Source organism: Dreissena polymorpha, chromosome 9 (assembly GCF_020536995.1).
Source record: "Dreissena polymorpha isolate Duluth1 chromosome 9, UMN_Dpol_1.0, whole genome shotgun sequence".
In the NCBI taxonomy this organism is placed as follows: domain Eukaryota; kingdom Metazoa; phylum Mollusca; class Bivalvia; order Myida; family Dreissenidae; genus Dreissena; species Dreissena polymorpha.
The window spans coordinates 10,427,236-10,499,324 of NC_068363.1; the positions used below are offsets into that span (position 1 = coordinate 10,427,236).

The window sequence follows — 72,089 nt, forward strand, 5'->3', positions numbered from 1 at the left end:
TGGAATGTATCAAAGTCGTACAAATGTGTTTAATATATCAAAATGTTTGGATTGTTATAGGTTGGGATTGTTATGTTTTTAACGAAAACATAAATGGTCAAAATAACGAGTCTTAAACTGAATTGATATCAAAACGTAACGATGTAATCATGAACATTGTTTTAAAACGGGTACTATCTAAGCAAAACTAAATGAACGTAAATAAGTAAACGAAAACAAGTAAATGCTTACCCTCAGTTATGTCTTCTATGGTCAGTGCATGTTAGGAAAGGACGGATGACCCGTATAATATTTGTGTCGTTTTTTCTGTCTGTGTGGGTGTTCGTCTTGTCAGAAAAAAAGACAACACGCAAGACAAGCGTTTAATTCGAGATCAGTGCAATGTACACAATCTAGAAAGTAATGTGACAATAAATTAGTGGTCAGCTTGTTCAGGTAATGCTAATACAGAAACATCCAAACATTGACTAAATACAGTGGACAGACTACATAACAAACACATTGGGAGTGATGTACATGCATAACACGGTAACAGATTGTCTTATATCTAGTGCATAGTTGATATAATTAGCAACATTTGCGTTAACAGATCCCATTAAAGAATTGAATTTGTATTTTTAAGGTCTCACGTAAAAACTTTAATGCAGAAAGCTCCTGCTTAAAGTACTGCAACATGGACAAAAACATATAAAATGGTACACGTCTTCTTCTATAACCATAATGGCCAGCATGATTTCTTAAAGAGTGCACACATCCTGAAGCGCGTAACACATTTACTCAGGTAAACAGGCAATATATCAAGATAACTTCACTGGCAAAGTTAGTTTTGTTTTATAATGAGCGTAATCCGATAAAACTGAACTACGCAGTGGTAAACCTTGCAATTCTTAAAAAGTGTTTTATAACTCGCCAATGAGACCATAATGTGCTCTGTGATGGTGATTTGAGGTGGAGTGTGTTGAGAATATTGTATGTGGGTGATGTTTATATGCCTGGTTGGAAGTGGAAGGATTGGTCAAGTTGTTCGCGTCCGTCACTCTTTAAATGCAGTTGCGTTTAGTCTCAGTTCCCAGAGTGCCAAATGTTACATTAATGTGACCTGGGTCGAATGGAGCGGAAGAGGCAGGGTTAGTCAAGTTACTCGCGTCCGTCAGTCGTAGAAGGCAGTTGCTTCTCGTCACATTTCGCAGTGTGCAGAGCCCGCACAAACGCAACCAGACCCAGAAAACGGGGGTCTCGTGGAACCCTGGACTTTTTAACACGATCGATTTATGGTTTTGAAAGAGGTAGTCGAGTGTGTGTGAATGTCAGAGTTTATTTACCGGTCATCGCTGCGTCTTCACGACTACCTTATGTGCTGACCTGCCCTTCTGACCTTTCAGGGGTAAATATATTTTAATTTTGAACCAAATTAGGTCAAATTTACCCCAACACTGCTGAGGTTTTCAGCGAAGATTAATTAATTAATAATAATAATAATAATAATAATAATAATAATAATAATAATATTATTATTATTATTATTGTTTTTAATACAAATACACCAGTGCACGGTGGCCAATGAGACCTTATCGTTCACTGGTAAAAAAAGGAGAATTTTATTACAACAATACAAAATTAACATCATATTAGATCCATTATATTATTAACAGAAACATGATTAGGTGTATGTTTCGTTAAGTGTATATATTTTGTCCTATTATAACCATAATTAGTATTGTTATCATCATTACCATTAACTCCAGCATCACAATCATCACTACATTAACATAACGATCATTATCATCATTACTATTATCAATTTATCATCACCATCATTATCATTATAATAATTATTACCATTTATGTTTTTTCTGTATAGTTTGTTTACTGAATTGAGTGTGCTTTTATTGTGCTCTCCGCCCCAGGAGAGGTGTAAGTGGGTGGTCGAGCGGGATACAAGGAACGCCCCTCTTCCAGAGGCGTTCCTGGTTCTTTTAAGTGCCCGGTGTAGAGCACCGATACGCTGCACCCCGTTTAACGTACCTCGCGGAAGACATATTAGTCAGTTAGGTATGTATTAACAGTATACGTTAAATCAATTTACACACACACTAATAACCATATATATCAACAGTGAGTGAGAATCTAGCAAAGTGCAGAGTAGGTATACAGCTTCCTTCCTAAATTAGGCTGTTTACTCGTTGCCCATATATATCAAATACCGTGCACTATAAACCAAATAATATGAAAAATACGAGAGAGCATGCAATAGACAAGAGAAAAAAAACGCCACCGTTGGTTTTATGTTTTCGCTTGATTTGGTCGGCATTCATCGGTAAATTAGAATTACCTAACTTATTCATTTAACACTCCTGTCATACGGCGGGCACCATGCACTGTTTACACTACACTACGGGAAAGCATCATCTACATTACAGTAGGGAAAACAACAACAACAAATACCGTCAACATTCTAAAAAAAATATTTTTTATTTTCTTAATTATTATTATTCATGTTATGTGGGTTATGCCAACAGAGCCAGAGTGCACGGACGAGATGGTATGGATGTAACCATGCGATATAAGAAAATTAACCTATGTTGGTAAAAATGCCATTGGTAAAAATGAAGGAGGAAAAAAATGACAGACAAAAAATATACCAGAAGTTAAGTGTTAAAAATTCCACAGGTAAGACACTTGAGGTAAAATTGACAAATGTAACATTGAAAAATAAAGTTCTGAGCGATTTTTATAAGAATCTTGAGTATTGGGCGATTCTATGCTTTTTTAACTGATGACTTTGTCGAATTTAACAATTTATATTTATTTTACTTGTCTTACTTATGAACCTAAACTGCTATATGGTGTATTTGATGATCAGTTATCAAAGAAAACCTATTTAATTCCTTAAAAATATATTCGATTTAAACGTTGCAATGGAAACTTATGATTTTGAGGACAAAAAGCAATATGACAAATAAACAGGGTTTTGATGCTGTTTATGTTTATTGATGAGTAGATAGATAAACTTTTATAGATAAAAGTCTATCTATCTATCTGTCTTTGTATTAGACTCTTGGTATATGTTTTTTACCCAGCTAGCAAACATTTATCGGGCTGCAGTTCTTTTTATCGGCCTTGTTCTTATATCGGCAAAATATCGGCAAAACAGCAAGTCGTTATTGCTTTGCCAAGTGGCATTTGCTCGGCCCAATATCAGCAAGAGTTTTTATCGGGCCGTTATAAGTTATATGTAATGCTCTCATTGATCAGTCGAATATCAGAAAAAGTATTTATCCGGCCGTGATCAGTTATTTGTAATGCTCTCATCGCTCGGCCCAATATTAGCAAGAGTACTTATCGGGCTGTTGTCAGTTATATGTAATGCTCTATCGCTAGGTCCAATATCAGTAAGAGTATTGATCTGGCCATTACCGGTTATATGTAATGCCCTCATTGCTCAGCCCAATATCAGTAAGAGTATTAATCGAGCCGTTATCGGTTATTTGTAATGCTCTCATCGCTCGGCCCAATATCAGCAAGAGTATTTATCGGGCCGTTTTCAGTTATATGTGATGCTCTGATTGCCAAAGTAAATAAATAAAAAAATGACACAATGATATTTTCAATAAATTAATTATCAAATATAATTATAATTCCAGCAGTTTTGTTTCCAAAAAGAGGACTTTATAAGGACAATCAATAGTAATTCACTAACATGATTCTATAATTTCATTACAGTGAATTTTTTATATTGTATAAGGTTTAAGGTTTATTTCAAATGATAAACAAGGCCAACAGCTGAAGTAGACAAAGTTTGACATCACTGATAACAAATAGAAAACATATGAACCCGCATATATCATACAGTTTCATATACAATTTCAATAATGCACCTACAAAACTATCAAACAACTAAAAAGAAAGCAAAGAAAAAAGAAAGTGGAGTACTACAATATAATATTTTAAATGACATTTAAGGATATCGATGGTATTTTAAAAGGGAAATATGCAATCACAAATGTATAGTTTTATTAAATTATCTTTTATTTCAAAGAATCTTAATAGAAATACCTACATAAAGAAATGTTTCTATTTTTTTACCATTATACTTATTACTACTTCGAACATTTGTTTAAAACATTGCATGTCCAGTGAATGTATCATACTATTCTTTATAGAAATTACATGTTTATAAAACTGTTGTTATATATTGATGTTGATGTTGATAATCTTCACTTAAGAGTCCCATTTTCGCACAACGCGGATATTTAAAAATCTCATTGCTTCTAGTAAATGGAACATTAAACCATGATACTTTGCGAAAAAATTTTAAAGTCACATTGTTATTTATAGCAAACTGACACATGTTAGTCTATTCTGGCTAGCAGGAAAGATTTTCAGACAGAATGACCGTGTGAACGTCCACTTCTTTGGCTAGATTATTAAACGGTTTGCTTTCTATCATGGACACAATACTATTTGGTAGTTTTGTCTCACAATGCAAGAAGGGATTAACTGATTTATTAATTTCTTTACCATACATGCCAGACGTCCAAATCTCGGCGTGACAGTCCTGCTTTTCAGGATTTTGTCCAGGCATCATAATATGAGACAATTTGTCCCAAAATTCGTAAAACACGTACATTTTATATGTTCACAATTCGCTATTTCAATTTCGCTATTTAGTTAGCCCTGTCTGGCTTATATGTACCATCGCCAATCCCTTTAAAGGGGCCTTTTCACGTTTTGGTAGATTGACAAAATTGAAAAAAGTTGTTGCAGATTCGCAAATTTTCATTTTAGTTATGATATTTGTGAGAGAACAGTTATACTGAACATTTACCATGCTCTAAAATAGCCATTATATGCATCTTTTGACGATTTAAAAAAACTTAAAATTATAAAGCGTTGCAATGCGAAACGAATGAATAATTTAGATAGTTCTGTTATTCCTCTAACATTGCATCAGGAAGAATGGCCAAGTGGTCTAAATGGTAGTTTTTTTACTCCAGGACTCTAGGGATCAGTGGTTCGAGCCCTACTGAGTTTGTTTTTTTTATTTATTAAATTTTATTCTTGATTTAATGACAAAACATGCCAAACTCTGTGAAAAGGCCCCTTTAATGACCCCCTTATGCCAAACCATTTCTACTACTCGAGTGCACATATGATAGGGGTCCCTTATTGCTGAAGATAGACATCATAGTAAAATAAATGCAAACTTCTTGTGTACTTCATGGCCCAATTAAGTTCAAAGATACTGTATTATGTGTGATATACCACCAAGGGCTAAAAACTTCCAAAACACAAATTGAGTGCTGATCGATACACATCAATGTTTTTCAAAAAGCTTCCGGTAATGGCGGAGTAGGTTTGCGATTTTGAAACGGAGAATAAAAATAATAATAATGGTAATCTAAACAAAACTTTAATGGTGCCTAAACTCAGTACATTCTTTTAAACAGCGTTAACTAGTGTTTTTGGTAATAAACTATCGGATTTATCGGTGATTTGAGAAGTTATACGTGGAAGAAAATTTGAACATAAACAAAGAAAGCACGGGGAAGCGCGGGAAACCGGTGTAAAAGTACAAAGGAACAATACATTGGATTATTAAATCCTTAGTTCTAAGTGTTCGGTTAATATAAGTGGTAAATATAAGTGGTTCCAGTATATGATGGCTTCGAGTACACCCAAGCGTCCATTTACTGACACACTGAGTCCAAGTGGCCAAGATGACGCTATACCCCCAATGAGGCGCAGAAATTCCATAGGAAATCTGCAAGAGCTCGATCCCAAAAACATCTCAGTGAACTTCGGACAACAAAGTAAGGCCTTAAACATGACAGAACTGATACAAGCAACTCTTACTGCACCCGGGTTTGCTGAGGCGGTTGGGCCCTCACTTGTAAGGGCCTCCAGCCAGTCATAAATAGCATAATCGACAAAGCTATTCAACCGCTGATTGATAGGTTAAACGGCCAATCTAAGGCGATCGAACATCTTAATTCTGAACTTAAGCAGAAAAATCAACAAGTGCACCAAATGGAAAGCAAAATATCTGCCCTTGAATCTCAATTCCAACAGATGGAACAGGACCACAATAACCTAGGCCAGTATAACCGTCGAAACATTCTTCGATTTCATAACGTTCCCATGGATGGAGAGTCCCAATCAGATACTGACCAAGTCATCATCAAACTTTGTCATGAGAAACTGAGCCTTCCAAGTCTTACTGCAGATGATATTGAGAGGTCCCACTTCATCGGACAACCCGACAAAAATGTCAACGCACAAATCATATGCAAATTCAAACACTGGAAAGCCAAATCTGCCGTGTACCAGGCCAAGAAAGAACTGAAAAAACATAAATCTGAGTCCTTTAAAGTCTTTATGTGCGAAGACCTCACCAAACGCCGACAATCGATTGTGCAAAAGCTGTCTGAAGCCAGAAAATCGAAACTGATCGACTCCTACTGGACAAACGATGGTCGTATCTTTTACAAGAAAACCCTGAATGGCCCCTCAAACACTTGTGGAGACACTTGAAGCTGTGAGCAAACTGTTCCCCCAGTGATTAATACTCGTCCAGTCAAACAGTAACAATCAAAAGATCAGCACATATGTACATAGTGTGTATGTTCGATATATTCTAATGAACGCTTAAATATCCATTGACAATTAAATAGCAAGTCATATATGTAAATAAATATTATTTCTTTCAACAAACCAACAATTATGCAATATAAATCTATATAAATGTAAAGTTGTATTATAAAACGAATGGTTATGACGTTTGTAAATTATTGCTTACAATGAGCATAAAAACTTCTTGCATAACATTCATATGTACATAAATATTATTTCTTTCAATAAAGCAACAAGCATGAACATATATTGTATATAAATGCATTAAATATCCATTGACAATTAAATAGCAAGTCATATATGTAAATAAATATTATTTCTTTCATCAAATCAACAATTAAGCAAATATAAATCTATATAAATGTAAAGTTGTATTATAAAACGAATGGTTATGACGTTTGTAAATTATTGCTTACAATGAGCATAAAAACTTGCATAACATTCATATGTAAATAAATATTATTTCTTTCAATAAAGCAACAACTATGCAAATATATTGTATATAAATGCATATTTGTATAATAAAACGAACGGTTATGACGTTTGTAAATTATTGCTTACAAAGAGCATACAAATTTCTTGCGCATATGTATACAATTAATACTGTTAATAAGCATATATTTAAAATATATATCAAGTATTTAAACACCTACCTATTTTAAACATCTTTCTGTCGTACAAGTTATTCCAATAATCCTTTGTTGTCCTTTGGTTATATATGTAAAGCTTTTCCTTTTACACATATAAGCAAATTAGTAGCAAGTTAGAATCGTAAAAACTGTGTTCATATTACATGTGTTATTCACTGTGGATATTATCATTATAGCTATAACACATATGTTATATAATTGTAGCGGTGGTATTTTCCACAACTTCACTCTTTTAACTCAAGACTGTAGCATTGTTTACGTCGAATCTAGTACATTCCCGTATACACAGTCTATGGAAATTACACATCGTGCTGATACATGCTTGTTTTTAATATTTTATTACGTCAACACACTCGAGCACTATTTCAACCGCTAGTCTTGCGTGAACAGTGTATTCTATCTTATTAACATATAGGTCGCATGGTTATAGCCTTATCGTCATCATTACAACAAATGTCATGAATAGCACGCGAATCTTGTACACTGCAACATATTAAATATACTCCAACGATTATTCGTATTTACAAACAAATACCTATAAATCAGCGTACACAAAGTCAATTTAGTTAAGCTGGTTAAAAGATAAGCCAAAGTTAATTACTGTATTCAAAATGGTATATATTACATCAAGCTACTATAACAAAATTACACCAATGACTGAATTTCTTTCATTTTATATATATTTTTTTATATTGTCTCTTTCGAACGGTGATTGAAAGCTTCTGTCCTCTATTTTATTGAATGCGTTGGATACCTAATCTACTGTGCAACCATTGTGCTTACCTAAAGCAGAAATTTCATGAACACTGTATACACAATTTGCTCATTATCTGTTTTATTTTTCGTCACGATTAAACAGATGCACATGGGTAGCTTTTGCCACATAACGGTATTCACAATACGAATAGACCATGTAGTGAACGGTTTTATCGTGTATCCGTGGCGATGAATGAACTCGAGTGAGAGTGTGATTTTGTTGAAATATATGTATATCTTGGTTGTTATAAATAGAAGGTTGTGTACATTAGTCATTGTATTAAACATTGATCTAGTTTGAATAGTATGAATGAACTCGAGTAAAAGTGTGTTTTTACTGACATGTATGTAAATTTTGTATGTATCTATACATAGATGGTTGTGTACATTACACATTGCGTTATACAATGATATATTACGTGAATATATACCCGTATCTTGTGTTACTGAAATTGCTCTCTTTCTTGTTGATTTTAAAAAGTCGAGGTTCTCATTTTTTCTTTGTTTTGTTCTTTCTCATTCTCACCTTAGGTAAATAACTTTCTGTTTGAATTCACCATAGACACCGATTCAAAATTATAACATTACAAATATAATTCCAATGGTTCTCGGTTTATACTATAATAACTGAAAGAATTGCTTTATATGTGTTCTCTATTTCAAAACATTTTGTTTGCAATTGTATTTCCCTGTTTCAAAGCATTTTGTTTGTAATTGTATTGCTTTGCCCTAAATATGTTATCTGTCTGTATGTTTGTTTTTGAGTTGAGCCTGGTGAATGTACTTTACTGTTCATGTCTAAATATAAGTCGAACCGGTAGAGACCAGTCAAACGATTGTGCACTAGTCTTACCACCAAATGAATGGCTTAGCAGTTTCTCACAGGGTCTCTATCGGTTTATTTCATGGTAAATTAGGTATTATTTTCCGAAGACAAAGATTTAGTCTAAATATTACTCTTGGTCTTATTTGTACCGTTTTACTGGGGGTTATCAAACAGATTTAAAAAAAGGTTTCCTTCAGGTCGAGTTTACTTATTCAAAATCATGATTTTCATTTTATTCTTCTATTACTATTATTGTCCCATATGGACGTAGAGTCAAATCCTGGACCAACACAAAATGAACTCTCCATGCTTAGCTGGAATATTCGTAGCTTACGTAACAAATTGGATTACCTAAACGACATATGCTCTGACTTTGACATCATTTGTTTAACTGAAACTCATCTTGATGAAACTATTATGTCAGCCGATCTGTTAATTGAAGGTTTTTCGGAACCCTTAAGACGTGACAGAAATTGTTTCGGGGGTGGGGTTATTGTTTACCTAGCTGAATCTATATACGGCAAAAGACGATTAGATTTAGAGTTAGGCACATGCGAATTAGTTTGGATAGAAATAAAAGTAAATAAAATATCATATCTTTTGTGCACAGTTTACAGACCACCAAACTCTACATCCGCTTTTTGGCAACATTTTAACATTTCAATTGAAAAAGCCTTTGAAATGTGTCCTAATATTATCATATTAGGTGATTTAAACGTTGACTTTCTCGACACTTTGTCTGCATCATACGGTAAACTTAATGAAACATTATCATTGTATGGATTGACTTATGTAATTAAAACAGCAACGCGCTTTGGGAACAGTCGCAACAGTTTACTTGACCCAATACTTCTAAGTGAATCATGTAAATGTACTGAAGCGTCTGTTATTAACACGGATGCGTCTTTAAGTGACCATGCAGCATGCACTGCAAATATTGAAATATCGTTTAATTTTTCGAAATGTTATAAACGCGACGTATGGATTTACAAGTGTGCTGACTTTGATCGTTTTAATGAACTTATAAGTAATACAAATTGGACAGTGTTGCTCTCTACATGCGGGTCTCAAGACCAAGCTTGTGAATTGTTTACTAAGATGTACTTAGAGTTTGCAACAGGTACAATACCATCAAAAACAGTTACTATAAGACCGTCTGATAAACCGTGGATGACTTCAGAATTAAGACATGCAATACGATTGCGTGAAAGGTTACACAAAACATACAAACGATCGCAGCTTAACAGTGATTTAATTAAATTTAAGCACCAACGTAACACAGTTAATAATATGCGCAAACATGTCCGCTTACATTTTTACGAGAACGTTGATGGCATAATTGAGAGTTTACACGCATCCGATCCGAAATCGTACTGGAGATTAATAAAAAGACTTACAAATAAACCTGGGTCGTGTAACGATATCCCTCCTCTTTTAGATAGTAGTGGAAATGTTATCATGGACAACATGAACAAAGCCAATGTTTTAAACAATTATTTTAGTTCGATATCGACTGTTAACGACGAAAACATTGACCCCCCGAACCTCAATAAAAACATAATTACAACTTGTGCACCATTAACAATATCAGTGGCAGAAGTTCGAGATATATTGCATATTTTAAAACTTGGGAAAGCATCTGGTTGCGATGGTATAAGCCATTGTATGTTAAAAAATACATCCAAAACAGTATGTGTTCCACTTTGTATATTGTTCAATATGTCTTTAAATCAGTGTCAATTTCCAACACTATGGAAAAAAGCATATGTAATTCCATTGTTTAAGAAAGGCGACAAACACGATTGCAGTAATTATCGCCCTGTTTCACTACTCTCGTGTGTTGGTAAAGTATTTGAAAGAGTATTATTTAAACATTTGTATAACTATATGTTGGTTAACGATCTATTTCATAGTTCCCAATCCGGATTTCGACCGGGTCATAGCGCCGTCTATCAACTGTTAGAAATGTACGACTCTCTATGCAAAAATCTTAATGAAAAGAAGCACACTTGTCTTGTTTTTTGTGATGTTTCAAAAGCATTTGGTAGAGTGTGGCACAGAGGTCTTATTCATAAACTTGAAGCTTATGGCTTTAAAAATGAATAGCTATTATGGCTTACTGATTATATCTCGAACAGGTCACAACAAGTTCTTATCAAAGATACCATCTCTGACAGTAAGCCTATTAAAGCTGGAGTACCCCAGGGTTCTGTCCTTGGTCCTCTTTTATTCTTAATCTATATTAATGATATATCTGAAAATCTGGATAGTCTTACTAGACTGTTTGCTGACGACACTTCTCTTGCGTATGCTTCTAAAGATATTTCCGAAATAACCGCAATTATTAACTCTGACCTTGAAAAGCTTGACTGTTGGTCCAGGAAACGGCTTGTGTCTTTTAATCCAAATAAAACTGAATTCATTTTTGTGTCAAACACATTATCCGGAGAAGCGTTAAAACTGCAATTTCAAAATACCGTGTTATCATCGTCAAACACCCATAAACATCTTGGGGTTACATTAAGTTCAAATGCCAAATGGTCTGACCATGTAAATAATGTTTTTGATTCCTGTTCAAAGAAAATAAATGTTCTTCGAAAACTTAAGTATATATTATCGAAAAGTAACATTCTTAAACTCTATCGAACCTTTATTCTTCCAATCTTAGAGTATGCTAGTGAAGTTTGGGACGGTTGTACTGAATATGAAAGCAATAGGCTGGAACATTTACAATAGGAAGTTGCTAGAATTGCATGTGGGTTACCCCTCTTCTGTAGTAAAGAGAACTTATATAAAGAATCTGGTCTTGAACCCTTAGCCTCGAGGAGACAAAGAAAAAAACTAGTAACATTTTATAAAATTCACGCTTATTTAACACCCTCTTATTTATCAAATCTACTTCCACAACATGTCGGTAGTATATCACATTACAATCTAAGAAATCAAGGAAATTACTCTATGCCCCAATCGCGATTAACTTCATACAGTATATCGTATTTTCCATCTACAATAAAATTGTGGAATGACCTTAATATAGACACAAGAGAAAAACCTACAATATCTTCTTTCAGATCAGCGATAACCCCACAGCCACTTGTGTGCCCAAAATACTATAATATAGGCAAAAGAAAAGTAAACATTGCTCACACAAGACTTAGAAATATGTGTAGTAGTTTAAACTACGATCTTTATAGATCAAATCTAATCGCTGATCAATCATGTTCTTGCGGAGCTCCTTGTGAAAATGCGCGGCATTACTTTTTTGAATGTTTAAACTTCGCACATATAAGAGGACTAACTATAAGCAAATTGAACCATAACCTTAATGTTAAGTTGTTGCTATGTGGGGACCCCAACATGTCTTTGGATTTTAATGAAATGGTGTTCAGAACAGTACAGTCATTCATAGCGGGCTCAAAAAGGTTTTAAATTTTGTATAAAATTGTCAATGACATGCATACAATGGGAGATAACTATTCTCAATAACTTTACAATTGTTAACCTACTTTTATGTCTATTTATCTGTGTATAATTATGTTAAACTAACTGATTATGTTGTTGAACTATTAATAATGTATTTTAGTGAATTATGTTATATAATTATCTGGGAGAGGATCCAGATAATGTTGCAAAAACTTGTAATCCAATCCCATGCATATTTGATGCAATAAATACGTTTAAACTAATGTTTTACATAGAATTACTCTCATTTTGCGACTGATTTTCATAAAACAGTTTATACATGGTTCATTTAATAAATCTAGAGTTAATTGACGCTGTTTAATAAAAAGAGGGGTCCCTAAAAACAGTAATCGACGCTTTCACATCACATTACACGATATGCACATGTTCAATTGGGGCCTCTGTCCCGATTTGATGTTTAATAAAGGCATTCCCCACATCTCACTTAATGGAGTATTAAGCATAGTGCACACGTGTTTTTGCTTCCCAAAAATGAAGAACATTTGTGTTCATGAAATTCTAAAAATCATTTGTTGTCAATATTGGCCAGAAATTATTAGTTTTTGTAAGTAATAAACTGATAACTGACTACACTAATGGTGGCATGATTGATTGTTTTAGGTGTCCGGCTTTTAGGTCAAATGATCCGACATGCTTAATGGAATGTCTCTATTTGTCGTTGAAAAAAAAATGGCATGTATGGTCGTGTTATTTGATATCTTGAAAGCAGTACAGTGTTATCAACATAATGCGTATATTAACAGTACATGCCGTTTACACCTGGCGTTTTACTGACAAAGCAGTCATCCTGAAAGTCTTGGGGATAGATTAATGCATAATTGTAAGTGAGCTAATTATGAACATGCAGAGAATAGACTGCATTTCCCTACACTGATTAGTGTTAAATCCTATACTACAAAGACGCGGTGGTGTTTCCAATGTTCCGGGGATAATGCGGAAATCAGCCAATTGAATGAATGTAGTTTATTCATTCTGGTCTGCTGGCGTTATGTAAAGGTCATTTCAGGTGAAAAGCTGGGTTAAACAGATAAGCCAAAAAAGATTTTGTCATGTTTTCTAATAAAATTATGACTGTCAGTCTGAGCAGATTGATAGGAAAGATATCAACATATAAGGATTGCTAAAGACAATGCCTTTCTGTAATAAGTCTGTAACAGATGACCTACAATGAACTTTTTTATAGCTGTATTTTGTTTTTAACACATTAGATAATTGATTGAACTTGTGTTGTAATCGTTTTAAGCCAGTATACCCAGTCGATTCAACTCTTAAAGTGTCCGAATTGCACCGACGATCTCATAGACAAATTTGCTTTTTTTACCTAGCTTATTTATTAATGCATCCCCAAAAAGAGGTGAAGCCCGTGATTAACGCCCGTGAATTATTAAACGAGGCGTTGACCGCATCGACGTAAGATAAATGAGAACAACTATGGTACATGTGAAAGTAAATTATGAATGTAGTTCTACATAAATGCATATAATTTCAAAAGTCAATAGCAATAATATTTTAATAATGTAAATAATCGTGGTTTAGCTTAGATTGTAATCTGAAAATAATCACGACTTGATTGTAGCTTGATTGTATTCCACTGCGCACGCGAAGTCCTCTGCATTTTCCGGGTTTTCTGAAGCTTTTCACGGTCTTTCAGAATTCACGCTACATCGGATTTTGTTCGTGACTGGATTTGCGTCTTTTGCACAGGTGTTCGCCATCGGCATCGGTGGAAGTAATCATGAACTGAACAAAACCGAGCTTGAGGTTATTGCCTCCGACAAGCGGAACGTGCACATCGTTCAAGATTTCGACGCCCTCAATTCCATATATGACAAACTGAAGAATAATGTCTGCACAGGTACGTGTGTTCAAGGAAAACAAACAGCTAAGTACGTAAAATATAGATGTTTTCATCCCCCCCATTCGAAGAAGAGGGGTATATTGTTTTGCACATGTCAGTCGGTCGGTCCGTCCGTCCGTTTGTCCGTCCACCAGATGGTTTCCGGATGATAACTCAAGAACGCTTAGGCCTAGGATTATGAAACTTCATAGGTACATTGATCATGACTGGCAGATAACCCCTATTGATTTTCAGGTCACTAGGTCAAGGTCACTGTGACTCGAAATAGTAAAATGGTTTCCGGGTGATAACTCAAGAATGCTTAGGCCTAGGATCATGAAACTTCATAGGTACATTGATCATGACTGGCAAATGACCCCTATTTCAGGTCACTTGGTCAAAGGTCAAGGTGACTCGAAACAGTTAAATGGCTTCCGGATGATAACTCAAGAATGCTTACGCCTAGGTGCATGAAACTTCATAGGTACATTGATCATGACTGGCAGATGACCCCTATTTATTTTCAGGTCACTAGGTGAAAGGTCAAGGTCACAGTGACTCGAAACAGTAAAATGGTTTGAGGATGATAACTCAAGAATGCTTATGCAGAGGATCATGAAACTTCATAGGAACATTGATCATGACTGCCAGATGACCCCTATAAATTTTCAGGTCACTAGGTCAAAGGTCAAGGTCACAGTGACTCAAAACAGTTAAATGGTTTCCTGATGATAACTCAAAAATATTTAGGCCTAGGATCATGAAACTTCATAGGTGCATCGATTATGACTGGCAGATGACCCCTATTGATTTTCAGGTCACTAGGTCAAAGGTCGAAGTCACAGTGACAAAAAACGTATTCACACAATGGCTTCCACTACAACTGACAGCCCGTATGGGGGCATGCATGTTTTACAAACAGCCCTTGTTTACGATAATGTCGATTAGTCGAATTAAATTTTAATAACCCATTTAATTGTTTAATGTTAAATGAAGGAGTTGTTATAATTCGTTATCTGAAAGGGTAAGACCGTTAGGTACATTTGCATAGCCAATATGGGAGTGTGTTTGAAGCATTCTTTCTTTGAATTTGTTTTTGTCGCGACAAAACTTAAAGTTGAATTATTGCATGCATTAAACTGACTCAAAAAATTAGTACACAGCGGTTATTTTTATAAAAGTTGATGGTGGCTGGACAAACTGAATTTCTTTCGCAAAAGCAAGTGTTTTTTTTTGCTGTATGCAGACGCCAATTTGGTGATACATATTGGTCAATGTTTACAATTACTCAAAGAGAAGGAAATATAAACGTTGTACATGAACAAATGGTTCCTTATTTATTCTGATAATTAACTTCACATAACCACGTCACAACACAAAATTCTAACAACCGGTAAACTATGTGAGAAAATTTGATTGATGGCAGTACGTTGGTTACGCCCCCTCTTCATACATCCACCTATGAAAAGGTTCAAATGCATTGATTCTGCCGGATTTCTACCCGTATTGTTAACAAGAACTATCTTTAAAACATATTCAGCATATATCCTGACTTTTCATACAAGTTTAAGTTATTAAATAAAAAAAAAATTAATTAATGTTGTGTTGTTGTTTTTCACTTAAAAGTCGCATATCCACCGCATGAAATGTTTGTTATAAAGTGCACTTATCTTAAACTACATATTAGTGTTCGTAGATGCAAATTTATTCTACGTGAGATCACATTACATGTGTCAACACATGACTTATTTTGAATTTCTTTCTTCGTCATCGAAACATATGGTATTTCTTATACCAAATTATGAAATTATGATACCAAGTAGCGTCTTTTGTAATATATTCTATCTTAACAAATGATCTGCTGCTTGGTACTTGATACATTCTTTTTGTGCCGTCTTATTTTCTAAAGTCATTTAAATCTGTACAAATAACATTTCTCTATAAAAAAAAAATTGCATAAATTTACGCGCGTCTTTTCCTTAGTTTATATCAATACACACTGCCATATTATCAGATTGTACTACGCTCTTCCTTGCCAATGTCATATACCATAGATGTTCACTCAATTCTATGGCCAATAGTTCTCCTCATCATTCCTTTGACCGGCCTGGCAGTTGGGGGGTAATGAGGGACGACGATAAAATATCCTGCTCCAGTAAGATCTGTTAAAGTAACATAAATACTCAACATCACCGAATGTTTCGCAAAATATTTCGTAAAGTTAAGTTAACGCATAAACATTAATGTTCCTAATAGCAATAGCCAACATTTCAACGCTAGATGTGGTATGGTAACAGAGATGCAAACAGATACACTATGCACGTTCCATTTTTTGGCACAATATATTCTATTTTAATTTCCCGTTACGATATCTATTCATACGACGCACGAACACTTACATGGTATACGAGTATGTGTTGAATATATTGTCCCGAAAAAAGCGAGCATAATATATCTTGTCAAATCGCTTTTACTAGACCACATCTAGCGTTGAAATTTTGGCTATCGCTAAAAGGAATATTATTTTTTTTACGTGTTAACTTTATTTTTCGAAATAGTGTACGACATATTCGTTAATTTGGAGGGTTTATGGGCTTTAAAGGGCTGCTGAGAGTAACTCATCGATTGGGTGGCATGTCCACTCTTGCAACCTGGAGAACAGTCTTGCAAAGAGGTTCGTGCCTAGTGACGCGTCTGAACCAAGCTAGCTTTCGTCGTTCGACGTTCGCCAAAAGGTGCTCTTGTGGACCAAGAAGACTTAGTGTTGAAGTCATGTTCCGGACGTACTCGTTGATCTTGTGCTCCTTGTAGGAGTTGCAAAACAGTCTTCGGAGACATTTGTGTTCAAAAGTCTGTACCATACGTTCCTTGTCCACATGAGGCGTACAGGTCGCGCATCGAGCCTACGAAGGACTTGTTGAGCTTGTACTTGGTAGGTAAGCTGATGGAACTGCTTTTCCACAGCCTGATCAGTCTAGCCATCGCTGCGGTCGCCATGGTAATTCTAATCCGGTCCTCAACGGTACTGGTATCCGTATTGGATAGGGTTTCTCCCAAATACTTTAAGCCGGTCACTTCTTTTAGCTTTTTGACGTGCATGATGATGTCTGCTCTGTTGTTGGTCGTGCCAATCGCCATTGTGCGTAGACCTGGATGATGGTTATTTTGTGAGGTCTCGCTGAAAGTCGTCTGGAGACTACGATTCAACTGATGAAGTTGTTGACTTACTCCTTCCTATAGATAAAAGCTATCCCGTGGCGATGCACAGAATCCTCACCGCTGAAGCAAATATAGTGCCCTTCGTCTGTGATGTTTCTCCGAAGCCTAGCCACCTGAACTCGGCTAACCGGATAGTGTTCCAACGGTAACGCTTTAACTCGTGCGTCCGTTCATGGGAATTGTCACACGCATGGAGTGTTCTTACGTTCCACCTTCCTATGGTTGTTTCCTTTATCGCCAACTTGATCGATAGATTAGCGCCAGTAGCTTTCTTATCGGATCCACCATGGAAACTGGCGGTGGAGTGCGCGGTCGTTGATATACCGGGCCCCGACCGATCAAGGTTGGAATTCTGTTGTTTTGTTCCATACCCTTCAAGTGGACTTGTGGCAATTTAGACGGCCCATCTCCTCTCCAAGAATTTGCTACTGTTCGTACGAAACGTACCAGGGGCCTCACTTCGTTTAACCCGCCAGCAGAAGCGAGTACCGGGATGTGGTTGGGTAAATGCCTAAACCAAATGTGAGTTGAGTGTCATGTAAGAACCAGTCTTGCCTGACTTCCCGATGGAGCTGCTGCCAAGCGACAAAGTTCTACCTTGAACACAAAACTCACGAATATTTCTAATGAACTTATATGTCAGTCTAATTTTCGTATGAATGTCGGGAAAATTGCATGAATATAATTTCCTTGTAAGTATCTCTTCAACCATTTAAACAAGAAATCACAAAAAAATGTTTCATATGGAGAAGACCATTTTTCTGCAGATATCACTGAAATACCATTCTATTATATTAAAAAGGTTTTCCATCACTTTAAATCCACATTCACTTCAGCTAGAATAATACAAAGTTCAATAAATATACCTACAGTACAATAGTCGGTTGCAAAAAAGTCGGTCGCTTTCACGTACACTCCCACAAAGTTCAGCTTGCCTAGTAATTGTTGACTTTTAAAGAAGCAACTTCCTTTCCTAACCAATTTTCTACAAAAAGATAAGTTAAATCAACCTATCTGGTGATTTCTCAATAGTCATTTTACAAGTTTTAACTGACATCTAAGAAAATACTCTTGACGTTGGTGTTACAGATAACATCAGTCGAATCGCCATTCCTGAGAGAATTCTGGATTTTTTTTGGTTTAATCTTTTCAACATGTAGCCCTAATGTGAAGGCATACCTCATTTTTCCCTTTTACAACTATTGCTAAATATTCAAATGTATCATTCCATTTTATATTCCCGAGTTCCATACCTTCACATTTATAATACAACCATTTTGCGTTTAAGCTATTCTCATCTACCATTTAGTTCAGTTGATTTCGTTCTAGAGTCAGATATTGTTTCTAATTTTCATGCTGTAAATACATGTCAATCGTTTGGACTTCGTGTGTGTACATTGTATAACGAATGTAACGAGTTCACTAACAAAACAATTCTTTATTTACAAAAAATCTACATATTTAGCTGATTTGTAACACCTCTTTTTGTGAACAAATAATTTCAACATTCAAGAAAAGTTTATATACGCATATTTAGCAATAACGAACTCACCGGAGCTCGTGAGCGCGCAAAAGTCACATTTTCCCCGGCTGAGAAGTTTAATATGAGGGCGGTCATGAATGGTTCGTAGCTATCGTTTCTGACAAACGCAGAAAACATCATCATCATCATCATCATCGTCGTCGTCGTTGTCGTCGTCATCATCATCATCGTCATCATCACCATCATCATCATCATCATCATCATCATCATCATCATCATCATCATCATTATCATCATCATCATCATAGTCATATTCATCATATACACCACCACCACCACCACCACCACCACCACCACCACCACCACCACCACCACCGCCACCACTACCACCACCACCACCATCACCATCATATATATCATCATCATCATATACATCATATACATCATCATCATCATATTCATCATCATCCTCGTTAATTTCTCGACCTTTTTGCCACTTCGTTCATCAAGTATTCCAGGACCGCATCTTTCCCGTTCGTACCTCCCTGGAATTGCACATGCTTTCTGTAATAGCGTATCGTCTCTCAGCGTTTCATTTGTGAGCAATATCTCTGGCGAGATGGCGTTTCTGTTAAGCGGGAAAACCACAGCCTTTTTGAAGGCTGAAATGATGTTTAGGGAGGTCAGGCAGTGAATAGTTAAGTAATCCAAGCTAAAGAATCTTGTCGAGCTTGTTGTAGAAATACTCTACAGACTCTGATATTGAATTTCTGGTCATGTTACTGTATAAAGCGGACGGTTTCCTTGACACGACTATCGACCGCCACCTTTGCGAAAAAACTAACAGCCAGCATATGCTAACATGCTTGTCAATTGGTCTTCTTCCAACCGTGCAGTTTCCTCGGTTAACTCGACGAGATCTGGCTCTTCTCCTGTAGAGAGGGTTTTCTCTTTCGAAATTTCAGGGTGGATTTCGCTGCTGATTCATTCAAGGAGCGTATGGTATGGAATAACAAACTTCAAAGTCGACTTCCATAAAGATTTGTTGTTCCAGTGAACCTAAGAAACAGCCTTGAAATGGTTCGTGTGAATATTCTCTGTACGTGTAATGAAACCTTGATGCATTTTCCTAGCAGAAAAGGGTGTGCGATTATTGAATAATGGACGCAAATTTTATGTTTAGTGTTAACGTTGATTTTAGGCGGATCACCGCAAACCGATACTGCGATAGTAAAGAGACAGACGGGCCTTAGATTGAGCGCTACAGTAACAGTGAAGAAGTCAAGTGACCCAATACAACATTTAAACGCTAGCGAGTGCTTAAATCGTTACACTACGACGAAAAACAACGAGAGCGCCGATGGCGTTGAAAGCATAGTTACAAGATACGGGGAAGGTGCTGCTGAAGTCAATGTTTAGGTCAAAATATACTAAATAGTTTCCTTATATGTTTCAATGTAAAAGCGACAAATTTGAGCGAAAATAAATACAACATTTTGCACATAGAGACCCCCATAACCATATCTTTTCTTGACGGGCATTCTTTTTTTTTTTTTTTTTTTTTTTTTTTTAAATATATATATTTATTCATCAATACACAATACACTTACACGCATGGAGTTATAACAGAAAAAAAATACAAAGAAAAAACAATACTACAAACATCTGTCGAGAGTCTTACATGAGACTGTAGCAAAAAATAATTTAATACAGTTCGACAAAATATATCGAAGCATAAAGATGCATATTCAGACTACAATTTTAAATGAATTATCTTAAAAAACTATTCCAAGTTGTTCTAAAAGTTTCTATTTGATTTTTATTGAAAGCAATTATCTCCTCAATTTTGAGCCTATTCTGAAGAAATGTTATAAAATGATTAATATTGGGTATATTGTTCTGGCACTTACTTCTAAAAATATAAAATTTTGCCAACAATGTGATAAAATTAACAATCTGTGACATGTTCGAATGACCTGTTGAAACGTTACAGAAGCTTATATGTTCATAATCAAAATATGAAATAAACGGCAAGTTCGCTGTTTGTTCGATATACACTTTAACACCGTTCCAAAAATGTTGACTTACAGGACATTCCCAAAACATATGCACATTCGAATCTACTGACATACTACAAAAATCACAAATATTGGATTGTGTTAAACCACATAACAATAGATAGCTATTGTTTGGAATAATTTGCATAATATATTTATACTGGAATGATCTTAGCTTGGTATCATGTGTCAGTCTAAATGGTTGAATAAACAATTTATTCGTTGGCATTTCTTTGTTAAAATATAGTTCCCATTTAGCAATTGCCTTAATTGGATTGATCTGCTTTGACAGTACGAGTTTTTGATATACTAATTTACAGATTTTAGTTGACTCTGAAATTGATGAGAGAAAATATTCTTGCGGTTGATTACTAATGTTTTCAGATTTCAGCTTTTCTTTCCATTCTAGTGGCACACTTTTTATAAGACTAAAGTATTTAGAAAATCTCTGGTACTTAACCCGTACAAGTTTTGTAATTGCTCAAAACTATAAAATTGCCTTGTTCCATAGTCGTATATTTGTTCTATATGGTTGATTCCTTTAATATGCCATTCTTTATAGAAAAATAAACTGTTTGAATTTTTTATAAATGAATTATTCCAAATAATTTCTTTTCCGATTTGTGCGATTTTATTTTGTGCGTTAACCTTATTCCAGACCTTTAATATGTCCTTTAAAAATACTGAACGAATGTTTAGTGTGTTTATATCGTCAGGTTTGATGCGATTCTTTAAAATAAAGTAATTACCATAATTTTCTAGAAAAATACTGTATAATTTGGTTATTTTTTATTCAGGTTGATGTATAAATCGTTTAATCCAAGTAGATTTGAGACCATCCACAAAGCTATCTATATCAATCATTTTCAAACCGCCATTTTCATATTCCTGTATAATTTGATCACGTTTTATCCTGTCGGGTTTATCATTCCACAAAAATGTGAACATATTTGTTTTTAAGGTTTTCATTTTATTTTCGTCTGGTCTTTCTAAAACTGTAAATGGATATATTAGTTTTGGTAATGCAAAAGTTTTGATTACTGTGATTTTTCCTATCAGTGAAAGATTCCACTTTCTCCATTTATGTAAACAGTTTTCAAATTCTTGAATTTTATTACATATATTGTGTTCAGCCGTCAAATAAGTATTATTGTATATTGTTATTCCCAGTGTGGTCGCGCTTTCACAGTTCCAATCAAATTTTTTATGTGGACAAAATTTTACATTTTTGTTTATAAGTGCACCTAATTTCATTACAGAGCATTTATTGTTATTTAATTTTAAGCCGGATATAGCGGAGAATTTGTCAAGGGTAATAATTAAAAATTCAAATGACCTTTGACTGCCATCGAGAAGAAAACAGGCATCATCTGCGAATAATGTTTGTTTGAGTTCGATGTTACCAATGTGAATTCCTTTTATATTTGTGTTATGTCGTATATAGTTAGCTAGTAATTCAATGCATATGATAAAAAGATAAGGTGAGAGGGGACAACCTTGCCGTACTCCCTTTTTTATGTCGAAGAATTCAGAGAAATATCCATTATTAATTACACAAGATTTTGCATTATTATAAAACAGTTTCACCCACTGTATTAAAGACTGGCTAAAGCCCATGCCATCTAAACATTTGTACATAAAATTATGGTCTAAGCTATCAAAAGCTTTCTGAAAATCGGAGAAAAATATCAATCCTGTTTCATTTAAATCGTTCACTTTATCAATTACTTCATTCAAAATTCTTATGTTTTCTCCAATATATCTCCCTTTTATGAATCCTGTTTGATCTGAGTTAATAAGTGTTTGAAGAAAAGGTTTAATTCTATTAGCTATAGATTTACTTGCAATTTTATAGTCAACGTTTAACAAAGAGACTGGTCGCCAATTATTGATAGATAGAATATCTTTATCTTTTTTTGGCAAAAGTGAAATAAGCCCTTGTGTTTGTAGTTCAGTTAAATGTCCGGTATCAAAAGAATAATTTATCGAGCTGATTAAGTATTTTTTTATGTCAGTCCAAAAGAGTTTATAAAATTCTGTTGTTAGTCCATCTGAGCCTGGGCTTTTGTTATTTTTCATGTCTTTTAGTGCCTGGAAGCATTCGTTTTCGGATAAATGGTCGGGGTATTGTTCTCTATCTTCGTTTGATAATTTCGTAAGATCTTGAAAAAATGGGTCACTGTTTTCTTGATCCAGAGTTACGTCTATTTTATAGAGTGAGGCGAAATATTGCTTAACGTGTTCTAAAATTTTTGCATGATCATGTTCTATTTCATCATTAATTTTAAGCTGTTTAAGAACTTTTTGTTCCGATCTTTTTGATTCTAAATTGGAGAAATATTTAGTATTTTTCTCGGCTCCCTCAATCCAGTCTGCTTTTGCCCTTATTAGAATGCCTTTGATTTTCTCTTCATTTATAGCATTAAAATTATCTTTTTCTGTTTGATATGTTTGTTGTAATATTATGTCATTAGGGTTCTATTTTAATTGTTCTTCAATATCATGTAATTTTGCTTCGATTTCTGATTCTTTTTTTAAACTAAGTTTCTTTTTATATGTTGAGTATTTTATGCTCTCATCCCTTATCCTACCCTTAATTAATTCCCATAAAATATTAGGAGTCGTTTCTTTATTAAAATCAACTACCTCTTTTATTGAATTTTTAATTGAAGTTTTATAATCTTGATCAAATAGAAGTGAGCTATTTAGCTTAAAATAACCTGGGCCTCGTGTTAGCGTATCAAAAAGAATGCTGAGTAAAACAATTGAGTGATCCGATTTGAAGCCAGGATTGATAGTGCATTTTTTCGCATTAGTAACCAGTGAAGATGCTAACAGAAAATAATCGAGTCTGCAAAATATTGGCGGGTCTGAATTCGAATGCCATGTATATTCCTTTGCATTTGGGTTAAAATTTCTGTAAATATCCACTAAATCGTGTATTTCCTTTATATCATTAATTTTATCAGAACACTTTTTATTGGTGTCATTTCTACCATTTAATTTGTCTTTTAAAAAGTTTTGCACGGCATTGAAGTCACCACCCACTATCGGCAAGAATTCATCTAGGTCAGCAATAGTATTTTCAAGTGTATTAAAAAACGTAATGTCATCATTATTTGGTGCATAAATGTTTATTATAGCTATTTTGTTATTGTTGACCAATAGTTTTAACACCTGAAGTCTTCCTACTATAATTTCATTATGTTCTATAAATTGTATTTCACTTTTTCTATTTATCAAAATTCCTACTCCTAAACTGTTGGTACTTTGGCCACTTAAAAACGTATCCCCTGCCCAATCTTTGCCCCAGGCCGAATTATCGAGTTTGTTATCATAATGAATTTCTTGCAGCAGTGCTATGTCAATTGATTTTGATTTTATATAAGTTATAACTTGTTCACGTTTATTTTTACAATTAAGACCCTTGACATTAAAGGTGCACATATTAAGACTCGTCATGTTTTCCAGTGAAATAATTGGACTATGTTCTCATTATATTTATCATTGTGTTCGCGATACAATATCCTGATTTTTAGTTTTAAATATGCTTTCTTACATGAAGTAGATGAATTATATGTAGACCCGTATGCATTTTTGTAAGAATTGTAAATAATAAAGTTTTGCATTTTGTATGTAGAAAAAAAAAAGTGAAGTGTCAAAGTTATTTGAGATGTACTCACAACAGCAATTTGACGTTAACAGAAATTCATATAAGTCAAAATATTATTTACATAGGGTTTGACAAAAACGCACGTATTTACATTCGTTATGTAAATAAAGGAAAATATAACTTATTATAAACGGGCATTCTTAGCTGAATCGATTTAAGTAATAAAAAAGATATGTCATGTTCAAACCAAAAAAGAATTCGACTCAAATCAAAATCGACTGTTTTTGCACCTTCTTTTTTCGACCGTTTTCTAGTGGATTGTAACCTTTTGCAGTACCATTTTTTACTTTCATCTTTAACTTTATCCTATTTCAGGTATTTAATAGTGAACACCTATGCTTACCCTATCAATATCTCCAAACGATAAAACCAGAACAACAGTCTAAAGTGTAAAACATGCATTCGAGGAAAATATGCTGATTTGATTAGACAGGGACCTACACAGTATATTCCCGCCATCTGTCAAAATCTCATGTAGTCTCCAACCTATAAGCAAAACACTGAATGTGTAGTATACAACAATGTTTTCCCTACCACATGCACACAGAAATATTCAAAAATAAAGTCATGGCAAATAAATGACGTTCCATTTTTTAGAGGGTATAGCATTGAACACCAAAATGATTTAGTATATTGTAACCTAAACAAAGGAAATAGTAAGTTGGTGTGAGATCACTATCAACCAGAACAGAATTGTTTTCCGAACGAAATTTGTTTTAGTTTCTTAGAAGGTTTTTTCACGTAAAACGGTCTTAGAAAAATTCACTAAAAACGGTGTCAGCAATATTCTTGGAAGAAAACGTTAGAAAAACGTTTCTAAATAAAAAAAATGTTAGAATTACCATATACTATAATAAATAGATATTTCGTCTGATTTTTGATCAGGTAAGGCTTCATAATGGTAAACCGTTCCATGTCGGTTTTCGAAATGTAGCTCTAACATAAGCATAGTTGCGTAACCGCAACTATGCTAAAAATGAAAGAGTTATGCGCATACAAAATCGAGGTTAAATTGTGTACATAATTATGCTTTATATTCAACAACAACATTGCATACTTGTTTTGTTGGGACACGTGCGAATACGCGTATTTACCGTTTATTACGTCATTAGAATAGATGGAGATGGCCAAATAGATAGGAAAGACGGCTAAGTGTTACTGGTGGAAAGTGTTTTTACTATACCGGTCAAAGATTCCACTTTCGCTTTCTGTTTTTTTTTTCAAGCTGCTTTTTTGTTTCTTGGAATTCCTGCTTTTTGCAGAGTTTTTGTTCTTGTTTCTTCATGTTTTGTATTCAATTATTCATTGAGTTAAGATCATTTGAATCTATGTCATATTCTTCAAGCAAATGCATAAAGTTCCTAAATTCACGGTTTGCCCGCTTCAATCCGTCGAACAGTGTGTAAATCTTTATAGTTTACCAATTTCGTTTCTCTCGTTGAACGACTTTTCATGGCACGCGCTTAGTCTCAGAACGATCTTCTAAGTATTTAGTGTTTTGGTATATTTTTAAATTACAGAACAAATAGGCTTACCTGAAAGTCGTGTCCGAAAGCTGCACTTTTCGCACTTTAAACGTCTATTCGCAACCGTACTGTTCGCTCTTAATAAAAACGACTCTTTACACAATAGTTTAAGTCACTGAATATGTTTGGATAGTAACATCATTTTTAACAATTGGTACGTACATTTATTAATAATAAGGTAAATGAGGATGTCGGATATCACTAATCGACAAAAGAATTCTCCTTCACAACTTCAGGTCATAAAAAATACAGCATAAAGTGTTGTTGTTTTTTAACGCTGTTCGTCAACGTTTACCAATAACAAGTATGAACTACTTTTCAAAACCCCTGTTGAAAAATCGACGAAACATTTTCAACGTGATAATTAACATCGCTCAGAATTATTATTATTACAAAAGTATCGTAAAACTTGACCTAGAATAACGCTGCGTCAAAATTGTAACATGTTATTTTGATATAAAAATTAGCTTTTTTGTAAATGTCTAGTAAAATGGTTCTAAATATATCACTGGTTACCGTCCTGATCGGTAGGTTGTACAGTGATGCTATTCTCGATACAGATATAAATGGTGACTGGACTTATTTCAAATATATATTTTTTTTCAGAGTAGTTCTCTAATGGTGTCCGAAAATGCAAAAGTCTTAACTGTATGTCGATAAAACTATGGTCCAAGAAGTCATTAAAGCATCATTAGTTAGGGAAAAGCAAGAACAATTCAATATTTATTTCAAAGCTGATTGGCGTCGCCCTGGAGGGCGGCGACTACTATGTAATGCTTGTTTTCGCTTATGGGAGGAGAAGTTATTTTACGGATCAATGTATATATATTTGTTTTAAGAATATCTTGCATAGTGGTGATTTTTTGTGTAAATTAGTGTAAATAAGTACTGAATTTGTGCCTATTACATTTATTACAACATTTATTGCCAATAATGCAAAGCTAATTGTTTTAATTAATAACTGATCCACAACTGATCACAGGGGAAAGATCACAGGGACTGGGCAAATACGCAAAACTTTCTGGTTTTGTTTAAAAACAAATGATGTTTTGTATAAAAACAAAACATAATCAAAATATATTTATTTTGTGGTTATTCTAATTTGCTTATTTAGTGGAGAATCAATGTAGTACGATATTTGACGACTTATCGCGCAAGCAAGTTTATTGGAAGGCGTAGTGGTACGAAAACGTACAATGTGTTAGTTTATTAATAGACATATAATAACGATCGCTATACACAACTTCACCAAATAGCAGTACATAAGTGAATGTCAGCCGGAATAGCTCAGTTGGGAGAGCGTTAGACTGAAGTTGTTTACGCAACAGTCATCTAAAGGCCCCCGGTTCAATCCCTGGTTCCGGCACGAACGGAACAGTTGAGCGGCTGACAATTTTTTTCAGTCAGGTTAATAAATATAATAAAGCTTTATTTTATGTAGACATTTTAAAATCCATTTTACTACAATTGGACATTTTTATTAAAATTAATGGATGCAACGTGGTGACAACGTTAATTAAAATTTCTTACATCACTTAAATATCTTATAAAAAATACACGTGTTTTTATATTAACAAATAAATGCAAACAACACATCTATTATCCATGTATTTTTATTGTTGTCTATCATAGGCCTATCCCTACCACATATAGAGCGCGAAGCGCGACACGTATTATTGATTGTAACAATAAGTTGCGATAAAAGAAGCTGCCGCTTATCAAGGAGGAGCTGTGTCCCAGCAACCCGTTTCCCTAGAGTCAAGCACTCCTCGGATTATTTTTTAAGAACCACATATAGAGCGCGAAGCGCGACACGTATTACTATCCAGGTGGTATGGGACCTTTAGCATTATCCGACCATTACGTCCATAGTTATCTTTCTTAGAATTTGAGAAATTTTGAAATCCTTGTTCGAAGTCCAAAATTTTCATCCGATTGTTTCCAAACTTTCACAGTTTTTTTTTATCAATGAGGACCCAACCCAAACTCTATATGAGCAATATCGGACCATAAGTCCAGAATAATGTCTCTTTTAATTTAAAAATAAAAGTGAAAAACCGCTTGGTTAGGTGATTATGTCAACATTTTTCATCAGATTATTTCCAAACTTACAGTGTCTTCATATCAATGAGCATTTTTACCTCATTTAAAATGAGAAACATCGGGACAATAAGTCCAGAATTTTTTTCTATTAAATTTGACAAAATAAACAATTTCCACTTGTTTAAAAGATTTCACAACTTTCGTCTGAATCATTCCAAACTTGTTAAGTGTTTTTATATCAGTATTACTCGAACCCTATTGAAAATGATGAATATCGGAGCAATAAATCTATTATGATCTTTTACTGTGTTTCAAAGTATTGTGAAATGCAGCTCCTTTATACAATTTACAGTTTTCATTCATTTTTTTTTTCAAACTTTTACAGTGTTTTCATATCAATGAGTACTCAACCCCTATCGTAAATGAGCCACGTAAGAATAAGTTCAGAATCATCTCCCCTTGAAGTTGAGAAAAATATGAAATTACGCTTACAAGATGAAGCAGATTTTTTAAAACCTACACAGTTCTGTTCCATTAATGAAACTGCACACGGATAGCAGTAAAAAAGGACTCAAATGTAAATAAAATGAACTATGAAATATTTGGGAGTTACAACACAAAATCATAGATAATGGTTATTTGGGGTTATTACACAACATCATAAATAATGGTTATTTGGGGGTTATAACACAAAATCATAGATAATGGTTATACCAGTATCTTTTTCTATTTTGTTTAAAGGGGCCTTTTCACAGATTTTGGCATTTTTTAACTTATTCATTAAATGCTTTATATCGATAAATGTAAACATTGGATCGTAAAAGCTCCAGTAAAAAATCAAGAATAAAATTAAAAAAAGGAAAAGAATATTGCCCGGACCAGGTTTCGAACCAGTGACCCCTGGAGTCCTGCCAGAGTCCTGAAGTAAAAACGCTTTAGCCTACTGCGCTATTCCGCCGAATACATATACATGAAGTATTTTATACCTAATATAAGCAATCTTCGTAGTTTCACAAAATTTAACGACAAAAACAGAACTCTCCAAATTATTCAATCGTTTCGCGTTGCAACGCTTTATAATTTTTAGGTTTTAAAATCGTCAAAAGATGCATATAATGGCTATATTAGACCATGGTAAATGTTCAGTATTACTGTTTCCTCACAAATATCATAACTAAAACGAAAATTTGCGAATCTGAAACAACTTTTTTCAATTTTGTCAATTTACCAAAGCGTGAAAAGATCCCTTTAAAATAATCGGTCAATATATTAATATTTACAGTAGAAAAAAATCGTTCCATGTAAATTCATTGAGTGCCTTTTACACTGAAATTCCCGACGCCCTTTGATGCTTTGCATCAATACTTATCTTGTAGTCTTTTTAAACACGTTTTTTTGTTTTAAATAAACATGTTACAGGTTGCAACGGTACCGAAATCGCCGATATCGTGTTCATTCTTGACGCCTCGGAGAGTGTCAAACCGGACAACTTCAACAAGACGCTCCAGTTCGTTAACGAGATGATTGATGCCTTTTTCATAGGCCCCACCAATATGCAAATAGCCGTGTTGACGTTCTCCACAAATGTCAACAACATTTTTCATCTGAATAATAACACAAACAAGATCGCGATGAAGGATGCGGTCAACAATTCCACGTGAGTTTTTTAAACAGACCTCGCATTCCAGTTTGAATGAAAATGTTGTAAACTAAAATGTAATTTTACGGTATACAGAGCTAGTAGACGTATGATCAATCTTAAAAATGTACACCGGGTAATGATTCAAATTATGTTATATTTGAACTTTTTTTTCGGTTGTTCAAATGCGTTTCCATATAGATGTATTGGTTCATAATTTAATTAAACCTATGTGTTTATTATATATTTATTGTGTGTCGATTACGTTTTTTTGGTCTGCTGCCAGTTACACAAATGGTTATACATACACAAACGAGGCTATCAAGTTCGCGAGAGAGTTCTCGTTTAAGCCAGCCAATGGGAGTCGACCTAACGCAGCTAAGATCGCCATCATCGTCACAGATGGTACGTGACCATTAAAAACGTTTTGAACACACATAAGCGATGTGCGTCTCCATTGTCTAGTGGTAACATACTGGGGTCCAAATTTTAACGCTAAATCGGTCGTTGTTTTCTTTTTTTTTAATCAAGTATGTTCAAATTTATGTCAATTTTCTGTTAAATGGCCTCTATATTATCGAAACTTATACTCAAAAAGCATGTTGATGCTGTTTTTTTAAAGAGAAATTTGTTTAAGATAAAAATATCGTTTTTCGGTAATCGGTAGCGCGTTTTACGACATCGGATTTTGGGCGGGAATACGAATCGGGTACAGTCTTATATCGACCAGGTACGTTTAAGTATATTTACCGTACCCGGGATACATGTACGTAGTACCCGAGCCAACAATTACCAATCGAGCTCAATTAGTCTTCTCGGGGCGAAGGTAACATGGGAATTCCCGGTGAACTCGATAATAATCAATTACTCGGGTCTTACATTGTGTACACACCGGTCTTTTCTTTCTGACCTGTGTACTAACGCGAATGGAATTGTGGGTAGCACTTCTTTTACGAATGAAAAGTGAAAGCGAAAGAAGGTCTGGTAATCATGCTTCTGATAATCGCTATCAGTCTTAATAGAGATTCAAAATCACATTTAAACATAATTAAATAACATTTCTTTAAACAACATTCCGTTTTAAACACACAATAAAAAAAATATTTTTCTTTCAATATTAACATTTTCATTCCTACGCAGAACTACTTTGGCGGAAGCATAATTCCCCAAACCAGGGGAATGTAATGCGTATAAGCATAGAGGTGACAATAACGTTGTGACGTCACCATCTATGTATAGAATGCGGGTCTTATTGATGCTTTGAAGATGAAAGAATACGTGCACCAAATCCAACACATATTAAATTCTAATTAGTATGTTCTGTCAACAGGTAACTCAACCAACCAGGCCGACACTATTTCCGAGGCCGAAAAGCTACAAAACACAAATGTTATTGTGTTTGCCATCGGTGTTGGGAATAAGATACATCAGACGGAGCTGGAAGCGATTGCAAGCAAGCCTTACAATACATTCATGTTCAGAGTAGACGACTACAGCAATCTGACCACGATAATAAGAACGCTAGCCACGAAGATATGTAAAGGTATTTAATGTAAATCGAAGGTATCTGATATACATTTATTGTTTAATAGGCGTGTAAAGGTAGTGTAATCGTAATAAACTCCCGCCGTGTTATTGTTCAATGTCGGCTGACTTCGGTATTCATATTAGAGTCTATTCGAGTCAAAACTACTACATTTGGATCCGTTTCAATTGTTTTCCCGTAAAATAATGATTTTCCATGGAAATAAACGTTTTATTAAATATTATACGTATACCTACTGCTGTTTTAGGTACACTTAGTTTTGATTAACATGTGGTATTATTGTACCGGTAAATATAAGTTATTATTTTAATTGTTTATGTAGTGTTCATGATTCTTCGGAAGGGAACGTTAACTAAATTCTACTTCATTATGATGGTATATTATTTATTAGATTCGGAATAAACGCCCATATGATCTGTTACAAATCATAACAAGCGTAAGAAACAATTACTAGTTTGTCCTGTTTTACTTTTGCTTTCACAGAACGCGATGATTAAGTGTTCGAAATATATTGTATATGTTTAAAGGGGCCTTTTCACAGATTTTGGCATTTTTTAACTTATTCATTAAATGCTTTATATCGATAAATGTAAACATTGGATCGTAACAGCTCCAGTAAAAAATCAAGAATAAAATTTTAAAAAGGAAAAGAACATTGCCCGGTCCAGGTTTCGAACCAGTGACCCCTGGAGTCCTTCCAGAGTCCTGAAGTAAAAACGCCTTAGCCTACTGAGCTATTCCGCCGAGTACACATATTTTACGTATTTTATACCTTATATAAGCAATCTTCGTAGTTTCACAAAATTTAACGACAAAAACAGAACTCTCCAAATTATTCAATCGTTTCGCGTTGCAACGCTTTATAATTTTTAGGTTTTAAAATCGTCAAAAGATGCATATAATGGCTATATTAGACCATGGTAAATGTTCAGTATTACTGTTTCCTCACAAATATCATAACTAAAACGAAAATTTGCGAATCTGAAACAACTTTTTTCAATTTTGTCAATTTACCAAAGCGTGAAAAGATCCCTTTAAAATTAGTTCTACAGGACGAACATTAAGACAACCACCATGTCTACGGAATCCGGATAGGGCCAAGTTGAGTGTCGCGTGTCGACCTTCGAGGTCGACACACGACATTCAAGCGACATTCTCTCGACGCTCTCTCGACGCGCGACAATCATGCGACAATCAATATTTGAGTGTCGCATATCGCGCTGGATTTTAGAAAAAAAATATCGCAGAAAATCTTGACTGTCGACTGATTTGTCGCGCGTCGTATTGAGCGTCGAGAGAATGTCGTTTGAGTGTCGCTTGAATGTCGTGTGTCGACCTTCGAGCGCGACACTCGACATTCTCTCGACATTCTCTCGACGCTCTCTCGACGCGCGACAATCATGCGACAGTCAATATGATATATCGCGAAAATGTCGCCTGTCGACCTAAAAATCACTAGGTCGACACATGACATTCTCTCGACGCACGACATTCTCTCGACGCCTGACATTCTCTCGACGCACGACATTCTCTCGACGCTCTCTCGACACTCGCGCGATATATCTAGAGAATGTCGCTTGAATGTCGTGTGTCGACCGGTGTGGGAGTAATTTTCTCATCTGCAAGCAAGGTGTTATAGTAACTTTTTCAGCTTAAGTAAAAATAGCGGCATCTAATAGCAGCAATAACAGCAGTAGCAGCAACAATAGCAGCAACAGCAGTAGCAGCAGCAGCAGCAGCAGCAGCAGCAGCAGTAGCAGCAGTATCAGCAGCAGCAGCAGCAGTAGCAGCGTTGTAACACAGTAGTAGTAGTTGTAGTAGTAGTTGTAATAATAGTAGTAGTAGTAGTAGTAGTAGTAGTAGTAGTAGTAGTAGTAGTAGTAGTAGTAGTAGTAGTAGTAATAGCTGCAGCAGCAGCAGCAGCAGCAGCAGTAGTAGTAGTAGTAGTAGTAGTAGTAGTAGTGGCAGTAGCAGCAGCAGCAGTAGCAGCAGTAGCAGCAGTAGTAGTAGCAGTAGCAGCAGTAGCAGGAGTAACAGCAGTAGCAGCAGTAGCAGTAGTAGCAGAAGTAGCAGCAGTAGCAGGAGTAGCAGTTGTAGCAGTAGTAGTAGTAGCAGTAGTAGTAGTAGTAGTAGTAGTAGTAGTAGTAGTAGTAGTAGAAGTAGTAGTAGTAGTAGTAGTAGTAGTAGAAGCAGCAGCAGCAGCAGCAGCAGCAGCAGCAGTAGTAGTAGTAGTAGTGGTAGTAGTAGTAGTAGTAGTAGTTGTAGTAGTAGAAGCAGAAGTGTTAGTGATACTGGTAGTAGTGGTAGTAGTAGTAGGACTGGTGGTAGTGGTAGTAGTAGTTGTAGTAGTAGCAGAATCAGGAGTAGTAATAGTAGCAGTAGCAGTGTAGTAGCAGTTGCAGCACCACCAACAGTAGCAGTAGTAGTAGTAGTAGCTGCAGTAGAAGAAGTAGCAGCAGCAGAGCAGTAGCAGTAGCAGCAGTAGCGGCAGTAGCAGCAGCAGTAGCAGTATTAGTTGTTGTTGTAGTAGTAGTAGTAGCTGCAGTAGAAGCAGAAGCAGCAGTAGCAGCAGCATCAGTAGCAGCAGAATCAGTAGCAGCAGTAGCAGTAGCAGTAGTTGTTGTAGTAGTAGTAGTAGTAGTTGCAGTAGAATCAGTAGCAGCATAAGCAGCAGCACCGGTATCAGCAGCAGCAGTAGCAGCAGCAGTAGCAGCAGTAGCAGTAGTAACAGTATTAGTAGTTGTAGTAGTAGTAGTAGTAGCTGCAGAAGAAGCAGTAACAGCAGCATCAGTAGTAACAGTAGCAGCAGTAGCAGCAGCAGTAGCAGCAGCAGTAGCAGCAGTAGTAGCAGTAGCAGCTGTAGCAGGAGTAACAGCAGTAGCAGGAGTAGCAGTAGTAGCAGTAGCAGCAGAAGAAGCAGCAGTAGTAGTAGTAGTAGCAGCAGTACTAGTAGCAGTAGTAGTAGTGGTAGTAGTAGTAGTAGTTGTCGTAGTAGAAGTAGTAGTAGTAGTAGTAGTAGTAGTAGTAGTAGGAGTAGGAGTAGTAGTAGAAGTAGTAGTAGTAGTAGTAGTAGTAGTAGTAGTAGTAGTAGTAGTAGTAGTAGTAGTAGTAGTAGTAGTAGTAGTAGTAGTAGCGGTAGTGGTAGTGAGACTGGTAGTAGTGGTAGTGGGACTGGTAGTAGTGGTAATAGTAGTTGTAGTAGTAGCAGGATCAGGAGTAGTAATAGTAGCAGTAACAGTGTAGTAGCAGTTGCAGCACTACCAACAGTAGCAGTAGTTGTTGTAATAGTAGTAGTAGCTGCAGTAGAAGCAGTAGCAGCAGCAGCAGCAGTAGCAGTAGCAGTAGCAGCAGTAGCGGCAACAGGAGTAGCAGCAGCAGTAGCATCAGCAGTAGTAGCAGCAGCAGCAGTAGCAGCAACAGCAGTAGTAGCAGAAGTAGTAGTAGCGGTAGTGGTAGTGGTAGCGAGACTGGTAGTAGTGGTAGTGGGACTGGTGGTAGTGGTAGTCGTAGTTGTAGTAGTAGCAGAATCAGGAGTAGTAATAGTAGCAGTAGCAGTGTAGTAGCAGTTGCAGCACCACCAACAGTAGCAGTAGTAGTTGTTGTTGTAGCAGTAGTAGTAGCTGCAGTAGAAGCAGTAGCAGCAGTAGCAGTAGCAGCAGTACCGGCAGTGGCAGCAGCAGTATTACTAGTAGTAGTAGTAGTAGCTGCAGTAGAAGCAGTAACAGCAGCATCAGTAGCAGAAATAACATCAGCAGCAGCAGTAGCAGCAGCAGCAGTAGCAGCAGTAGCAGCAGTAGCAGTATCAGCAGTAGTAGCAGTAGCAACTGTAGTAGGAGTAACAGCAGTAGCAGCAGAAGCAGCAGCATTAGCAGCAGTAGCAGCAGTAGAAGCAGTAGCAGCAGTAAAAGCAGTCAGTAGAAGTAGTAGTAGTAGCTGCAGTAGCATCAGTAGCAGCAGCAGAAATAGGAGTAATAGCAGTAGTAGGAGCAGAAGCAGGAGTAGCAGTAGCAGCAGTAGTAGCAGTAGAAGCAGCAGAAGTAGTAGTAGTAGCAGCAGCAGCAGTAGTAGTAGTAGTAGTAGTAGTAGTAGTAGTAGTAGTAGTAGTAGTAGTAGTAGTAGTAGTAGTAGTAGTAGAAGTAGTAGTAGTAGTAGTAGTAGTAGTTGTAGTAGTAGTAGAAGTAGTAGTAGTAGTAGCAGTAGTAGCAGTAGTAGCAGCAGAAGTAGTAGTAGTAGCAGCAGCAGTAGTAGTAGCAGCAGCAGCAGTAGTAGTAGTAGTAGTAGTAGTAGAAGTAGTAGTAGTAGTAGTAGTAGTAGTAGTAGTAGTAGTAGTAGTAGTAGTAGTAGTAGCAGTAGTAGTAGTAGTAGTAGTAGTAGTAGTATCATGTTCATTGTTCATGAAATAAGAACCAATATCATAATTATGATGTGCAGCTCCGGTCAACATTGCAATAGGCAGATAATACCTAAAAGAGATAACACTTCTAGTTCATGTTATTGAGTCTTGATGAAAAATCTGGAAAATGCATAGCATGCAATGCTTATGCAGTTATTTGCTACTTCTGCTACTGCTGTTGCTACTACTACTACTTCTGCTACTACTACTACTACTACTACTACTGCTGCTACTACTGCTACTGCTGCTGCTACTGCTTCTACTGCAGCTAATACTACTACTACAACAACTAGTACTACTGCTACTGCTGGTGGTGTTGGTACTGCTATTACACTGCTACTGCTACTATTACTACTCCTGAAAAAGTTACTATAACACCTTGCTTGCAGATGAAAAAATTACTCCCACACCGGTCGACACACGACATTCAAGCGACATTCTCTCAATATATCGCGCGAGCGTCGAGAGAGCGTCGAGAGAATGTCGTGCGTCGAGAGAATGTCGTGTGTCGACCTAGTGATTTTAAGGTCGACAGGCGACATTGTCGCGATATATCATATTGACTGTCGCATGATTGTCGCGCGTCTAGAGAGCGTCGAGAGAATGTCGAGAGAATTTCGAGTGTCGCGCTCGAAGGTCGACACACGACATTCAAGTCACATTCAAGCGACATTCTCTCGACGCTCAATACGACGCTCGACAAAACAGTCGACAAGATTTTCTTCGATATTTTTTTTCTAAAACCCAGCGCGATATGCGACACTAAAATATTGACTGTCGACTGATTTGTCGCGCGTCGAGAGAATGTCGCTTGAATGTCGTGTGTCGACCTCGAAGGTCGACACGCGACTTTCAACTTGGCCCTATCCGGATTCCGTACATGTCAGTAATTGGTATTGAAATTTATATGATTTTTAAAACTGAACATTCCGTTGCGCTTTTCTTAAAATCTGAATGGACGTTTAAATTTCTAAACAGAAATCTGTAATTTCTCTTGAACTAAACTTAAAGTTACGTTATTATTTTATCATTATTATCATGTTTTAATAATTATGTTCAACTGAAATGACACAAACGTACCCATTTGTGATATTGACCTACAATTTTACTAGGTGTTCGTTGTTTTATTTCATATACAATCAGAGATTTTCGGAACATCAGTCATAAAATTGACTGATAAATAAATTGCAAATATGTCATACCTCCGTGATATTGTTTATATTTATTTGCAAACTTAATGTGAAACAATTTGTTTATTACGTTTTACAGGTATTAATATGTAACTAATTTAAAATAAGTCATTGTTTTAACTGCACGTGTACGATTTTATTATCAGGCTTAATGTTTGCACAACACGTATAAAATATACTGTTTACGGGAGCGGCGGCATGTTTGTACCTGTAAGAATAGCAAATGAGCTTATTTTCATAAGTCACAGAGATTCGTTATTTTATTGTTCTTGATTTGGGATTTGTTGATGGTCTTTTTGTTTTATAACACCAAATTGAATACATAAAATTAATTTGTAAAATTAAAAGAGTTGCATTACTTTTTGAAACCGAACGATGTACTTAAAATACCGGTATCAGGATTACTTTAAATTCAATAACTTTTTGTATTTGACTTTAAAAATTATTACCATTTGTTATGTTTATCCCTGACACGCTGCATATGACGGAAATGTTAAAATAATTTAGATGGGAAACAAATGTTCCAATTAAAGGCTTAACATTGTCTTATCAATTGGCAATCATATATTATTAGCAAAAACGTTTTGTTTTGTTGTTGATTTCGTGGTCAAGATGTTCATTTGAGGATCAGACTGGGATATAATTCAACACAGTTTGTACATACAAAAGGATAATTACGAATTTTATGTCTTGTCAGCACTGGCACTGGTATACATGCTAATTATAACGACTGGGCAGTGGCTTTCTAGTGGGCATTAGGCCGACTAGGGCCTGGGGCCTGGGCCAAAACAGTTTCACTGCCTATGGGCTTTCACGTCGCTTCTCCGGTATTTATATTAAAATGGGTATTTATATTAAAACGCAACACAATTTTGATCAACAAGTACATAAATCCAAAATTCAGTTGATGCAACAAGTTGTCATTTGTCAAATGACAATACGTGAATATCATTTATATAATCGCATATTGATAGCATAGTGAATACAGTGAAAATTCGTGTGCGGCATTGCCAACAAACACAACATAACATATTTATTTCAATGTGATTTAAATTAATTCTATTCTTTGTAATCCTTTGAATAGCTGGTGATGCCTTCGTTTGAAATCTGGTTTGCAATTTTCGAGATTATAACTCTAAAGCATTTTAGGAAACTGTTGATTGTGTATGACTCAGGGCATATTGACTGATAATTCGATAAGTTATAAGGAAGGAACCCCATGTATGTGTTCATTGGTTAGTAAGTTAATATGTTTAGATCGATAATCTTTGAAAAGTAACAATCGAATAGCTACTTTGAAACAGTATCCAACGACAATTTAAACTGCATAGCTATTAAGTATTCGTTTGTTGAGTCTGTGTTGATTCCGTGTTTTATACTAGCAATGCGTTGTCAAAAGAAAAACAACGTTAACAGAAACCTGCTGATGTCATACTTGCATCAATCTCTACGCACAGTTCCGCGCTCTGTAATACAATCTCTGCCATTCCAGATCTGGAAAGATTTTATTTTATTATTTTTTATTTCAATTTTATTTTTAATATTTTTTATTATGAAAAGTAGTATCCTTTTCTTGTATAGTTTGAAACCAGTGTATAATTTTAGGTTCATCCCCAAAAATAAGGTACATAAATTACAAAAAGTAAAAAAAAAAAAGGAAAAATTATTGTACCACGTGGCTCGGCTATCATCACGTGATTGGTAATAAAGGCAGGCATTTGATCGAGCTTTGCTGGTTTATGTCAATTCTCTGCGCTGAGGTTGACATGGCAGAGAACCCTTCATATTGCTTCTCAGACAACATATCCGAATTACAGGGAGATAGTTATGTAATGTGGGACTCGATTGGGGTCAGATGTTAGCAATAGTATGAATACGACGATTGTTTTGCTGTTAAACGGTCTCAAATATGAAGAATACAATTTTTCCCACATTAATTTTTCGATTAACTTCATTCTCTTGTCAATAATAGAACGTCTTGGTCACAGGCGAAACAGTAGACCACTATTTCGAATAAACATGTAATAAAATGTATTCATGCGTATACAGCAGCATACCTTATGTTTCAGAAACAGAAAAGACCAACAACGGTACGGTTGCACCTACAGGTAATTTATTCTTGTAAACTTAAGTTGATTTGTGTCTTATGTTTTATAATGCAAAGAATAGGCAAATTGCCTTAAAGAAAAGACTAGCGAAAGACTAGCGGACAAGAGAAATTTATCTCTTTATAATGTTATCGGTAGCTTCCTTATACTATATATAAATATATGCAATTAAGTTGATCGTTACAGGTAAATAAAATAACGGAATCATTTTAATGAAAGCTTAAAGCTAAAACCTTTTTTTATTAATTTCGGCATATATTAAAATCTGGTTTCTATGGTTAACTCGTATATTTTTATTAGACATTCTATATTACAATGTTATTTTTACTGGCATAATTCCTACAGAAAACGTTCAATTGTATTTTCAGCGGTGAAGTCTTCCTTATCCTCGAACTGTGCATTTGAAGAAGAAGAACGCTTTTGTGATTGGTCACGAAGAGAAACGGATTTGATCAACTGGGTCCGACATCAAGGACCAACCGACATTGCAGGAAAAACTGGGCCTGGCACCGACGTAAGAAGAAGCAGTAGTGGTAAGAAAATGCATGTACAATACCGGTATGTGCCTTAACGTGTTTAGGTGGTCATTTGTGATATAGATATTCGTTAACATTTAGAACACAATTTTCATAAACTGATTTCCGCAATCATTTGTATACAAATAATTTAAGCAAAAATATGATATTCGATGAATAATAGTTCCGTAAGTATAATTGTGTCGCATAGTCGGTGGAACACAATAACGTACACAAGTCGAATACAGTTTTCAATGCGATTTATGTTTGTTGATTTATCCCTAACACAAACGCTTTTAAATGTTCGTAAAATAGTCCGTACAACAAGATATATGTGGTTGCCAAACGGCCCCGCGACAACAAATAATTGTGACCTATCTGCTCGGGTTTCTAACGTGTACTCACATTCCTACGGAAGTGAATATTCAGAGCTACATTACTATCAAACAGACGATATGTATTCAATTTTTGGTTGGTCAATATAACTCCGCCCTCGAATGTTATAATTTTCGATTGACTAATTCGCTATTTTGCTGAATAACTCACATTAGTAGGAATTATCCTAGATTTTATTAGAGTGTGTTTTCTTGTTGATAAGCGTATAATTCTGAGGGCAAGGAAATTGCACTCTGATAATTAATCATTTAGACGTGTATAATGTATAATAATTATTTTGGCATCTGTTATGTATAATAGCCGTTAGGTGCATGTTTATTTGACCTACAAGTCATAATGTTGGTTTAAAACGCAATAACACATTCACAGGTGCACATATTTGCGTTTTCTTTTTGTTTCAAGAATTATTTTAATATTAATTATTGTCTTTTATTTGTATATGTATTCTTCTTCATTAAACATCTTATAATAATTTCCTTAATTAAAGTATTCCATATATATAATTATGGGTCTTGTGATAAAAAAATATTTATTAATGATTGTCTGATATTCAATTGTTTCATGTATGCAATTATGCCCCTAAATATTTACTACGTTACAATTGATCAGTATGGTGCAGATTCTCGTAGTGATTTTGAATCATCGCGATCATACATACTATGCTCCATCCACACACAAACTGGATGGAAAGAGAATGAGGTGATTACTTTATAAACCGAAAGTACAATAACGAAACTCAACTTATTCAACGATTATTGCATTGCATCTAAATGATAAAAAATATTAAAAGAGGCACACCAGAGGAAAGCAGGTATTCACAGAAGCCGATACTCATCAAAACATACCCTCTTTTTAACACATATTTGAAAACTTTTGAATAAAGCAATAATTTTCAGCTCACAAAAGAACGTATTTTTAAGGAAATTTCATCTTTGTGGACGCCTCTAACAACACTGGGAGAACGGCTAAATTGCGGTCAGCAAATTTCCCTCTCGACAACTACTGCGTATCTTTCAACTACCATATGTATGGCAAAGCTGACAGTGGAGGTGATGGACCTGGCGATCACACTGGCACACTACGCCTGAAACTCAGCGTTGAAGGAACCAGACAAGAAATCTGGACGAGAACTGGCAACCAAGGCAACAAATGGCAATACATGGCATGTAGCATACGAACGACGAAGGGTATTAACGGAACGCTGTTTGTAAGTTGCATTTACCCAAATATTGTTTGCTTTTTGGAAAATGTATGTGTTGTATAGACAAGCTCAGCATGAAAGTTAACAAGTATATGCATTTTTGCTGTGTGTCATATATATGATTTATACTTTAATGCGGTTTCCATTAAAAAATGATCAGATGTTTTGCACGTACTCAACCCACAACTGTATATACATGCTGTTGTTTCTTTGTGTATTTCAAGTTTGAATTAGATGCAGCTGTTGGAAAAAGTTACCTTAGCGACATGGCCGTTGATAACGTCAGTATACAGCCGGGCGCATGCGCAGAGGAGAACTGCTACAGACAGGGGAAGAAAACATTGTATAAAAGGTTTGTTGACTATATTGGTTGTTTTTTGTTTAATAGTGTTTTGTGTTAATTTTAGAAAATATAAAGGAAATTCAAATTATATCTTTGATTTTGTTGAACATTGTTTTGTTTCAGTTATTTCGTTTCTTATTTAAATGAAATGTTTCAGACATGCAGCATTTAATAAAATACAATTATTTGTCTGATTTTGAATTAACACTTCTTTATTTTTAAGGTATTTATATTGTTTCATGTTTTAAAATAGCAGTAGTAAAAGTTATAATATTAAGTTATAATATAGTTATAGTAATATTAAGAGTTCTAACACAAACATGTTTTGTTTTCCTTTCTTTGCAAGATGTTGGACATGTGTCACTTCATTTATCGGTAAATGTATTGTTTATTAGTTAAGTTCTTCCATCCTTACATGTAATGTGCTGTTGTTTATTTGTTTGTGTCTTTGTTGTTTCTAATTCGCTGTTTGCTGTGTTATCAAATGTATTTTATTGTGAAGTATTACTGTTACCTTTTATACTTTATTACATAACAGCATTGCTTCGTTGTACAAGTTGTTCATGTTATTTCCATTTGGCTTGGTTCGATACTTCATTATTTCTTTATTTTCAAGTTTTATTGTTGCGTTTTCGCTGACCTATATATACATATGCCTTTGTTTTAATTAATTATCCTGTGCTCTTGGTTTCAAACTTGTAAATAAATAATACCGCATTTTTATCAAATAAACATATTTTTATTTAACCAGAAACAAATCTTTTGTTATCCATGCAATTGCAGTGGTACAATTACTCTCGAAAATATTGCGCTACGAGTGATACCATAAATGATTAATATTGCATGTCAATAATCAATACACTATTTCCCAGAATTTTCTGGTTCAATACTATTTTTAATTTACATGAAATATATGACAACGCCGTATCACAAGTAAAATGTTGACGTATATCTTATAACGATGTGGACTAACCGGGTCAATATATGAACAAATATATTCGCATGTATTCATTTCATTGGGAACTTGTCAAGACAGGGCCTGATCACTTCCATGAACATTTGAAATTTTATAAACTGTTAGTTATTGTAACAATCTAATTTAACCATGTAATCCCGGACTGCGGCCAGTTTTGAACTAAATGACATGATTTGCATTCTATATGCCGAGTAAATTACATACCGTACTCAACGCTCAGAGATTTTGTTTTCAGCGAAGAAAATGTACAAAGTCGTTTTCCCTAAAAAATATTACATAAAAATTCTTGGGTCGTTGTTAGATGAATTTCAGTGGAATGATTCGAAAAAAGTGTGTTGAAGACCACACAACGGTTTTCCATAACATATATTTAAACTCCTGGCGTTTCATTTTTTTAATACAAAAAATACGAAGAATTTTACCCGGGAGAACATTTGAAAACAAGAGGCCCATGAGGGCCTGAATCGCTCTACTAGCTGGAATCAATAGGGCTTGATAGTATGAACAATCTGAGTAAGTTTTAAACAAACAGACCCAAAATGGGAAATTCATTGCATAAACAAGAAGAAATGTAAAATTTCAATTTCAAATGGCTCCTTTTCAACAATAAGTTGGACAAATTTTCTTCACTCTCAATGGGGTTCTGGCCCTTGATGATATGAAACATCCGTTGAAGTTTCAAAAGGATAGAACTTTATATGTAAACAAACAAGAAATGTGTTTGTCGAAAACACTATGTCCCCTTCTGCGCCGCTTTATTTTTTTTTACCTTGACATTGACCTTTAACCACTCAAAATGTGCAGCTCCATGAGATACAGATGCATGCCAAATATGAAGTTGCTATCTTCAATATTGCAAAAGTTATGGCAAAATGTTAAAGATTTTCAGTTTTTTTACCTTTGACCTTGAAGGATGACCTTGACCGTTCATCACTCAAAATGTGCAGTTCATGAGATACACATGCATGCCAAATATGAAGTTGCTATCTTCAATATTCAAAAGTAATGGCAAAATATTAAAGATTTTCATTTTTTCTTAAATTCAAGGGGAGATAATTCTGGACTTATAACTCCGATATTGCTCATTTTTAATAGGGTTTGACTCATCATTCAGATTAAGACACTGTGCAAGTTGGGAAATGATTGGATGAAAACTGTGGACTTTATTGCGTAAACAAGCCTTATTTCACAATGTTCTAAAATTCAAGGGGAGATAATTCTGGACTTTTCACTCTGATGTAACCCATTTTCAATAGGGTTCGAGTCCTCATTACTATCAACACACTGAACAAGTTTGAAAAGAATCAGATGAAAAATGTGGACTTTATCGGATAAACAAGAGAAGTCTAACACACACACACACACACTTACACAGACAGACAGACAGACAGACAGACAGACAGACAGACAGACAGACAGACAGACAGACAGACAGACAGACAGACAGACAGACAGACAGACAGACAGACAGACAGACAGACAGACAGACAGACAGACAGACAGACAGACGGACACCATGCCATCCCATAAGCTCTTCTGGCCTATGGCCAGTAGAGCTAAAAAGTCGAGGATCACTGAAAGATTTTATGTATCAAATGTTGCACATGTGGACTTTGACTTTATTTTGCGATGAAATATTTGTACTTGTTTGAGCACAGATGATATGAACAAATTGAAAAGAGCAATACGATATAATTTTACATTCAATATATTTAACTGGGCGTTGTGGTCTGTTAAAAACCAATTGGATCCGACATGGCAGATTTCTAGCAAACAAGACAAATATTTGTAGGGAATAATAAAGACTGTTACATGTACAATTGTAAAGCTCTGTTGCGTGTTGTCACGGACACAGGTGGTTAGCGTGTGGCTATGATATTAATTAGTGAAAACATCATTTTGAATGATAAATAATCATATTTTAACGAAAAATTAACTTTTGTGGAAAAAAAATTCACTATCAAATATATATATAACAAGGTATCCAACTCAAAATCACCCGAAAAGAGGGTGCATCGCTTTGAGCAGCCATAACTTCATCAGTTGCGCAGCGATTTTCACGATCTCGGTCTTATTTCCTTTCTGGAAATGTATATGACTTGCAATATTTTTACAAATGCTGGATCAACTTTTAAGAAATAACACGATACATAACTCGCGTACTTAACATCGATCAGACAGCATCTAAGACTGAAATCTTCACGGAGTAAAGGGCATCTTCCATGCAAAGTTCACGTACCTCGATACCAACATTTAATAAAACGTATGAAAAAGCATCAGTCGTTGCATTATGCATCAAAACCAACTGTCCAGTACCGTTTGAAACCTTTGTTTACATACGTTTCAACGAACTGACATTTTAAACCCACGAGTGATTTAATTGGTCCAACGCGAAGGTGTGTCTTTACACCTGGAGATTTCATTCATAAATCCTGTCTGATCGCTGGTCACGCGAATTGTGTATCGTTTTATTTCTTAAAATTTGACCCAGCATGTGCCGAAATATAACAAGATGTATACATTTCCGGAAAGGAAATTCATTTCTGCGTTGAATAAGACCGGGTTCATGAAAATCGCTGCAAAATTGATGAAGTAATTGCTGTTTAAAGCGATGCATTCTGTTTTCGGGTGATTTCGAGTTGAATACTTTGTTATATTATATATTTGATAGTGAATTGTTTTTCAGAAAAGTTAATTTTTCGCTATAATATGAGTATTTATAATTCAAAATTATGTTTTCACTTATTAATATCATAGCCACACGCTTACAGCCTGTGGTCTCGGAGAAGGAATGCTATATTGGTCTAAGCAAACCAAGTGAACACCGCGGCAACTTCAGAAATTTGTAAACAAGTTAATTAAGTTTATTGACATGTGAGAGATCCATGTTTAAGCCATGTGGCGTTAAGAGTTTTAACCACAGGGCCACGATTTGAACACCTTTTGAAGAGGACCACTAACAAAGAGTTAACATCGGGTCTGACCATTCATATGATAGCAGTTTCTGCATGCAATAAGTATCTGTACTAAGAGTAACCTGTCAATGTATTGATGCTTATGATAAATGTTGTAAATTGATTGTGAATGTGAATAGTAAAGACCTAAACATGATGCTGCAAGAAAAACTAGTTCTATCGCAATACAATTATTCCTATAACAGTATTTAATAATCTTTCCCAGTTTGTTTAAGAATTCGCCACTGACAGATTTAATAGTACGATAAAATTTTAAAGAAAATTTCAGAACAAGAGGCCAATGAGGGCCTGAATCGCTCTACTGGCTGGAATCAATAGGGCTCAAGCCCTTGATAGTATAAACAATCTGAGTAAGTTTTAAATAAACAGACCCAAAATGGGAAATTTATCGCATAAACAAGAAGAAACGTAAAATGTTAACTTCAAATGGCTCCTTTTCAACAATAGCTTGGGCAAATTTTCTTCATTCTCAATGGGGTTCTGGCCCTTGATGATATAAAGCATCCGCTGAAGTTTCAAAAGGATAGAACTTTATATGTAAACAAACAAGAAATGTGCTTGTCGAAAACACCATGTCCCCTTCTGCGCCGCTTTGATTTTTTTTACCTTTGACCTCGAAGGATGACTTTGACCTTTCACCACTCAAAATGTGCAGCCCAATGAGATACACATGCATGCCAAATATGAAGTTGCTATCTTCAATATAGCAAAAGTTATGGCAAAATGTTAAAGATTTTCATTTTTTCTCAAATTCAGGGGAAGATAATTCTAGACTTATAACTGCGATATTGCTCATTTTCAATAGTGTTTGACTCATCATTCAGATAAAGACACTGTGCAAGTTGGGAAATGATTGGATGAAAACTGTGGACTTTTTTTGCGTAAACAAGCCTTATTTCACAATTTTCTCAAATTCAATGGGAGATAATTCTGGACTTTTTACTCTGATGTAACCCATTTTCAATAGGGTTCGAGTCCTCATTAATATAAAGACACTGAACAAGTTTGAAAAGAATCGGATGAAAACTTTGAACTTTTTCGCGTAAACAAGAAAAAGTCTAACTCACGCACATACGCACGCACGCACGGACGGACGACGGAAACCACGCAATGACATAAGCTCTTCAGGAATTCGGCCAGTAGAGCTAAAAATCAATGAATCAATTTTAATTTTAATTACAAGCAATTGGGCTTAAAAATGAAAGAATATGATAATGAGATTGTTTACTCAACCGATTTATCCATGATTGGCAGTGAAGCATTTGAAGTGTGTCTTTTCGTCGACATTGACCAGACAAACTGCATTCGAAGCGTCTTGGTGAGCTCTACAATTTAGCCAATTTGTGCGGAGAAATTCTGAGGTGTTTGGGCGCTGCCCCGTTGAAAGCCGTACATTGCGCTGACATTTAAGTAACTTTATTGAGCGAACTCTTGCGTAAGTAGTTGACTTATCTGGATAAAACTTACTTCGTGTGTCTGTCTCAATATGTAGAGTATGCCCGAGCTTCCTAGTGACCTTATGAACGGTCAAATCGACTACTTTTTATGATGTTTACTTATACAGTTTGTATCGGGGATGTTATCGGATGTTATAGACCGGACCGTCTACACTCGACGAACCTTAAGCTGTTACAACGTGCCAATTTTCGCGGCGATATGCTTTTCATGGGCGTCTGCGAGCGGCACATGACAGATTTAACGCTTTTATGTAAACCGTCCATAGATGGTAACGTCATTTATTATTGACCTGTTTTATGCTTTTAACAAAATGCAGGTTCTATAAATCGTTGAAATAAATCCCGTATTATTCTACTCGCTGTTTTCCGATTACGTATTACCATACAAGCCAGACTACTTTCTTCGACCCATTTAATGACGTCACATTACGCGAACAGAAAATAGGAAACCCATATTATATATTACAAAATATACAACGTAATGCATTGAGTGACGTCAGTTCTGTGACGAAACACAATAGTTTTTTTAAACTCTCTGGAATTTAAGGACATGCCGGAAGTGTGTTTTTTTTCACAGTAAACTATTTGTTTAAAAAAATCGAGCGAATGCAAAACGTATTTCGGAGTGTGTGTTTATCATGCGTAAATGTAAATTTCGATAGGATTATAATACAATAATGTGGTTTAAACTAAGTTTCGATAAAGATATAAAAGACTAGAAGTGGAAGTGCATATCTTTTGAACAACGTTTTTGTTATAAACATAGGATAAAAGTTGTCGACTTAATTGTTATAAACATTGGATTAACGATGCCATTAAGGTTAGCGTGTCGAAAAGCTGTGTTTTCCCGGCTCAAATGTTTACACGTTAATTTACATAAACTGTATTCATAAGCGTCTTAAATAAACTATGGCGTACCGTTTTAGTAATTGTTTTGTCAGTTTTGTTAACGCAAAATAATACAATTGTTATCTGTTTCGTTAATTGCTGTATATAATAAAGGGAGTATTACGCTAATCAATTGTTCCAAGAGTTTGTATCAGTTTGATACTCGACTGATACAAACTCTTGGAACAATTGACTAGCGTAATATTCCGTATGTACCATTCCTTGGTAGCACGAATTAGTTATCATAAGCTGCTCAGTGAAAAGTTTATTCAATACGAATAAAAAAGAAATTACAACGATATGCAGGCACTTCCATTTTCCGTTCGTCAATCCATTAAGCTGATTTTTTTGAAACCACACAATTTGTAAGAAAGCTTTGTATTGAGTCACAGGCACTTGGCATTAGTTGCTCCGCCCCCTCCCCCGCCAGTTACTACCCGTTTCCCAAACCCTCAAAATTGTCAATTTGTTATACAAAATATCAAAAGAAACAAGAATATCAGTGAAACTGATAGATGCTCCCCGATTATGCGCTTTGTCAATCTATGTGTTAATAACCACCTAAAAAATCTTTTATTAGCCTCGGTGACCTTGACCCCAGTCATTTCAAACCTCATCAAAAGGTAGAGGTCCATGCAAGGTACCTACATGGCAAATATGTAAGAGATCGGTAAAGTATTGAATGCCCGATGAGAAACTGTAAGAAAAGCGTGACGGAAAATCTATTATCAGCCTTGGTGACCTTGAGCCCAGTGACCTCAAACCTCATCAAAAGGAAGAGGTCCATGGAAAGTACCTACATGCCAAAAATGAAAGAGATCGGTAAAGTAACAATAGCATGACGGAAAATCTATTATAAGCCTCAGTGACCTTGACCCCAGTGACCTCAAACCTCATCAAAGGGTAGAGGTCAATGCAAGGTACCTACATGCCAAATATCAAAGAGATCGGTAAAGTATTGAAGGTGCTATAAGAAACTGTAACAAAAGTGTGACGGAAAAAATATATTATTAGCCTTGATGACCTTGACCCAAGTGACTTCAAACCTCATCAAAAGGTAGAGGTCCATGCAATGTAATATGTAAGAGATCGGTAAAGTATTGAATGCCCGATGAGAAACTGTAAGAAAAGCGTGACGGAAAATCTATTATCAGCCTTGGTGACCTTGAGCCCAGTGACCTCAAACCTCATCAAAAGGAAGAGGTCCATGGAAAGTACCTACATGCCAAAAATGAAAGAGATCGGTAAAGTAACAATAGCATGACGGAAAATCTATTATAAGCCTCAGTGACCTTGACCCCAGTGACCTCAAACCTCATCAAAGGGTAGAGGTCAATGCAAGGTACCTACATGCTAAATATCAAAGAGATCGGTAAAGTATTGAAGGTGCTATAAGAAACTGTAACAAAAGTGTGACGGAAAAAATCTATTATTACCCTTGATGACCTTGACCCCAGTGACTTCAAACCTCATCAAAAGGTAGAGGTCCATGCAATGTACCTACATGCCAAATATGAAAGAGATCGGTAACGTATTGAAGGTGCTATGAGAAACTGTAACAAAAGCATGACAGAAAAATCTATTATTAGCCTCGGTGACCTTGACCCCGTTGACCTCAAACCTCATCAAAAGGTAGAGGTCCATGCAAGGTACCTACATGCCAAATATGAAAGAGATCGGTAAAGTATTAAAGGTGCTATGAGAAACTGTAACAAAAACATGACAGAAAAATCTATTATTAGCCTCGGTGACCTTAACCCCAGTGACCTCAAACCTCATCAAAGGGAAGAGGTCCATGCAAAGTACCTACATGCCAAATATAAAAGCGATCGGTAAAGTATTGAAGGTGCTATGAGAAACTGTAACAAAAGTGTGACGATTATTAGCCTTGGTGACCTTGACCTTCACCCCAGTGTCTTCAAACCTCATCAAAAGGTAGAGGTCCATGCAAGGTACCTACATGCCAAATATGAAAGAGATCGGTAAAGTATTGAAGGTGCTATGAGAAACTGTAACAAAAGTGTGACGGAAAAATCTATTATTAGCCTCAGTGACCATGACCTTGACCCCAGTGACATCAAACCTCACCTGAAACTGGAACAAAAGTGTGACGGAAGTAAGTAAGTATGGTAAGAAGGAAGGAAGGGCAAATTGGCAACTATATACTCCCCGAAAATTTTCGGGGAGCATAAAAGCTAGTCGATTGTTTATTATATATAGATATATAATTCTAAGAAGGTATGCGACTAGGACCCTTGAAATGCTGATTTCGGCACACCAGCCAATTTCCGATGCTAACTTTCCCATCAATTTTCAAGCGATTTTCAACATCTTGGTATCAAACAACGCAGAAAACTTCCTACTAAATTAATAAATCGATGTTGTTTCTCATAAGTCTACCGTAAAGCGGTCATCAAACGGCAAGACAAACATACAATCCGAAATACGTTCTTTAAACATGTTTTATTTGTTAAATCAACCACCACGTTCTTCTTGTCGTCTTTAAAATGCAGAGACTGAGAGAGTCTAGCTTGGGTCTGGTGTGTTTCGTCACAGAAATTATGTCACACGAGATACGTCAATTATTGCGTAGTGAATGGAAAAAAGTACGGAAAGCTGGTTCGGAAATACATTTAAGAGAAGGAGCAACATATGATGATATAAAATATACACGATAACACACGGCAGAGCTGGGCCGGACGTCTATAAGCGGCCCTAGCCGCATAATGGCTCTCGGCCATTATATCGGCAGCGGACCGAATATAGACGTTCGGCCAACCTATGCAGTGTTGTATTGTCCAAATAGTTGATGCTACACACTGATATAATGAAATGAATAATATATTACTAGTCATGACATAGTTATACTTGCTACGGTGCTGTTGCCATTTCAAGTCATTTGGTTAAACATTTTCAATATAACAAACTTATGACATAGATAGGTAGCAAATCGTACAAATTTCTTTGAACATTGATGCCCCATTTAGTACTGAAAAGATAATCAAACACTTTGACATACATCCAATTTAACTTACTGTTTAACTTTAATGTACATGCTTTTCCTACACTTCGTGTTCACCACACCGGAAGAGAGAAGAGAAATGACTGCTTATTACATTTCATACACAATGTTTATGCTTTTAATGACTTGGTGATCTTGTTGTGAGGCCCAGCTTTGAACGATTCGATGATATCATTTGCAAAAAAAACAACTGAATAATGTTAAAAAATTAATGTGGCAAAGCATATGTCCACAATACAAGGATGTTTCATCTAAAGTTTCAACAAAAGCGGTTCAATAATTTTGTTGATATCTCTACCGGGACATTTTCTTTTTAATTTTAATCCGAGAGCATTTACCCACTGTAAATGAATGCATTAGAAATATATGACAATACAGGCTCGTGTACACAAGCAAGCGTGTGATAATTCTATTGAACATTATTATCTGTATCTTGAATACACAAGTTAACTGCCTGGCTTACTGACTATTGATAGTATGTGATAATTATAGTTTAACGTTGTTATATCTGATAAAAATATACATAACTACTGCCTGACTTTTAAACGATATGACAATTAACGAGATAATTTATTTTGAAGAAAGCTTGCTTCGTGTCTTAATTTACATACAATACTAATACCCACCCTACTACTATTCGCAGTAGACGCCTAGCGATAAAATCAAAGGTGATTTTTTTCCTCACGACACATTGAAGATGACGAGACATACGAATAGGCACATATTTGTAAATTGGTAACTTTAAAGGACACGAGATTTTGTTTTAGGTCATCAGTTGAAGTTTAAGGTCACAGGAGCTATACAAAAATTAGTTTCTGCACAAAAATCATTATAACACAATGTCCTACGAATATGCAAATTAGTATTGCGGTTGTTTCGATTGAAAGGAAGACGCCTACTAATTTTGAGGGCAACAGGTCAAAGTTCACGGTCACATGGCACTGTAACATCAAAAGTAGTTTCAACGTCTAAAACGAAATAAATTGGAATACTCGATGAACAGGACTTTGCACACTCGATCCACCAAAAAAGGTATGCTAGTTTCTTAAAAGCAAATGAAAATCCCATTCTAATTTAAATTCAACAGGTCAACATAAAGGGGTATGTAAAATAAAAGAACATATTTGCTATTGCACATAACACTTAGCTATAGTCTGTGCAGGGTGCATACCTGTTGTACAAACATCCCTTTTTTATTTTGCTATTGCTTAAATTTAATCTTGATAATCTTTGATATATTTAACTGTAAACAACACCACGATGACTATTCCATATATTGCTCGTAATCATTTATCGGGTTAAATTTTTTAACACAAACAATGCATTTTATGAAGGATGATTTTGTAAACGAGCAAACGCTTTTAATGACATGAAATAAAATACAGATGACAAAAAGACAATACTATACATGTTATATTATTTTATGTATTTTGTTTTCGCAATTAATAAATTAACATTCGGAAGCCTTTGACAAAATACAAGTTATAATTAATATAGCTGTATACGCATTGTACTAATACAAATGTAAATCTAACGATTTCGATGTTTACTTTACTTTAAAGGGAACAAACAATACATTATATAGTTTGATCCTTAGATTGCATTATTTGAGCCGCGTCATGCGAACGCATGTCTTATACAATATGCGATTAGTGTAGCTCCATAACGACCTGAGCACCCATACCTATCCGGGTTTCAAAAGGGATGATATACTAGTAAGTATTAGAAATACAGAGTTAGCCGGGTAAGTTTTTATGCATTCATTTGATACAAAACCTTGTTGCACCGTGGTTTAATGAGTGACACGTGTCTGATATAATTATACCGTGAAAATCACATCCATTAAATTCCAAATATTCGTCTTCTCAATATGATCGAGAAAAAAAGATTAACGTTTAATAATATAATGTTATTAATTAGTTGAATTCATATTGGATTTGTTATTGAGCTGAAGACAGCCGTATTGACCTGAGGCTATAGGACAGTACGGCTGTCTGAAGCTCAATAATAAAGCCAATATGAATTCAACTAATTAATGACAATTTTATTAATTAACTTTATAGAGGATATTTGTTGGATTCGATGGAATATTGATTTTATTTCACGAGTGATCATAAAAAATAATATTTTCACGAGTGGCGCAGCCACGAGTGAAAATATGTATTTTTTATGATCACGAGTGAATTAAAATCGATATTCCATCAAATCCAACAAATTTTCTTTTTATTTTATGCTCTTTTCACCGTTTATTTACATTGTAAAAGAGTTTAAACTGTATAATTTAGCTGGATTTATGACGTCATTTCGTCGAAAAAATGACGTCATTTCACAGTAAAACAATGAAAAATATTGATATTTTTCACTGTTATTTTTCACTGTTTAAAACAGTGAAATACCACTTTTATTTCACTGATATTTCTCTATAAACCACCGGAAAGCATAAAATAAATAATATTATTCACCAAGAAAAGCTTGAATTTTACTTTCGATATACAGGTTTTTGATATAAAATGAAGTATGAAGTTTTGAAAATTAGTCAAATTTCTGCTCTATACAACTTATTGGTGCACAGAAACAATAGCATTTAAACTTAGTATATGACCAATTATTCTTTTATACCTAATGATAAAATATGACATTTCTGCAGTGAAATAACAGCAGTAAAAATAACAAATTGTTATTTTCACCGATGAAAAGAACACATTTTCGGAACTCCTTTTCTATTTTTAGATTATCATAAATAATTTTATATATATTTTCTATGATCACGAGTGAATTAAAATCACCATTCCACCGAATCCAACTTTCTTTTTATTTTATGCTTAAATTCAACGTTAAATTACATTGTAAAAGAGTTTTAACTGGAAATTCCGCTGGTATAATTACGTCATTTCGTCATACTAATGACGTCATTTTGTGTTTTGAAATGTTTTGAGGCACGCCACGGGAGAAACTCCTAGAAAGGGTAACTTTTCAGCGAAAGGGAAACAGCTGTTAAATATTTTCTTGAAAAAGGGGCATAAAAGAAACAGAAAATTTGTTCATGTCAGTGTAAGATCGTTTGTTATTTCACTCGTGATCATAGAAAAATAATATTTTCACTCGTGGCTGCGCCACTCGTGAAAATATAATTTCTATGATCACTCGTGAAATAACAAACGATCTTACACTGACATGAACAAATATCCTCTATTGCTTCCTAGACATTACATGATGCAAGAACACAATTTGACAGGTCGCGAAATTATGCAAAATTTACATTAATAACATTCCAGCCACACTGGATTCACTACCGTTTTTTAATATAGTTGCAATAATACGACTCCCAGCTATACTGACCCTCCGGGTCGCTTGGAGTTGCAACTGGTAACACGATTTACCATATAAATTTTAACGCCTGGATTCCGGGCGCTGATTTATTGGTAAAATTAGCAACATAAACTATTTTCTGGCATGAATTAACACAAAAAGATCGTCAATATATCTATAATGAGCAAATAAGATAACTTACATGATATGGTGTGCTCGCAGAAGAAAGATTTTAATCAAAGTTTCAAACACGTCAACCGTAAATGCAAATGTCAACTTGTTTGCATATTGAACATTTTTTATTTACCAAAAGAAAAATTAAAGGAACGCACGCGGTGTGTTTACAACAACATGTACCAATAAACGGTTTACCTATGCTTTTCTCCGAACATACAATTTATGATTTTAAGAAAGTTTATTTTCAAATATTAAATATTTGTTTTAAATGGACAGAACAATTTATATACAATTTGTTCAAATTTTAATTAATACTTATGTTAATTATATAGGAAAAGCGGTCAGACAACAGACTTTTGGAAGAAACAAAAGGAACGACGACCCTCAGATCAGCCGTAAGGGAATTATAATACAACAACATCTACAGCAGCAACATTTATTAGCTCTAAAGCATACAATTGCTTTTAGCCATATACAAAATAGAAAATAACACGTGTAATGCGTGGATTATAAGAATTATTATTTCCCCAGGCGTTTTAGCCCAGCGGGCTAAAATGCGTGAACTTGAAATTCTCACAAGCGCTTGCTGTCTGCATTCGGCCAATGATCAATCAAACCATTCACGCTCTTATCAGCGGTGTGTGCATAAGGGGCTTAGATAACACGTATGAACGATTTACGGGTCGTTCATGGGGATCAATTATGGTGTTTGTCCCCTAATAATGGTCGATAATGATCTATTATTACCGGTGTGGAGTAAGAGCAATTAAAGATATCCTCAAATTGTTTGTTTGTTTTATTTTAATTAGTTTAAACCTATTAATTTAGCTCGATTGCATCGAAAGCCGTAGGCTTATATAAACGCTGTCGAGTCCGTTTCCTGTGACTAGAACCAATACTTGGTGTCTTTTAGGGGAGATCAAAGGAACGCTCCCATTGGGTTCGAACCCGTGACCTCCCGATCGCTAGGCGGACACCATATCCACTACGCCACAGCGATCTTTTGAATATTTTAATTGTTTACAACTATTGCAGAAAAATTAAAAAAGTATAAAGAACTTGCTAAAAAAATAAACCGTAACTGATGTGTGTTGCGGTTGTGCGTAGTTAAAGTTATAAATACAATTAATTGGAATCAAACGTCTTATTTGATTGCTCCCGACCATTTAAAGTAAAACTACTACTCAAAATCAAAGAACATTTCGTACAATTGTTCGTAAAATAAATTTAACCAATTTAAAATCAGTGCTCCTTGTGGCAATTGCCGAAATTTCAACGCCAGATGTTGACTGGTATAATAGATGTTTGTAGATACAAAATGCTCGTTTTCATTATTGTTTTGCATATCTATTCATACGACACATGGACACTAAAATGGTAATCGTGTGTCGTATGAATAAATATATTCGCGGGAATTAATTGTGGCCACAAAAAAATAAGCACGAGCATTTTGTATCTAAAAAAATGTAATCATTCCACATCTAGCGTTGAAATTTTGGATATTGCTATAAGGAACACTGATTGTTAAGGTGTTAACTTTATTTTACGAAATACGTTACGAAAGTTTCGTTGATTTTGAGCGTTATAGAGACTTCACATTATTTTCTCAACGGCGACTATAACTTAACAGTACCAATATTTAATATATTCAGATCCAATATATATATATATATATATATATATATATATATATATATATAGTTTCTTTCATATTTACGAAATTTGCTATATACCTGCAACACATTTTTAGTCTTTGTGCATGACAGAATACAATCTTATAAACGACCAGTAGTTGGAAGCAAGATTTTCCATGGGTCACAGAATGTTGTTCAATATTATTTTTTTGCTTTCTGTTTATTTTGGTTGTTATTTAATATTATAATATATGATTTGAATGAAATGAACTGAGGACAAATACATAAATATTAAAAGAAATGTTGTGATTTGGTAGCTCCAAAGTAGTGTGGATTTTGATTTATAACATTGAGAAAGTATATAAAGAATTCGACACCAACTGCCTGCCGCAGTGCCTGACCAAATTCCTGGGGAATACCAGTATACCGATATATATAATATTCGCTTGTTATTCTTGTCTGTTTATCATTACATTTTAATCAGTGACAATAATCAAATGAAAAATCTCTCCAAAACACCTATCACACCAACACATCCGCATTTTGCACAGCACCTCGAACAACACTGACAAAGATCACACTCACATGCAGAACAATTCTTTAAACGCAACCTTCCCTAACGCATAACACACTTTCACCCATCTCTTTAGTCAACAAAGTCTTTAATACAGACAGCCTGAGGCACTCAACACTGTTAAACGTTTTTCTCAGTCCACTGTCTCCCACTAACGAACGACCATACGGGTAGACAACTGCAAGGGACGGGTTCTATATGCTTTTATTTTAATATGTATTTCAATATTTACACACATTGTCAAAGCTTTACAATATGTACACTAGGAGACATACATCTATACGCTTTTATTTAAATATTTATTTCATAATCACACACAGTATCAAGCTTTAAAATATGTACACAAGTTGACATACATCTTTATACGTTTATGCTAATATCTATTTCATTCCGTTAATTAATTAAATACTAAATTGTATAGTATGAAAAAAAATAATTATTTATTAAGTATTCCATACTACAGCCTTATCTCTAGGCAACCCCTTTCAGTAATAGCCTTATCTACCCCTCGATAATCAGTACCCTCGTCAGCTCTGAATGACTTACAGATTAGCTGTTTATTGTAATTTTGGTGGTGAGAAATAGGAAATGGTGTTTTCCGGTATTGTTACTTTGTTGACTGATTAGGTGACAGATGTTTTATTATCACATTTCCAACTTAACAATTAACATAGTAACGTATGGAAATTTATAAACCTTTCATATCTTATTAAAAAAGCAAAAACATATAAGCTTATATAAATTTAATAGAAATTAGAATACACATAATTAAAAAACGAAAAACATGAACGCGGAAATAGAGCTCGACTTTTCATTATTATAAATGAACACGCGAACATTTCAACCTATTTGAAAACTCTTAAAACTAACCAAATCTCCAAATCATAGTCGGCATTATACCCGCTATTCATAATTGCAAATTACATAATTATATTCCGCTATTGGTTAAAAGTACTTAGCGGTTTCGCATGATAATCAAAGTACTGACAGTACTGGTGTGACGATGCTTTTGAAGAGGATTGATATAAAAGCATCTATTTAAGTCTATCTACATCACCACACGTGTATATGTGGGTACGAAAATTAAGGGTAGGAAAAAATGGGTACGAAAATTTTTGGTACAACAATTATGCAAAAAAATAATTAAGTACGTTAAAAGATTTGGTTACGAAAAAAATTTGGGTAGGAAAAAAATTGGGTACGAAAAAAATTGGGTTACGAGCAAAAATTTGGGTACGAAAAAAAAATTGGGTACGAAAAAAAATGGGTACGAAAAATGTAGGGTACGAAAAAAAAATTGGGGGTACGGGGAAGTAGTACCCGTGGGGAACTTGATCCTTTCAGCGAAACTGGGAGGCGGGTTACATTCTCGATCAAATATAACAAGAAATATCTTTAAAAAGGTAATTGACGTGTATTTTCTGTACCACTTATCATAAAAAAACTGTCTGTTACAGTAAAACGTTTGTGGGTTATAACATTACGTTTCAGCATATAACTTCAAAACTTGACATGCTATTTAATTACACCATGCTCTTTAATTTCACTTGTATATCATACCAAACTTTATATTTCGTTGTTCCCTTTCCTAAGCTAATGATGCTTTGTGTACGGACGTGATTTGACACTCCCATGTGCATGAACATATACTTTTTCTCTTTTGATTATTGTTCTTTTTCTCTAATTCAATAAGCGTAGACATGTTTGTTCGTTAAGTACGGAAATAATTTATTGATGATTCCCGATCGAAAGTGGATATGAGCACATAGTCGTAAGAGCACTTGAATACGTGAGTTCGCCCATGAACACATGGTAAGGTTAACTTAATCTCCGCGATATGACCTAATATGTGTTTAAAACAGCAAACAATATTCAACAACGAATGAATTGTCAAAAATAGTATGTGCACTGATGTGGCTCTGTAATTTATGTTTGAAAAGTTTATAAAATATGCAAAATGAGGAAGCACGCAGAAGAGCGAGTAACACAGATATGATACGGCTATTATGCTGTGTATATACCATAGTTGCTACAACGCTTGCAAATGGCAGGTTCAAAATGATTCGTTTTCTTTACACTCATGATCGCGTTGAAAGTTAATTATACGTTTTAATTCGCAATTTATTTACTGAATCACGACAAATGCCATATACAATACAGAAAATGCATAGTTGTTTCATTGATCTATAATCATATAATGGATTAAATATAACTGATTTAAAATTAACGTTTTCAAACTATTATTAAATCTTTTCCCAGAATAAGCTGTCCTATTTATAGCTGAGCGTCCTATACCTTTATTAATGATAATCAGCGAGGTATGCGGATTAGAACGAGAGCGCCGATGGCGTTAAAAGCATAGGTGCAAGATACAGGGAAGAATAGCGTCACGTGGTATAATGTAGTTCGATATCGCCATCCGCGAATTTCTCAAATCAATAATTTCAAACAATTACCGACTATTTAAATAGATAATCTTTCCATTTACATCAGTGTTTGAAACGCTTATGAAAAATAATTACCCAAGCCTTTCAAAATTTAAGCACGGACAGATTTGTATCGAACTATTCTTTTCACAAATGAAAATAGACGCTACCCTATTCGTCTGCGTCAAGAATTTGTCGTAGAACTTGTGGTAAGCGTTAGATGCAGACGTGCACAACAGATTGAGTTCTGAATACAGATTTCTGAATGAATTATAGAAACTATTTATAGATTTATAGAAACTCCTCACAGCAGTTACTTCCCTTGCTTCGCCCGGTCAGTAACTTCTAGTATAAGGGAGGCCACTGCGTAGGAGATTGAGATTTATAGTGCAGATAGAATTGTTTTACGAACGAAATTTGTTTTAGGTTATAAGAAGATTTTTTGACATAAAACGGTCTTAGAAAAATTCACTAAAAACGGTGTCAGCAATATTCTTGGAAGAAAACGTTAGAAAAACGTTTCCAAAAAAAAATTGTAAGAATGACCATATACTAAATTAAATAGATATTTCGTCTGATTTTTGATCAGGTAAGGCTTCATAATGGGCAATCGATCGATGTGGATTTTCGAAATGTGGTATATACCATAAGCATAGGTGCGTAAACGCACCTATGCTAAAAATTGAGCTATCTCAATCGGACTGGCTCGGTCTTTTACATAGGATGCCATTGTGAAGAATTTTTTCGGCGTAAGCTGTATTAAGCCAGCTTTTCACCCTGACTTGACCTTTGTAAGTGTCCAATAATATTCAAATAAAATTTCCTGCGGCTAGGTACGAATGAATACACTTCGTTTATTCCATTGGCTAATTTGAGTATAACACCAGAACATTGGAAACATATCCGCGTCTTTGTAACACTGTTTTACTGCATGAAACAATTTTATCTCTGATGAAAAGGCTTAATAGAGAGAACAGTTTTACAATCAATTTTCGACATAAATACAGTTTGTGCGTTCACCTTTTATTTTCCGAGAATAACCAGCGCAAAAGCGTTTATACTAAAGGCTATATTCTCATATTTAGTACTTACTTGAATTGCATTTCAACCCGCGAGGTTTTGGGTCAATTCGCGGCCAGTGTGTGAAAGTCAGAGTTTATATACAGTTCATCACCGGAGTTCGCAGAAGGGGTTGCGATCTTTTCATTGAAGGAAAAAATTTGAATCTATGCTATTTTTGTCCGATGAAGTAAATAGTTCGTTCAGTCGCTTTGTCGATATATCAATATTTTAGGCACAGCTGTTGCCTTGGTCGTGTACAGTTGGCGTAAACAAGCCGTCGTTTCAGCAGAGAATTGTTACCTAACTTTAATGCATCGCATTCCAATCCGCAAGATATCAAGGTCAGTTTGCGGTCAGTTGCAGAAATCTTTATATAAACGCCGTCTCGTAAACTTTGTGCACTTGAAGTCTGTTTTTATCAGAAAGATACTAAATAAAGATATTCGGCGATATTATTGTATTGTATTATATGATAAGGACCAATTTTGATAAAATTAATTAGAAATATTTATCCATTTAGACCAGTTTATTAAGCATGAGCACAATAATTCACTATACTATAATTATGCAATTAAATAAGATTCGAGTATGCCGGCTGACCTATATGCACTCGTTTATTTTCATGTTTCTTGTGTTTTTCTATTCTGTAAATATAGATATCTGAGTAATAATATCACATAAAGCAAAATAAGTCACGAAATCTGGCGCAACACCCCGTAATTGATTTGCTTGTGATGTAGCTAAGAACTGCGCAGAAAAAAGGCATCCGCTACTTTTTATCTCATAGAGATAACTTTTGATCGTTCATAAACATCGACCACAATCAACGCCGTATATCTTTTTTAAAGATATTTCTTGTTCATGATATGATAACTTAGACGATGCTTCGCAGCATCGTCAAAAACGCATGAATTCACTATACGCATGTAGTCCGTAGCGCATATATGTTGATAATGATAACCTATTCTTAATTTAGTCGATTTATATACATAACTAGGACACTTTGATCTATTTTACCGCATGCAACAAACATCGCCTAATTTTTGTTTTAATTTTCTTAAATTTTACTTACACCTGGACTTGGATTTTAACAGTAAAACTGTTTAATAACCAGCTAAATCAACTTTGATTGAATCGTGGGCGGTATACAACACGCTTTACAACATTATCCATGTTGTGACCAATAATTAAAGTATCACTGATTAATTATCATACCAATTAAGTTTAATTGATTAATGTTTTTCCATTGTAATTATTGATTTTTGTATATATGACCTTTCACACCTCTTACACACATTTATTTAACCCGTGAAAAACAGCGACCACAAGTGTTAAAGAGCCATTAAATGTGACAACCGTATATTCAGATTATTAAAAAAGGACATACTTTGTATTATTAATACTTATAAACTTCTTATAAACCAATAATAATATTACATCCGTCATCTATTTCTATTTTATTTATTTATTTTTTTTTTGGGGGGGGGGGGAGTCGACTTCAAAAAGTGCGAGTTGACCAGAAACGCCGTGCTAGTTGACCAAAACACGTGCGAGTTTACTACCGTGCGTGTTGAATTAGGTACGAGTTGACCGGCGACCGTAATTACAGAATTTTGTTTCTGGTAATAAGTTTGGACAAATTTATTTCATTTTGAATAGTTTGGCGTTAAATTAGTCCCAAAAATGACTACGCAACACTTCCACAACGCATGGATACACGTTCAGTCTCGGTCTGGAATTCTGCAAGTCACGCGATATCGCCCTCTTATCAATTTTTGCTGATTGTGAACATGGTCTTTTGCCTCATAAAAGACATTCGCACGTGTTAATCCCTTTGTCAATGCACCGCAGAGTACATAACAGGGCGGTAGACTTGCTAAGCATTTAAGAAAACCCGACACCACATCCAGTTTTTTTCCGGATTTTCAGTTCAATTAGTATACAGCGCAATAACTGTTTCTACAATGCCGTATCTAAAAGCACGGACTCTACCACTTATCCGATCGCAGCGAGAATAATAATAAGAACGTGTCCTACTACACTGTTATACGCAATACAATTTCAACTGCTACCATAAGACCAGATCGCCAGATACTACGGTGAAAGCAATTTGTGCAGTGTAACCTTTTCTTTTGCTTTGCTCTAATCGACAATTCACAACTTCCACCATAAACGATTTGTAATAAAGTTTATGTTTTGAGCATTTCTCAACAAAATAAACGCAAACGGGTGTTGATGGTAACATTTATTGTGTTTGTTACGATGTATTAGGTTGATTGAACTCGATTTTATGGACATATCTGAGACATTATTGTTTGCATTGAAATAGGCCTTGTCAAGAAGAACTCTGAGCTGTACGTATCATGTACTCATAAAAGCTCAGAGTGTAACATAACGCACACAAAACGCATAACATAACGCACACAAAACGCACATTTGGGGCATTGTTGGATTTATATAATGATCGAAATTTGTACCACATTTCATACAATCTTAAATAGGCAACCATCTGGATCAACAAATCAATAGCCTCGGGTTATAATTACCGGGCAGGAATATTTGCTTACCGTATGTGTCAATATTCGGTAATTCCCGTATGTGTTCGTTAAGTGTCCGTTGCATACGTCATATTTATGTTGCAGACACGTGACTTAACAAACGGCCAATCAGAATTGTACATGTAGACACGTGACGTTACACAGCCAATCAGAATTGTACACATAACAATTATCAAAGCTTTCGTTGTTTATATCTATATTTATGGACAGTCTTACTTAAACGGCCGAACATACAAGTCGCATTATTGCTGGCTTTCGCGGGATGGGCCCATTGCGGGCTTCGCATGTATCTTGTATTTGACAAACATTTTGGAAACGTTGTGTTGTGTTAATAAGCAGAAATAAAACGCAAAGAAATCAGAAATGAACTTTGTTGGTTACTGTGTCTTTTCCACGAACGATACGCAATTACGTGACACAGTAACATTTTATGGTGCGCAGTGCCAGGATGAACCAGAAGTGCCACTCATTTTAACGACCAACAGGGAAAAAATCAACGCGAAATGGAAAACGGAGTACAAACAACACTATACGGAATCACAGGCCAACGTGAAAAAACAACGCAACATGGAAAACGGTCAGTGTTTTCATAAATTATGGCAAACAGGGTTTTATGTCAAATTTTATAAAGTAAGAAATAAAACGTAAAACAAAAGCGTCATGACAACGAACTTTTTCAGAATTGTTTTAAAGAATTTTACGAAGTTAAGTGTTTAAAGAAATAATTAATCATGTACGAAGAAATTATGCAAGTATCAAAATCATACAGTTTTTCATTGATCTGTAGTTTTTCTAAAATATCGGTAAATTAAGAATAAAATTAATAAAAAAAGAAAGTAATTTAAATTTACAGAATTTTCTGAGTTATAGAAATAATGAAATTAGAGGCGAACAAATCATTGAGAATATTTAAAGAATTTTGAATAAATTGTGTATGATTATAATATAGATTGTATACGAACGTGCGTTTTTTTTGCGCACAAATCCATTTTAAATTGTTGGTATTTTTTGTAAAGTTCCATTTAATTAAAACGTACAAGGAAATAATAATATCTTATATAGTTTTGTTTATTATTTTAATAAAGAAACTTTGGCGGTGGTTTTATTTATTAATATAATAGAAAAAACTCGGAGATGATACAAATATTCAAAGAATTTACCTAATATTTTACATTGGCAGAATTAAGAATTTAGAAATTTAGATTATTTAAGACAGTTTTGTTTATTATTTTAATAAAGAAAATAAGGCGGGTTTTGTTTATTAGAATGATAAAGAAAATTAAAGAGGACGAATAGATATAATTATTGGAAAATTTAAAAATAGTTTTCCGAATTGTAAAAGAAAGAAAATAGGAAATAAGAAAAATAATGATGATTGCGAATATGAATAGGGCAGACACACAAAAAAAATATTATGTAAATATGTATATACGTTATGTGTTGATGCAAATATATGTAGGATATCGGTAATATTGAAGGTCTTGAGTAATTTTAAGTAAGAATTTAATGCGATCTGACGCGTATAGCGCAGTGAAAATATAACGATAAGTACGCATTAAATTTCTAATATAATTGTTTAAGGGTTACAATTATATTTTATGAGCACGGCTGACTGATCAGCGTTCGGACATACCGAGCCCGAGGTTCTGATAACCTTAGCGTCCTCATGAGTAAGAGAATTTATCCCTGTGCCATCGAAGCAAATTACGCTATGGACAGAAGATGCGATGTCGCATAAGAATTATTTGAGTTGTTCGATTAGGAGCAAAGACCTGAATTTTGAAGTATACCGATACGTGTTCTTATATTATGAATGCATATATATAAAAGTCTGCCTTGTCATATTTGCGCATTTTTACAAGTGCACAGGTCAAACATGTCAATAAATCTATGCCCAACGGCAAAACTATAGTGATAAAGATGAGGTTTATGAAACCATGATATGAACAGGTACGTCTGTCATTACCCATTACTCTAGGTCAATAAAGTGGCGCGCGCCTGTCAAAAATTTACTGGCTGCACGTTCGTAAAATGATTATGCCTAAGGCGGTACACAAGTCATATTAAGTAAATGGCTTGTCAGATGTCAAACTGTCATGTACTTATCCGAAGTATGTTTTGAGGAATTGACTAATATTTTTTCGTTGTAAAGAATTTATTTTTTTGAATAAGATATCACAGTAAGTTGTCATGACGATATTTAACAATAACTAAGGGGATATTTATAAATGTTTGCCATGATTTTGAACAACTGATACTTGAATCACCACGACGCAGATAAAAATATCGAGATTTGAAGACAACGCCGAAGAAGAGCGACTTCGCGAGACAACGCCTTCCACAACGAACAGAAGAAACAAACAACATAATTAGAATGGAGCATCACGGCGTTTACTCTCAAAGTGAATACCTGGTTCTATCGCGAAAAGAAGACCAACGCCAGAAGATTTCGAAGGACAACAAGTGACGCAACACTGGACACAATACTTGTGACGTTAAACACTATAGAGTAGATGCAGCCGTTCAACTGTTTGACGTGCGTAGATAACGCATTTGGAATGATACTTCCGAGGCCTAAGACATCAAGGAGAACACTGCTATAGTTAATACCTCGTGAGCATTATGGCCAATAGAAGATCTTGATATCCCGAGAGAAATAAAGACGCTGGGGCCATCAACAAAAGTACAAATGACAACGAAAACAACAACAACGATGCATACAACGGAAACGACAATCGACGACGCAAGTTAAACATCGGAAAGCACAGCTGAATCAACAAACGCATTCCAATTGCCACGGGCGAATCAACAATCGGCTTATCTTCATGACGGCGGCAATGACTTTAATGAAACATCGCATACGCCGAGAGCTACAACTTCAAGACAACATGGACGACACCAGATGTACAGATGGCCAACGATCAACATATGATGTTCTACACAACATTACGATTGACATTTAAATTGTATATCAATTACTAATGTTATTTATTTCAGCAGAGATGCTTGTCAAGGAAATTATATTGTTATCCGCATATTTTCCATCATTTGAGTGTGTTTATATGCATGTAGTTTTTGTTATTTAATTAGTAATTCAATAGTAAAATTTTAAAAGATTTTTTTAAATCATAAAATATAAAAAATCAAATTAAGGGGGAAAGTTGTGTAACATAACGCACACAAAACGCATAACATAACGCACACAAAACGCACATTTGGGGCATTGTTGGATTTATATAATGATCGAAATTTGTACCACATTTCATACAATCTTAAATAGGCAGCCATCTGGATCAACAAATCAATAGCCTCGGGTTATAATTACCGGGCAGGAATATTTGCTTACCGTATGTGTCAATATTCGGTAATTCCCGTATGTATTCGTTAAGTGTCCGTTGCATACGTCATATTTATGTTGCAGACACGTGACTTAACAAACGGCCAATCAGAATTGTACATGTAGACACGTGACGTTACACAGCCTATCAGAATTGTACACATAACAATTATCAAAGCTTTCGTTGTTTATATCTATATTTATGGACAGTCTTACTTAAACGGCCGAACATACAAGTCGCATTATTGCTGGCTTTCGCGGGATGGGCCCATTGCGGGCTTCGCATGTATCTTGTATTTGACAAACATTTTGGAAACGTTGTGTTGTGTTAATAAGCAGAAATAAAACGCAAAGAAATCAGAAATGAACTTTGTTGGTTACTGTGTCTTTTCCACGAACGATACGCAATTACGTGACAAGAGCATTCAAGAAGAACTAGTTTTAATACAACTCAGAAAGACAATAAGGATTGAAAACTTACTTATTGCCATTATGAATTGCATTTGAAATGTGTAAATGCTCCATGATTTTTAATTAGTTTTGCTTTGGGCGCTCATTTGAGTTCATTTAAAATATTGAAAGTTGTTATTTTTGTACGCTCAAATATTGAACCTTATTGTTGTGGTTACACTGCACTATTGTTATTGTCAAAAAAGGGAGCTGAATATACAAGGGGCTGAGCTTAAAGTATATTTTTAAAGATTTAAACTTTTGCACCAAAACTAAGCAAACAACTTCAAAATGGCGTCCAAATTGTCGAAAGTTTAGATTCTCATATCAGACCGAGTTTTTTTTCTGGTTTCTGATTGGCTGAATCTCGTATTGACCGACCTTTTTCCGCATTGGCCGTGTTTTTTTTCCATATTGGCCGACTTTTTCTCGTATAAGGCGAGTTTCGAACTTTATTGGCGAGGCTCAACTTGTTTTGGGCGAACAAATTGAACACATTCTCGTCTAATATTATAAAGTTAATTAATAATGCCGGTTACAGATTGTTTGAATGAAGTGTACGGCTTATGTCGTTTGAAAAGATAATACCATCCTTACTGTAATGATATTAGAACGTTTAAAAATGCGCAATGAGGTGAGAAAAACTATTTACAGCTTGTAGATTTTATAAACTAGAACAAAGGAAATAAAGAAACATGGTTTATTATGGTTTGCGTTCTCTTTGACTATTCATACGCACTTTGACAGAGCAACTGAGAGGAGGGGGTTAGTGGATAAATGATAATCAAGCAACATTACAAGTTTACTTTTAAAAGTAAATTATCAGAAATAAAAGCTCCCGATATTTGACCTTAAAATCTTACCTCTTACCAAGGAGCATAAGCATCGTGCAGGGCACATCGTCCAAGGAATTAATTTAAACAATAAGCTTTGATCTTGCATTGTTACCTTACCCTTTAACGGTGGAGCGATACATCATTATTGGTGATTAATACAAAACAGAACAGACAGTTTATTTAGATTGATACATAGGTACATCGTCTTAAATACATACAATTATTATAAATCAAGCACTGTCGCGTGCCATAATACATTTATTGTAACCAAATCAATAAAACAATATATATATTCAATGAACAATCAATTCAATGAAATGAAATTTCAAAACAAAGTAAGAGCACAGAAAAACAACGATTTTTGAAAGAAGCAATATACTAAGTTTAAAGGCATTAAAAATAAACTATTACATTTAATTGACCATGGTTTTTATGATAAAGTATTAACAAAAATTACAAAAATTAAAATATATTTATTCACATAGCATAAATGACTTAAAAGTGATAATAGACTGATTAACTATTAACTCAATTAGTGGTATTAATAATAGCATTTCGTAATGTAAAAGCTTCTTTTACATATTTACATACATTTATGATTTCAAATTTCAAATGTACATGTAGCTGTCAATAAACTATGGAACTTAACAACAGAAGGGTTCATGTAATAAATACGTTTAATGTATTTTTGACGTATTAAACGGTAGCATGAGCAAACATAAATGAAATGGAATTCATCCTCTATGTCCCGTTGAATACAACAAACGCAAAAACGTTCTTCACGAGGGATATTGTTGCGTGGATTACTTCCGTTCTGAATTCTCAACGGGCGGGCAGATTCCCTTAATTTTACAAAGTATACACGAAAACTCTTGGGCAATAAATCCAAGTAGTATTCATACTCAATAGAAGTTTTAAAAATTATGTACATATCTAGAACAGAACTACTAATTCATTCCTGCTTAAAGGTGTCAATAAGTCTGCATTTATATGGAAAAATCTGTATTCGTTTAACAATTGTTTAACATTCACAACCCATTTTTTGCATCCTTTAATGCAATCGTTCAATACTTGGATATACACAGTTTGTATAATAATATTTATACTGGTAACAATTTTAACCAATATTTAACAATGCGTACATATCTATTTACATATGCCCAACTAACCATTTACTGAAGCATTACACATGTTAATAATAACATTTAACAATCTTTTGCAAACATTTTAATGGATGCGTTCGATCTCTTTTGATTGATTAAAACCGCATATTTCAGAGGCACAGCAACAAATAGACCCAACCAAAGAATCAAACAACTGACAATAGTTTTGGCCTAAGATCATACTGTTTACATTTATAAAGTAAAATATTCATGGCCTTAAGGGCTTTTCCAACCAAATGTTTTTGATTTAAATTGAATTTAAAGTTATTTAATACACCGAAGTAAAGTAAACAACATTCCATATATTAAACAGTGGCAGAGCAGGAACGACAATACATGTAACCTTTAATTGCGACGTTGATCTTTAAGCAAGGATTATAGGAATTGTACACGACACATCGTCTGATGATTGGCAATAACAACTCCAAGACATATTACAATCTTATAACAATCCTCGCGACGTTTACAAATTAAAAAGAAAAATTGTGACACTGACCTTTCACAGAGGATCTGACGAATTGTCTGGAAACATTTTCTGGTCTTGAGGAAATATTCATCTTCAAATCATAAAGAATAATACTCAAATGTTAAAATCCTTACGGGCATGTATAGGTAACAGAGCGAAAACAAAATCTTTACGAAAACAAAACCCAACCATCTTATCAAACTAACAATTGACTTCCGATGCGAAATCAACACGCAGTGCCGCTACATGACATAAATGAAAACAAATGGAGGTCAATTACTAAATTTTAAGAAAAATGTAAATGAACATTTTGTCATTTAACAAATGCAATCGTACTTCAACATTTTGCTACCCATTATATAAGACTTAACATTTAGACAGTAATAGATTTTTAATTATTGAGTGGTTTTGAAACGCGGCTTATAGATTTAAAACACAGTCCGTCATCATATCAAAAGTAAACAAAGCGATAAAAGCATTACATTATTTTTAATTACAAAAACGTCTACTCATAATAATGCTTTTATTTTCATAAGCCTCGCATCATAGACTGAGCTTTATTTAACTTATATAATATTAACGGTGTTCAACATTCATAAAACATAGTCTACTACAACATCATACTTTTCCTTTGTATCTTCATTGATAAATTCGAGTTTTAACTCGTTCCCAAGTACAATCAAACGTTGGACATGATTCAAATGATCGGGCCAACCATTTTTAGAAGTTGGTATTTCGATTAGTGCTACCTGTTCGCACTGTTCCTCCATAATGCAGTATTCTGGTAATTTTTTAAAAGACCTCCAAAGTGACATGAATCGTTTAGCATATTGTCATGCCCTAGATTGTTTATGAAAACATGTGTTTATGTACATGTACATAGTTCATTTTTACCGTTTATGTTTGGCATCTAAATGACTATGTCACTGTTATTTAATGCTTTTATTGGATGCTGTGTGGAAGTTAGAGCTGATAACAGCCGATGCCTACCTTTTGCGCTTCTTTATTATTTGTAATATCCTTTTTAAAAGTCTCATTGTATTAGCGTCTGTTAATGTGGCAGCCATTTTTGCATAAACAGGAATTTGATTTCCTGATGCTGAAATAAGTGCCTTCTGGGTAGTTTACACTGACTACAGTATTTTGACAGGTTAGTCATACGAAATAACTTGATTAACACTCATATTCCTTCTTAAAAATTGTTTAAAAAGGTAATAGTTGTCTTTATAAATGATTTATTTATTTAATTAATTGATATATATTTGACTTCTGGACTTCTGTTTCATTGTAATATTGTCAGAAATATCGTTTTAATATGAGTGACATTTACCGTGTCAAGAACGCTCAAATTCTATTGTGCGCTCTTGCGCGCTTTGCTGCGCGTTGTTTGTGCGCTTTTTGTGCACAATGCATATGTGCCCTTTTATGTTATTATTGCACAACGTTGTGTGTGCGCTTTTGGAGAGTATAAAAGGCACTGAAAATTCTCATTCGAGGACTCTGAATTTTGTTTTCCTAGGTGTGAGACCTATTTTATTTTTCTTATATAAGCATTTAAAATACAGTTTTCAATAAAACTTAGCTATTAAAATTAAGACTGAATTTTATAAATATTTAAAAATTGCATTTGTCATCTTGTTAGAACATTATAAAATAGAAAGTGCAAATACTTAACATGACACATGTACGTGTATATTGCTGTATTATAATGTAAATGTCTGAGAATTAATCTGTCTGTTAAGAAATATATATATTGAAAGTTGTTATTTATTTATTCGTTATGAATGAATAAAATTTAGAAAGGTTATAAATCTTGAGTTTGTATTTTTTTTTGACAATTTTAAAACAACTGAATAGGCAAAATGTTATTCTTAGTTTACTGTTTATCAGAGTCCATTTTAGTTCCATGTTAAACTTGAACAAAAGCTTCAAGTTTGGAAAAGTCAAAGAAATTGAAGTAAAATCACAGCTACCGCTCGGCTCGTGACATAATTTATGGTGGCAGCGAAGTGGAATCTTTGATTTCTACATAGATTCAGCGATTGAATCCAGTCTTCGAAAGCAAAATGCCAGACTCCGAATCAGAATAAGAGAATGAAGTATTCTTCAGAACAGCAGCTAACCAGCATTCTGAAGAACCATATCAAGAAAATAAAACAGCACCAACATCATCTAAGTCCAGTACCCCTAGATTAAATAAAAGTGTTTCTAACGTAGAAATGTCAAATGGCAATACAACCGACTGGATGAAAGATGCAGTCACAAATATGGTGTCAATTCAAAATCAGATGTCAAATGCTTTACAGAATGTTTCAACACTTCTCGCAAATTTATGTGATAGAAGCCACAAACACGTACAAATTTCCCCCCAGGAACAGGAAGCAAACAATAACCACATCTGTAATGACAGAGGTCAGGGTGAACAAAGATGGGACATTGGTTACCAGTATTCAAGGGAGAACAGGTCTTATGACAGGCAAACAAGTAGTGTAAACTCTCATAAATGCAGTTCAAGCATGAAAATCCCTTCTTTTACTGGCAAAGATGAGTGGAAAGTATGGATTAACAGGTTTGAAATTATTGCTGAAAGACTTCATTGGAATGAAGAAGAAAAACTTGACAATATATTACCAAAATTGCAAGGCAGTGCTGGTGAATTTGTGTTCACTCAACTGAATCATGAAGTTTTAACCAACTATAGAGAACTTGTTAGTGAAATTAACAACAGATTTAGGGTCATAGAAACTCCAAGAACTTTTGCTGTAAAATTTAGCAAACGAGATCAGAAAGTAGGTGAAACAGCTGAGGAGTATGCTGCAGAACTTAAACGTCTGTATGACAAAGCCCATACAAGGAGAGACTACAGAACACGGCAAGAAGATTTAGTGAGAAGATTCCTGGACGGTCTACGAGATGAAGAAGTGCGGTCAGAAATTGAGTTTTTTAAGGAACCCGAGGACATTGATGAAGCAGTGTACCATGTTGTAAATTACATACAAACCAGAAATAGGCATCAATTTCACGATGACAGAAAGAGAAAATTTGTGCGTAGAACTTCGGGATCAGAAAATGAAATAGATTATGAAGTGATTGAAACAGATAATGACGACACTAGCCAACATGCCTATAGAGTCCCAAACAAGAGCCAGCAAAAGCAATTTAATTCAGAAAATACCAAAACATGTGACATGAAGAGTGATATTTCAGGAGAGGCTGCAAAAAGCAAAGAAACTGATGTATTGCAACAAGTTCTTGAAAAACT

The 72,089-nt window shown here is 34.9% G+C and overlaps 1 protein-coding gene across 1 annotated transcript; it reads left to right on the plus strand.

Moving 5' to 3' along the window:
- Positions 1–12,222: 12,222 nt before the first annotated feature.
- LOC127844762 (collagen alpha-4(VI) chain-like) lies at positions 12,223–42,168 on the plus strand. Its single transcript, XM_052375221.1, has 10 exons — positions 12,223–12,258; positions 14,053–14,203; positions 29,606–29,843; positions 30,112–30,230; positions 30,448–30,455; positions 31,140–31,368; positions 39,024–39,062; positions 39,431–39,595; positions 40,894–41,180; positions 41,399–42,168. Exons 1-10 carry the CDS (start codon positions 12,223–12,225, stop codon positions 41,573–41,575), a joined length of 1,449 nt encoding a protein of 482 aa, XP_052231181.1. The 3' UTR covers positions 41,576–42,168.
- The last annotated feature ends 29,921 nt before the right edge of the window (positions 42,169–72,089 follow it).

Bases quoted from the DNA above. Each gene is read 5' to 3' on its own strand.
- LOC127844762 (XM_052375221.1), top strand. From the start codon at position 12,223: ATGTCTTTGGATTTTAATGAAATGGTGTTCAGAACA. The intron at 14,204-29,605 runs GTACGTGTGTTC...AACATGTTACAG, and splicing joins GAAGAATAATGTCTGCACAG to GTTGCAACGGTACCGAAATC. The intron at 29,844-30,111 runs GTGAGTTTTTTA...GTCTGCTGCCAG, and splicing joins GATGCGGTCAACAATTCCAC to TTACACAAATGGTTATACAT.